General features: G+C 43.1%; 2 protein-coding genes across 3 annotated transcripts; both read left to right on the top strand.

Annotated features, from left to right (window-relative positions):
• Positions 1–1,655: 1,655 nt before the first annotated feature.
• On the top strand, positions 1,656–34,171 carry thap7 (THAP domain containing 7). Of its 2 annotated transcripts, XM_052472076.1 has the most exons (8): positions 1,656–2,008; positions 5,349–5,480; positions 9,118–9,123; positions 25,428–25,466; positions 26,475–26,575; positions 30,457–30,612; positions 31,401–31,529; positions 31,708–34,171. In XM_052472076.1, exons 1-8 carry the CDS (start codon positions 1,997–1,999, stop codon positions 33,305–33,307), a joined length of 2,175 nt encoding a protein of 724 aa, XP_052328036.1. In that variant the 5' UTR covers positions 1,656–1,996; the 3' UTR covers positions 33,308–34,171. The 2 variants fall into 2 exon arrangements, with proteins under 2 accessions (XP_052328036.1, XP_035651345.1); XM_035795452.2 differs by lacking the exons at positions 1,656–2,008; positions 5,349–5,480; positions 9,118–9,123; positions 25,428–25,466 and adding an exon at positions 25,557–25,715.
• Positions 34,172–48,176: 14,005 nt separating this feature from the next.
• LOC118399396 (ras-related and estrogen-regulated growth inhibitor-like protein) lies at positions 48,177–50,478 on the top strand. Its single transcript, XM_035795451.2, has 4 exons — positions 48,177–48,435; positions 48,645–48,698; positions 48,880–48,956; positions 49,128–50,478. The coding sequence occupies exons 1-4, from the start codon at positions 48,321–48,323 to the stop codon at positions 49,542–49,544; spliced, it is 663 nt and encodes a 220-aa protein (XP_035651344.1). The 5' UTR covers positions 48,177–48,320; the 3' UTR covers positions 49,545–50,478.
• Positions 50,479–59,163: the final 8,685 nt, after the last annotated feature.

Here is a 59,163-nt window from a genome sequence, read left to right as displayed (position 1 = left end):
AACCAAGGTTGCCAGGTGCACGGTGTTTCCTCCGACACATTGGTGCGGCTGGATTCCGGGTTGGATGCGCGCTGTGTTAAGAAGCAGCGGCTTGGTTGGGTTGTGTATCGGAGGCATGACTTTCAACCTTCGTCTCTCCCAAGCCCGTATGGGAGTTGTAGCGATGAGACAAGATAGTAGCTACTAAACAATTGGATACCACGAAATTGGGGAGAAAAAGGGGGTAATTTTTTTTTTTTACAAAAAAAAATAAACATGTTGGCTAGGTATTTCAACTCAGTATGGCAAGCATGAATGTTTGACTGAAAGTTTATGAAGCTGGTTTGAGCCACAGCTCGTAGCTACATGAAATCTAATCACATCATTGTTTTTGCGAGACAGTGTGATACCACCGTCTGTGCCACATCGGTTAGTGTGCACACCATTACATTGGCAACGCAAAAGAACATATAGGAAAGACGGACATTTAATGTGAGAGGCTCAGCGATCTTATGATTTTGAAAGTCGTGTAGTGTCCACCCGGCTCGCTGATCCTGTGGCTTCGAAAATGTGGGCGTGGAGTCAGTTTTTTCTGGAAGACTGCGAAGAGGAGTGGCGAGAGAGCAGGACTTCGGAAGCTCTGGACGCGAGGACACGCCCATCTACCCAGGGATATAAATCGCTACAGAACCCACTTGTGAAACCAAGCAGCTGCGCATTCTGAGGACACATGAACCGTTTTACCGGGGACGGTATTTGATTATGACATGAATTCGTTTTTACAATCATATGTTTTTCAAAATTCAAAAGGCACTTGCACATCTGACGAAGGCCATGAGGCCGATATGTAAAGCTTATTAAAGAGCAGTGATACTATCAAGAGCAGTGTGCGATTCTTCCACAATCATATGTTTAACAGGGGTGGGTGGTAGTGCGACGCAATGGGTTTGGACCAATGATAAACCCTGTTTTGCTGATGCTCTGTATTGGCCGAGAGTGGCCGAGAGGCTTTGAAGCCACCGGTTGGCCACATTGGCACCCCCCAGTTGGAACAATCCTGCATAGGAATGACATGTAATGTAGTGAAGTAAAAGTAGTCAAGAATATAAATAGTAAAGTAAAGTACAGATACCTAAAAAAAACTACTTCAAGTTGTACTTTAATGTATTTTTACTTACGTACTTTACACCACTGACATTGTGGTAGCATAATGAGGTTTTTATGTAAAATAGTTAGGCCTATGGCAATATCGAGTGTACCCACCTCTCTGTCAAAAGTCCTAAATCCGTCTTTCAAGAATGTGCTCGTGCCTGTTCATTGTGCGCGCATTGCTTTTTGGTTCGCATATCCTTATCAAACTCAGATGACTGTCAAAATGAATGTAGGCCTAATATAAATTGGAATGGACAATTACAAACGACTTTTATTATAAACGACCTCGAAAAAAACTTGCCCATGCATGGTTCATAAAATAAATATATTATTTTGGGTGGATATTCAAAGCTTTACAGAAACTGCAGAAAATATGTATCCCAATATGAGGGGTTAAATATTGCGACAATGAAGAAGAAAAACCCCAGCTTAAACTTGCAGACTGTTCCAACTTTTGCTAAATGTTTCCAGATGTTGATTGAAGCACTCGCGGGGTCCATTCTTGAATAGACTACATTTTAAATGCACAACTATGTAAACTACTCTGACGTAGAATACATTAAAACAATCATGGTTAATAGAAGGTCGGTAGGCCGATATATGACTGCGTGTAGATTCGCTGCCTCCTGAAGTTTACAGTTCCAATGCATCGGGTTAGACAGTGCACTTTAATTTCCCCCACAGCTTTCCCTGACTGACACGGAAGGTGGAATCCAGTTACATGTTTTTTCCTTGAGTGGGAGGATTTAGGAATCTTGCCAATATGTGACTGAAGCAATGGAACGCTGAGCAAGAAAAGTAACAATTACTGAACGTCGCAGTGAGAAAACTTTACTTTGAAAAAGGACAGCGCAACACGATCCAAATGGCAGAACAGGTAGGTCTACTATACCATTTTAATATCAACACTTGTCAAAACGTTGCACTTGAAGAGATGGTGTCTTTACTCATCTTAGAAGCAACTAATGGAGCATTCTTTTGGTGCATCGAATGGGGCATTATTTGGGGGATAACTTCCCCCACACTTTTAGGCGTCGTTCTGGTTATCTTTGGAAGTGGCACATATGTAGTTTAACCAAAATTCCATAGACATTATGCCATCCAATTTATATCATGACATATTCTATTAGATCATATTAAAATAGTCCAAGCCCTGTCTAAACCGGAGAGTTCTACTAAGCTATATAGCATTGTTTTAAGAAGGTCATACCCAAGGATCATTTTGTTATTTCATTTAGAATTTTTAGACCCCTTGAAGTATCAAAAAATTATATTAAAAAAATTGATGAAAAATTGTATTTGGCCTTACTGCTATTGGCCCATACAAACGCCTTGAATAACAGATTCACTGCATGGAACAACAGTCCCCAAAATATTATCAAAAGGAGTTTGTTCTTAAGTGTCTGTCGTACATCTTAGAGAGATATAAGAAAGATCAGGATTTTTTTTATACATGTATTTAACCCCTTATTTTTGGCACTAAATAGTCTCCTTAAATACTTCCATTCATTTTTTCAACTGGGGACCTTCAGACGAATCTTGTGAGGCCTGTGGGCATCCTAGAGCAAAACACAGAGGGGTCATATTAGTGTGTAGCCCAAACTGTTCGGATGCTACAGAGGATTTTGTGAGAAATCATGGGATGTCTCAGGGTCTGACAAACACCGCTCTAGCTCTGTCACCTTTTCACTGCAGATGTCTCGTGGTCTGACAAACACCGCTCTAGCTCTGTCACCTTTTCACTGCAGATGTCTCAGGGTCTGACAAACACTGCTCAAGCTCTGTCACCTTTTCACTGCAGATGCGGAAGTGCGTCAAAAGCGGCTGAAGTGGATTGAGACGTATCCAATGCAAAAAAAAACACACAAAAAATGGATATCTCTAGCACACGTAGAACAATGAGACAGATATTTCACCGGATGTATGAATGTGAAGCATCCACTTGGCTTTTCCACTCACTTCCAAATATGGTGGCGAGAGGAAGCCCAGTGGCCGGCAGTGGGAGAAGATTGAACGAGATGGATTTTGGCCGACATTCTGAAAACCTTCTCATCGATGAAACATTTGATCTCAATACAGTTTTCTGTTCCCTGTTTTCTGTTAGGAACATAGTGGACTATGTTTTGTAGACTTTACCCTTTGCAAAAGTAAAAAACAAGTTATTGCACACGCACACTTCCCAGAGTAAGCTTTCCCTAACTGAAATATGCAGATGTTTGCTAGAATGCGCCAATAGGATCTTGCTAGCTCGTGGTTGGCTCTGCCCACCTCTTTGCTTGTTCTGCCCACTATGACTAATTTGTTCCCATTGGAAATGATAGGCTTTGGTCTATCTTGGTTTAGTTATGAACTAAAATTGTCTCTAACTTAAACTGACAGATTTTGCTTTTGTATTTTTTATTCTGCTAATTCGATTTCCGTGGGGAGCGGACATCGAGTTAAATCCTATTGGCGCGTTTGCATATAGCCTACTTTACTTGCACTCTTGCCAGCTTAACGTGAGTTTATATAATTTCAATGCACTGATCAGTGTGCGTGCTTGGACAGCAGAGAATAATGGACAATGACAAATTAATCTAGGCCATATGTTGACTATGGAGCAAGAAGCTATTCTCAGTTGTGTCTGAGGCAGAGACTGTGTGGAAATGAAAAGCACTGGGAGTCAATCAGTCCCTTCTCATTCCATCCCCATGGCCTATGACACAGAGACCTTCTTTGGAGATAGACTACTGTGTGAGGGATGACAGCTCGACGAACAGAAAGACAGACAGACAGAATGAGATGCTCACTGTCGGCGAGCAAGCGCCTTACCATTGTTGCCTACTGTATCCATTTTGTGACATTTTTGGGCTGCAGTGAGCTATCTGTGGAAACATCATAAAATGGAGCACTGTAGTGGTAGCCTAGGCCTAGGGAGTAAGGCTTTTATTATTTTTTATATCCTACCCTGACAACTGAAACAACTACATTGTTTCTGGATGTTTCAATGAATTTGGTTTAGCGTTTAGGAGATAGGTAAATAGAGTTTGAAGTCACCACTGATTCCTCTCCCTGTTGCCCAAGGTTCTTGTGCATGCCCCAGGCACAGACTGGGACCAGAACTCGGCCATGGCATTTCTAACACACCGTCCCTTTGAGACCCCCACAACGGCTAATTTTTTCCCCTCAAGGCCCCCACACTGGTACACTTTTCCACTTGAGGCCTCCATTATTAGACAGATCATTTTGTGTGAAAAACTTAAGTTAGACAGGCCCAATGGGCAAAATATTGACCAGCCCATCTGGTATTTGCCCGAAATGCCAGATGGCCTGTCCCCCCCCAGCACACCCTGAAGATAAACAGTGACAGGGAGATCTGTCATAGCTACCCCAACCTGCAGGTATTTCATGTACATTCTCCATGTAGACAAGTTGTCTGAATTTTCCTTCCAATACCAGTAGGCCACTCAGTCTCTCATTACTTAAGCGTACTCCTCCCCACCCAAACCACACATCGCCCACATTTCAATAGCATGTTAAAATATCAATTTGTGACATAGCAAAATTCCTTTAGTTATTTAATGTGTGTGATTTAGGATAATAAAAATAAAAAAAGTAGTATGAAGAAAAACCTGTCAGCTACAATAGATTGTGTGTTTGGTTCTTGTTTTAGAGAGAGTATGGAATGATGTTCTTCACAATGACCAAACTAACCACTCTGTGTGACACAGATTCATATGCCACTGCAAAACATAACGTCTACTTTTGAACTTTTTTTTTTTAAGGTGACTTGCAACCTAGAAGTATAACGGTTCTTGTCGGAGTATAACTTTTCACTCAGCATATTATTTCTCACAATTTTTGGTTGACCACTCAGCCTTCCATGACAATGATACTGTGAATGGTGCGATACAAACACAAGTTAAACATCAGAGTGCCATCTTTGCGTAGACTTCGGACACGTGGAGGCATGCAAGATATGCACTTGAGGACGGATGTGAGTGTGTCTGAAAAAATGTTGGTATTTGGGACTAAATTGAGTGGAGGTCGGTACACTTTGGCAAAAACCTGGAGAGCCTGTCTCATGAATGTATTCATTTTCTTTCTTTCGTAATGATCTATTATAATAATAAACTTCACATAATAAACTTCAAAGGACTGTCAGAGGACGCTTTTTTTGTTGCTATATTATTTGATTCCCCCAATCTAACATGCTTTTTTCTCCACCTCTGGCGCAGCACTCAGACCTGGAAAATGCCATCAACACTTTGGTCACAGAGTTCCATGCCGCTGCGGCCAATAATGGTCCCACGCTCCAAGCCCAAGAGTTCAGAGGCCTCCTATCCTCCCAGCTGCCCAACTTAGTTACGGTACGTAAGCTGCAACGGCCGGCTAATTGGCTCCCGCCCTTCCCGGCCACACCCATTGAATCTACCAGTAAGGCGTGGCTCTGACTCTTACTACCCTCCCACTCAGCCCCAAACATACAGTACACTCGACCTCCTATGACTCCCAAACAAACACTCAGGAAAATCTTTGAGGCGTCAATGGCCAGGTTCGATGCAAATCCCAAATTTGCTGTAATATACTGTGTGCTCAGTCACCAATTGAGTTTTAAACATGCTTTACTTGAATCTGACACCTGCTTTATTTGAATCACTGAAAAGGATAAATGATCTTGCTTTGTCTTCATGTTGGAACTGGTTGCTTAGTTGTCTGAGGCCCAAGCCTGTGTTCCAGGACGAGTCTGAATTTACCAGAGGGTGACAAAGATAGCTATGCTTCTGAAAAAAACAGGAAAAGGCCTGTTCAAATACATGAGCAAGTGAGGAAGGTTCAAGGTTGTTTGCTCATCTAGATGGGGAAAAACAAACAGACAGATAAATAACAGTTTCCATTAGAAACAAAGTAGCAAGAAATATGTAATTGTAATATGACTCCTTGCACGAAGTCGACTTCATCCACCATAAACTCGACAACCAAGTAGAGTATTTCTGCAACACAATAGTTAGCCACAACAGCTAGGAAATATTTCTTCAACTGTTGAAGTAAATAATATGCTTAATTACCAAGTAAATATGTTTTTCATTACATCCAGTCTTACACTTATATAAAACCAGAATCTATTTAAAAGAAAAAGTAATGATCACATCATTCAAATGGGATTCCATTGCAAACAGCTCTTTATATTGTCTCAGCTGTAGAGCAGCATTCAGGCCAGGAAATATTTTCCCAAATGAATTTCCTATTGTTTCCAGCAGACAGAAAGATCCACAGTGTTTGCATCTGCCTGGCTGACAGCTTTATACAATTTCAGAATGAAATTACTGTAGATAAGATTGGCTACCCAGATACTAATGTTGATTACCTCATGAATACCAAACAAACGTTGCTACAGTTGTCAGAAGTTTACATACACTTTACATACACAGAAGTTTACATTCACGTTTTTCAACCACACCACAAATTTCTTGTTAACAAACTATAGTTTTGGCAAGTCGGTTAGGACATCTACTTTGTGCACGACAGTAATTTTTCCAACAATTGTTCACACACAGATTATTTCACTTATTTCACTGTATCACAATTCCAGTGTGTCAGAAATGTACATACACTAAGTTGACTGTGCCTTCAAACAGCTTGGAAAATTCCAGAAAATGATGTCATTATGGCTTTAGAAGCTTCTGATAGGCTAATTGACATCATTTGAGACACTTGGAGGTGTACCTGTGGATGTACCTGTGTACCTGTGGATGTATTTCAAGTCCTACCTTCAAACGCAGTGCCTTTTTGCTTGAAATCGTGGAAACATTTTAAAAAATCAGCCAAGACCTCAGAAAATAATTTGTAGACCTCCACACGTCTGGTTAAAAAAAAAAAGCTATTTAAAAACACCTGAGGGTACCACTTTCCTCTGATATATTGAAGCAACATCTCAAGACATCAGTCAGGTTGTTAAAGCTTGGTCGCAAATGGCTCTTCCAAATGGACAATGACCCCAAGCATACTTCCAAAGTTGTGGCAAAATGGCTTAAGGACAACAAAGTCAAGGTATTGGAGTGGCCATCACAAAGCCTTGACCTCAATCATATAGAACATTTGTGGGCAGAACTGAACAAGCATGTGTGAGCATGTGTGAGCAACGAGGCCTACAAACCTGACTCAGTTACACCAGCTCTGTCAGGAGGAATGGGCCAACTTATTGTGGGAAGCTTGTGGTAGGCTACCCAAAACGTTTGACCCAAGTTAAACAATTTAAAGGCAATGCTACCAAATACTAATTGAGTGTATGTAAACTTCTGACCCACTGGGAATGTGCTGAAAGAAATAAAAGCTTAAATAAATAAATCTCTCTAATATCATTCTGATATTTCACATTCTTAAAATAAAGTGGTGATCCTAGCTGACCTAAGACAGGGAATTTTTACTTGGATTAAATGTCAGGAATTGTGAAAAACTGAGTTTAAATTTGGCGAAGGTGTATGTAAACTTCCGACTTCAACTGTATATGCAAATACCGATACAAATGAACATGTTCCTTGAACAAGAGCCATGGATCTGTAACCACTAGAGGTTAGCAAAGCCTGAAACATATGTTAGTTCGTTGACAAAGTATACTCATGATGTTTATTCAGCTGCATACAGTACATTTGAAAAGAGGCCAATAGTGAATTATGAAGTCAAACATGTTGACTGGAGTTATTCAGCTGAATTATTGATACAAGAATTACCGCTGAAGATATTAGTTCTGTTAAGAATATCACCTACCAAGTAATGTAAGGCACCAATGTTATACGCTCAAAAGTATAATGGACTAATTGCTAACTTCCTGCTAATTCATGTCTATGCATGATTACCTAATTGCTTAATTAACTGGTTAGTAATTTAAATACCGTGTACATATAGTGAAGAGTTGTTTTTGTGCTCCCTCCCCCAGACTGGAGCGTCAGAGCAGGGCCTGGGCGAGGTGATGAGACAAATGGGTGTGATGGACGGCGAGGGAATCACCTTCAACCACTTCTGGAGGTTGATCCAGTCACTGGCCACCACACAGCATGGTCTACTCTGCAGCGAGGAGGTGTCCAAGTGCTCCTGTGTGCTTCTGTGAAGGCCATGCCTTCTGACGGTGGTGTGAGCTAGGGGGAACCAGACAGCCTTATAGTATGCTACCCAGTGTCAGTACCCCTTCTCACCACACTGCTCCCATCCAACCCTGGACACTCACATATTCCTCACCCCTTCCACTACAGGCCTCTTATGTACATTCTCCATGCTTGATAGTGCTCCATGTCAGCAGTGTTCATCTCTTTGTTCTATGCCACTTGGTTTACAGGATTTTTTTTGTACTGCCTTAGAGTTATCGGTGGTGTTGTTTCCATCCAAATATCCCTTCTATTGAAATATCCCCATTCTCAAACCTTGAAAGACTTTCCTACAGCCCTACTACCAGTCTAACCACTACAAATAATCCTTAGATGACATATGACCCAAAGTGAAATCAGAAAGCCATGTGCAAGGTTTAGGTGCCAGACAATGAAAACATGTATCTACACACGGCAGTACACGTTAGTGGAAAGCTCATTTGAGCCACCAGTTGTCCACATACAGTACTGGTGTTGCAGATTGCCCATAGCATGTTTCTTAAAACAATGTTTTCCACCACTGTGGTATTGCAGTTTTGTATTTATATTTTCTAATTCTCTTTATTCTGGCCCATGTGATAACATACTAAAACATGACAAGAAATGATATAATAAAGATCAAAAGAAATTGCAACAATGGTGAACTCCGTTATTTGCATTTATTTTTGTTGAATTATTACTGAAATCATTAATCAACATATTACCCACCGACAGATACGCATTTTCCGAAATACATTTAGTGATGAAACAAAAAAAAGAATCATAGACATATTTCAGTGTATTAACTAGAAGGTGAATGGTTGTCACCACTATACAGCTGTCACGCCCTGGCCATAGAGAGGCTTTTATTCCCTATTTTGGTTAGGCCAGGGTGTGACTAGTGTGGGCATTCTAGTGTCTTTATTTCTATGTTTTTCATTTCTTTGTTTTTGGCCGAGTGTGATTCCCAATCAGAGGCAGCTGTCTATCGTTGTCTCTGATTGGGAATCATACTTAGGTAGCCTTTTCCCCACCTGTGTTTTGTGGGTAGTTGTTTTCGGTTTAGTGTCTGCACCTGACAGAACTGTTTCGTTTGGTTCAACTTTGTTATTTTGTTGCGGTGTTCAGTTTTATTACAAATCATGAACGCCTACCACGCTGCACCTTGGTCTCCTTCTTCATCCGACAACAGCTGTAACAACAGCACACATATTGTATTCAGTGTGTAATTGTTACACTCTTACCACAGTGTTATAATTTAGGCTAACTAAGTATATTGGGAAAATGGCACCTATTACACATTTTCATTCAACCTATGAACATCACTCTGTCTAATTAATCTGTTTATTTTAAATTGTTCAATGGCAATGTCTTATCTAAACGTTCAGTTTGTAGATTTGCGTTCTTCCATGACAGCTATTAGAACGCATTATTTTTGCATGAGTGCTATCAATTCCAGTGAATCCCTGTACGGAGAATGCCATTCTAAAATTCTGAACTACCACTCTGAAACCCCAATGCTAAGATCAATGGTATCTTCCTAAATCAGCAATATAGTTTCACAGTCACACTATGCTTCACAATTATTCAAATAACCAAGCCAACCCAGCTACTTACTTACTTGATTAGGCCTTTGGATACCTTACGGAACATAGCCAACCCAGCAACTTCATCTTATTGTAGAACTGTACTCAATGGATAAACCCCCAGATGGATGAATATTTAAAAGATAGTACAGAAATCAACCTTTGAAATTATTGTACATTTTTGTGTGAATGATCGTGTACCAATATTAACTAGAACCACTGTAACAACGATTACAATTTTGTAATCTCCTTGAATAGGGTTTAGGTCATCTAGCAGCCATGTTCCATCCTCATGCTCTGCATCCTCTTGCATTCCCCGAAATAATTCAAAAGATGAAAACACGTATTTATTCATGACCTTACCACGTCCAGGCCAAGGGTCGTCTCCTACCATTGGGTGGTTGTAACAAATTCTCTTCTGGTGACTGCTATCAGCACCTCACAACCTTGAGCTGCACACTCCACTCCCCATCCCCCCAGGACCGGAGCCTGCAAGTCTAGACACTACCAAAAACCTGCCTCTCAAACTCTCTCTGACCTGAATGACCTGTGCCCTGATAGGTTCCTACAGAGGTTACTAAGGGGCTGGATATCTGTCTATCCTCTTGACTCTGCAGGTCACGCAATTACTTGCAGTCTCCCAATATTTGCAGTCTCCCTGCAAGTGGCAGAGAGCAACATCTGTCTATGCCTATCAACTACTGGACTCACTCATATCTCTGGATTTGTGGGATGGAGTGCGTGCCCAAAAACCATCCCCATGTACATTCCTATATTCATCTTCATCTGTGTGTGGTTAAAGTTCCTGTGTGTGTTAACTCTTGGGCTGCTCTTATTCCCCTCTAACCGGTCATCCCCAACAAAGGCTGTCAGAACCTTGCGACCGGACCACCTTGCATGCGATAACATTCCTGAGGAAGAGCGAGAAGGTGCGAAAGTTTCGGCCGGATGCAGAGAACATGGCAGCTGTGAAGTAGTGGCCCCAGCGCTCGCAGTCCCGGATACATTGATGCGGCTGGAACATCTGGTGGCAGAAGTTGTTAAATTCGGATGCCTTGAGGCCCTGTCTACGCTCTCAGAGGGAATAGTGCTCCTTCTGGTCCCGGAAAACATCAGTGAATTTCTCAATTTCTTCCAGATGGTTAGAATGAATGTACTAGAAGGTTGTCCCATGCACCTTGAATGCAGTCGTTCAGAACGTAATACAAGTCAAAAACTGTCATCCCTGGAGTTGTACCTGTTTTCCACCAGCAGATTGAGAATGGTGGTGAGATGCTTGATGGGAATGTCTCCCATGGGTTTGTGGTCAGTCAGCCACACGGGCGTGAGGTTCCCCTGGTTGTACACTGGGACGTAATCTGGAGCGTGCCTTATTTCATTCTCCTCAAAGAACAGGCTCCATGTCAGCCCCTCTAGACAGTCAATGGAGGTGTACTTATTACGCAAGTCTGCTGAGACAAACATTTGAGTGTAGGTCGGCCATTCTAAAGTCTGTATGTATAGGGCGTGCCCCTGGTAGTTGGGAATGACCTCTCCTCTTTACTTTATTGACTTTATTGTCCCCATGGGGAAATTTTGAGGCAGTGTCATGCATACATTTAAAGTGGGGTTTTAAATACAAAACAAATTGACAACTTTCATAACAGTTTCATACTAATAAAAAGAGACTAGCCTGCTGTCCTTACTGGGTCGATAGGAACATTAGCCAGAGCTGTTTAGGAGGGATATGACACAAATTATTGTCTAGTTCTGTTTTTCCTACCGAGCTGTGCCCTATACCTGCACGCAGAGGGGAGTAGTTCAAAGTCCGGGTACAGGGGGTGGCTTGGGTCTAAATTTATTTTGTGAGCCTGACCTTAAAGATCTCATCTAGAAATCAGAAACTTTCTGTCCAAAAATTATGCAGAAAAATTAATCCATGCTTTTGTTACTTCTAAGTTAGACTACTGCAATGCTCTACTTTCTGGCTACCCGGATAAAGCACTAAATAAACTTCAGTTAGTGCTAAATACGGCTGCTAGAATCCTGACTAGAACCAAAAAATGTGATCATATTACTCCAGTGCTAGCCTCCCTACACTGGCTTCCTGTTAAGGCAAGGGCTGATTTTAATGTTTTACTGCTAACCTACAAAGCATTACATGGGCTTGCTCCTACCTATCTTTCCGAATTGGTCCTGCCGTACATACCTACACGTACGCTACGTTCACAAGACGCAGGCCTCCTAATTGTCCCTAGAATTTCTAAGCAAACAGCTGGAGGCAGGGCTTTCTCCTACAGAGCTCCATTTTTATGGAGTGGTCTGCCTACCCATGTGAGAGACGCAGACTCGGTCTCAATCTTTAAGTCTCTACTGAAGACTCATCTCTTCAGTAGGTCATATGATTGAGTGTAGTCTGGCCCAAGAGTGTGAAGGTGAACGGAAAGGCTCTGGAGCAACGAACCGCCCTTGCTGTCTCTGCCTGGCCTGGTTCCCCTCTCTCCACTGGTATTCTCTGCCTCTAACCCTATTACAGGGGCTGAGTCACTGGCTTACTGGTGCTCTTCCTTGCCGTCCCACTTGAGTGGGTTGAGTCACTGACGTGATCTTCCTGTCTGGGTTGGCGCCCCCCCCTTGGGTTGTGCCGTGGAGGAGACCTTTGTGGGCTATACTCGGCCTTGTCTCAGGATGGTAAGTTGGTGGTTGAAGATATCCCTCTAGTGATGTGGGGGCTGTGCTTTGGAAAAGTGGGTAGGGTTATATCCTGCCTGTTTGGCCCTGTCCGGGGGTATCATCGGATGGGGCCACAGTGTCTCCTGACCCCTCCTGTCTCAGCCTCCAGTATTTATGCTGCAGTCGTTTATGTGTCGGGGGGCAAGGGTCAGTCTGTTATATCTGGAGTACTTCTCCTGGCTTATCCGGGGTCCTGTGTGAATTTAAGTATGCTCTCTCTAATTCTCTCTTTATTTCTTTCTCTCTCTCGGAGGACCTGAGCCATAGGACCATGCCTCAGGACTACCTGGCATGATGACTCCTTGCTGTCCCCAGTCCACCTGGCCGTGCTGCTGCTCCAGTTTCAACTTTTCTGCCTGCGGCTATGGAACCCTGACCTGTTCACCGGACGTGCTACCTGTCCCAGACCTGCTGTTTTCAGACAGCAGGAGCGGTAGAGATACTCTTAATGATCGGCTATAAAAAGCCAACTGACATTTACTCCTGAGGTGCTGACTTGTTGCACCCTCGACAACTACTGTGATTATTATTATTTGACCATGCTGGTCATTTATGAACATTTGAACATCTTGGCCATGTTCTGTTATAATCTCCACCCGGCACTGCCAGAAGAGGACTGGCCACCCCTCATAGCCTGGTTCCTCTCTAGGTTTCTTCCTAGGTTTTGGCCTTTCTAGGGAGTTTTTCCTAGCCACCGTGCTTCTACACCTGCATTGCTTGCTGTTTGGGGTTTTTGGCTGGGTGTCTGTACAGCACTTTGAGATATCAGCTGATATAAGAAGGGCTATATAAATAAATTTGATTTGATCTAGGCTTTTCTGTTTGACTCCAAGTACCTTGCTTGCTGTGGTGATAATCCTTCTCAGCATATTTTCCTGGTTGATAGTGGCATCGCCAAACCAAAAAACAATACAAAAAGTTGAAATACTCTCAATGAAACAGAGGCAGTATAATTAACATTAAAAGATCCCAGCTTTTTGGGAAAGTAGTCTCTGTTGACTCTTTTTGTAGGTCAGGTCTGTACATTTATGCAACTGAAACTTATTGTTCAAGAGGTCACCCAGATATTTGTATTCCTCTATAATCTCTATGTTCTGACCTCTGATAGATGTTGCAGAGGTAGGTGTTGTACACTTCCTGAAGTCTATGCACATCTCTTTGGTCTTGTTGATATTGAGGACCAAGTGTGATTTGTCACACTACTCTACAAAGTAATTTAGGACCGGGCCATGGTGTTCCTTGTCATCATGCAACAGGCTGATCAAGGCAGTGTCATCAGCAAACTTAACGAGGTGTCTGTCAGGATGTGAACTAGTACAACTATTAGTGTACAAGATGTACAGGAGTGGGGACAAAACACATCCTTGAGGGGAGCCTGTGTTGGTGGTGCGTATTTCCGACACGTGGGGACCTAGTTTGACCCGCTGTGTCAGGAAGTCCAACAGCCACAAAACCAGCCCCTAATCTAAGGATAAGTCCCTAATGAGTCTCTGTGCCAGAATGTAAGGTTGGATTGTGTTGAAGGCAAAAGAAAAGTCAACAAACAGAACCTTGACATTGGATTTGGCACCCTCTAGATGTCTATAGACCACGTTGAGGAAAGTAAGAATGGCATCATCAACTCCTCTGGTGGGCTGATAGGCAAACTGAAATGGGTCAAGGAGCTTCTGGGTGATGCTGAAAATGACTTTTCACAATTTTCTCAAAGCATTTTATTACTAAGGATTTCAAGGCGACAGGGCGGTAGTCATTCACCACAGAGGGATGAGATGCTTTAGGAATGGGTATAATTATTGAGTTTTTCCACAATACTGGCATGTGTTTCTGGTCAAGTGAGGATTGGAAAATGTCTGTAAAAACACCAGCCAGTTGTTCAGCACAGTGCTTTAACACATGTCCACTTATTTTGTCTGGGCCTGGGCTTTAGTGTCCGTTACACCCCCTGAGCAACTTCAAAACATCAGCCTGTTTAACATCAACCCTCTCAAACATTTGTAATGATGCTTCCATTTGTTTTACCTCTGACACAATGTCGTCAGATTCAAATCTTGAGAAGAAAACATTCAGTTCATTAGCCATGTTCTGGCCCTCATGTCTCTCAAGGTCAGCTTTGGATTTTCCTCTGCCTATGTGGGAGGCACTAGCCATGGATTTAATCCCTTGCCAGGCCACCCTTGAGTTTCCTGAGGAGAGGGTCCTCTCTACCCTTTGCTTGTATGCACCCCTGGAGACCAAATACCTCCCACATGGTACAGTCAAAACACACCCCTGGAGACCAAATACCTTCCACATAGTACAGTAAAATACCTCCCATATAGTACAGTCAAAACACCCCTGGAGACCAAATACCTCCCACATAGTACAGTCAAAACACCCCTGGAGACCAAATACCTCCCACATAGTACAGTAAAATACCTCCCACATAGTACAGTCAAAACACCCCTGGAGACCAAATACCTCCCACATAGTACAGTCAAAACACCCCTGGAGACCAAATACCTCCCACATAAAACAGTCAAAACACCCCTGGAGACCAAATACCTCCCACATAGTACAGTAAAATACCTCCCACATCCTACAGTCAAAACACCCCTGGAGACCAAATACCTCCCACATAGTAGTCAAAACCCCCCTGGAGACCAAATAGCTCCCACATAGTACAGTCAAAACACCCTTGGAGACAAGTGATACTGTTGTCGTTCCAGATCTGGACAGTTTTAAATGTAAGTTTCTCCCTCTCCAGGAGCAGACAGTAGGTTAGCCTGAGGTAGACAACATTGTGGTCTGATGTCCACAGGGTAGGTCTGGTGGTGGCAGAGTAAGCATTTGGTATGGTTCCATAGCACATATCAAGAGCCTTATTTTTCCTAGTGTGACATTTCACATACTGGTGGTACATGCGCAGGACCTTGTACAAAGTACAGTTGTTAAAATCCCCCAAAATACATTTGGGTGTGTCGGGGGAGATAGATTCCAGTTTCTGTGAGAGATTATAAATAATCTCTGATGCTTTTGCTATATTAGCTTTTGGTTGAACGTACACAACAGTAAAAAACTATTGGGTCAACTCACGGTGCAGATAGTAGGGTCGCAGTAACACAGACAGCAGTTCGATGTCGGGGGTACAGCTCCCGCCGTGATGTTCCCTGTGACGGTCAAATCAGGGTCCACTCTGACCAGTGTGAAGCCGACCGGCTCCACTTCCCTAACTGGGCCTCTAGCCAAGTCTCAGTAAACGCCAGCAAAGAGGCCTCCTGGTATTTGTGTTGGAAGCGCAGATTCGCTGACAGCTCATCCGCTTTCCACCTCAGTGACTTGGCATTGGTGGGTAAAGGTCTTTGTTTTATTTGTCTGATTCCCCTGTGTTTTCCATGTTTGCATTTGGGTTTTATAATCCACTCGCAGACAAGCAGGGATTAGATAGGCCATTGGGATATCCATTGGGTTTGTGTTTGAGTTGCATTTTAGTAGGAACTTTCTGCTGTATTGGATTCTGCTGCCAGCAGCATTTTCCTAATTTAGTCCGTTTGTAGAGTATGTACATGATCAACAAGATCAGTCCAACACCCCACCACTGTAAAACCATTGTTGACCGATGGTTTACAAAGTGTACAAATTAAAAACATTTAAAAACACAACCCCCCCACCACCACTCTGGTCAGCAGGTTACCTTTCTTGTCCAGCTGGGCGATGACTTTCTTGCTGCCGTCTTTGTGCCTCAAGACCCCCTCCTCTCTGGTCACCTTCTCTCCGTTGGGGCTGACGGATACTGCTGAGCTCTCCATGTTTTGGTCTCCATGTTGATATGAGCTCTTGTAGCAGCCACTCCGCAAACTGGAGGTCCTTTCGTAGCGCACAGCCCGCCAGGCTGAGAGTGTGCAGATGCCTATCATCTGTCTTCATGGCCTCCACGACTTTGGCAAGTTCCTCTGGCCCATAACTCCCTCGTCTGGCCACCCCAACACTGCCATGACCCACCAGTACCACACGTCTGTCTGGTTAACAGGTATGAGAGCCCCTGAGGAGTGTAAAGACAGAGACAAACCTCTAACAGCCATGTTTTTACTTTCACCACCCAAATGAGTCACTTAGCTTCTGGTCGAACAAAGGGACCAAATTATTTTCAAATCACCATCACAGTACTTTCTTACTATAATATGGCTACCACTGACATTTCCAAACAGTCACCACTGTTACTTAGACATGATAAGGGCTTTCATGGGTCACAACATGGCACTGCACAGACTTTCTCAGGCTCGACATGATCATGTAAATCAGCACTGGATCTAGCACCATTTGAGGATGTTAGGAGGAGGAGGAGACGAGGGCTGTGGTCCAAACACTTAAAAGACACACTCGTCCACTTACCCTTACCCTTGCCTTATGCCCTTGGGGGAATCCCTTTTGCCACCTTGGAGGGTGGTCCAAATGATTAGCCAAGCAAGGGAAGTTTGCAGTGTTGTTTTTAGTCGGCTTTGCGAGTGTACAATTATACTCACACCGGGGCCTGAAACTCCCCATAATAAAATTTGCCACGATTGTACATCCGCAAAGAAAGGTCAGCAAAAACTTTAAAAAAGCAACAACGGAGAAGTCAACATACAAGTGTAAGTAAAGATGAATGTAAATCTGTTAGAAATTGTGCTACTAATGCATGATGGCACAAACACGCCTCGTAAAAAGTACATTGGTTTTTGTTTGGTTATCTTTTGAAAATTGTAGAAATAAAATGATTTTCCTTCTTCAGAAGTTCCAACTAGGCAGGCTAACGTTAGTTAGCTAATTAATTTGCTAGCTATCATACAGTATGCATATATTAATCATTATAAATTTAATATAAGTAGACATGCACAAATAATTGACTGTAGAGCATATAAAAGCACCCACAAGCAACCGGTGGCTGAAAACACAATCATTGCGGGATGAATGGGTGACGAATTTCTGGCCAAGGGTGATCCATTTAAAAATCCTTCCTTCCTCCCTCGCCCCTTGCCCTGCAAGTGTATACTCATCAGATGTCATGATACGTAATAATAAGTGTCCACTTACTTTGACAATAAATCATGTTACACAATTTAAATAACTACCTTCAACACGAATGTTGAAATAATTCTGGCCAACAGAATATATATATATATATATATATATATATATATATATATACACACAGTGGGGAGAACAAGTATTTGATACACTGCCGATTTTGCAGGTTTTCCTACTTACAAAGCATGTGGAGGTCTGTAATTTTTTATCATAGGTACACTTCAACTGTGAGAGATGGAATCTAAAACAAAAATCCAGAAAATCACATTGTATGATTTTTAAGTAACTCGAGTCAGGTTTGTAGGCCTCGTTGCTCGCACATGCTTTTTCAGTTCTGCCTACAAATCTTCTATAGAATTGAGGTCAGGGCTTTGTGATGGCCACTCCAATACCTTGACTTTGTTGTCCTTAAGTCATTTTGCCACAACTTCGGAAGTGTGATTGGGGTCATTGTCCATTTGGAAGACCCATTTGCGACCAAGCTTTAACTTCCTGACTGATGTCTTGATGCTGCTTCAATATATCCACATAATGTTGTCCTCATGGTGCCATCTATTTTGTGAAGTGCACCAGTCCCTCCTTCAGAAAAGCACCCCCACAACATGATACTGCCACCCTCATGCTTCACGGTTGGGATGGTGTTCTTTGGCTTGCAAGCCTACCCCTTTTTCCTCCAAACATAACAATGGTCATTACAGCCAAACTGTTCTATTTTTGTTTCATCAGACCAGAGGACATTTCTCCAAAAAGTACGATCTTTGTCCCCGTGTGCAGTTGCAAAACGTAGTCTGGCTTTTTTATGGCGGTTTTGGAGTAGTGGCTTCTTCCTTGCTGAACGGCCTTTCAGGTTATGTTGATATAGGACTCGTTTTACTGTGGATATATCCAAGATGGCGTAGCAGTCAGACGTCTTTGTCCTGTCTTGTCCCATGTGTATATATCTTTTTCTTTGCATTCTTTTAAATATTTTTTTCCTAAACCTCAACTTCAAAATACTCTCCTGCAACCCGCCTCACCCAATGTGGTGTGGATTTGTATATAAGTATTTCTACTTACCTCCGAACTGGAATACCTCAACTGAAGCTAGCTAGCTAACTAGCTACCAGCTATCAGTCAGCTAACCACTGCTAGCTGTCATCAGCTAACCTTTAGCTCGGAAAGCTCTCACCAGTTCGTACAACGCGTTTCAAACCAGAGCATACCGGACCTATTTTTCTCTCCATATCCCCAAATTCCTACCACAAACTCTGGGCTCACTCCTGGGCTACAATATCCGGACCCCTTCTACTGCCGGTACGGGGAACGGAACCACGCCCATCCTCTACGACTGGAACACCGACATAATCTGCCCGAGGATTCCAACAGGCCCCTCTGGTGCGATGTCCGCTGAAGGCCCATTCTGCTAACCTGCTAGCTACCTAGAGCTACTTGAAACCCTACTAATTCCACGTCTGATCTATCGACGTCACCGCACGAAGAGGCAAAAACAGACTTACCCCCATCGTGACGTCCCCCATAGGCTAACTTGCTAGCCCCGGTCTGCTAACTGCTAGCTTGCCTGCCCCGGTCTGCTAACTGCTAGCTTGCCTGCACCGTTCTGCTAACTGCTAGCTTGCTAACCCGGTCTGCTAACTGCTAGCCCCTACTAACTGCTTGCTTGCTAACCCGGTCTGCTAACTGCTAGCTTGTTTACCCCCGGCCTACTAACTGTTAGCGTGTTAGCATTGGCCTGCTAACTGTTTGAATCGCCATGTCCCCAGTCAGCCCAACCACTCACTGGACCCATATGTTCACTTGGCTACGCATGCCTCTCTCTAATATCAATATGCCTTGTCCATTACTGTCCTGGTTAGTGATTACTGTCTTATTTCACTGTAGAGCCTCGAGCCCTGCTCAATATGCCTTAACCAACCATGTTGTTCCACCTCCTACATATGCGATGACATCACCTGGTTTAAACGCCTCTAGAGACTATATCTCTCTCATCATTCATTACTCAATGCCTAGGTTTACCTCCAGTGTACTCGCATCCTACCTTACCTTTGTCTGTACACTATGCCTTGAATCTATGCTATCGTGCCCAGAAACCAGCTCCTTTTACTCTCTGTTCTGAACGTGCTAGACGGCCAGTTCGTACCCTTAGCCGTACCTTTATCCAACTTCTCCTCTGGTGATGTAGAGGTTAATCCAGGTCCTGCAGTGCCTAGCTCCACTCCCACTCCCCAGGTGCTCTCATTTGTTGACTTCTGTAACCGTAAAAGCCTTGGTTTCATGCATGTTAACATAAAAAGCCTACTCCTTAAGTTTGTTTTACTCACTGCTTCAGCATACTCTGCCAAGCCGGATGTCTTAGCCGTGTCTGAATCCTGGTTTAGGAAAACCACCAAAAAGAGCTCGTGCAACTAGGTGACCTAAACTGGGACATGCTTAACACCCCGGCCATCCTACAATCCAAGCTTGATGCCATCAATCTCACACGAATGATCAATTAACCTACCAGGTACAACTCCAAATCCGTAAACACGTGCACCCTCATAGATGTCATCCTAACTAACTCGCCCTCCAAATACTCTGCTGTTTTCAATCAAGATCTCAGCGATCACTGCCTCATTGCCTGCGACCAAACGACCACCCCTCATCACTGTCAAACGCTCCCTAAAACACTTCTGCGAGCATGCCTTTCTAATTGACCTGGCCGGGGTATCCTGGAATGACATTGACCTCATCCCGTCAGTAGATGATGCCTGGCTATTCTTTAAAAGTGCCTTCCTCGCCATCTTAAATAAGCATGCTCCATTCAAAAAATGTAGAACGAGGAATAGATATAGTCCTTGGTTCACTCCAGACCTGTCTGCCCTTGACCAGCACAAAAACATCCTGTGGCGTTCTGCATTAGCATCGAATAGCCCCCGTGATATGCAACTTTTCAAGGAAGTTAGGAACACATATACTCAGGCAGTTAGGAAAGCATATACTCAGGCAGTTAGGAAAGCTAAGCCTAGCTTTAGGCTAGCTTTTTCAAACAGAAATGTGCATCCTGTTGTACTAACTCAAAAAAGTTCTGGGACACTATAAAGTCCATGGAGAATAAGAGCACCTCCTCCCAGCTGCCCACTGCTCTGAGGCTAGGAGGCTAACACTGTCACCACCGATAAATCCACTATAATTGAGAATTTCAATAAGCATTTCTCTACGGCTGGCCATGCTTTCCACCTGGCTACCCCTAACCCGGTCAACTGCCCGGCACCCTCCACAGCAATCCGCCAAAGCCCCCACCATTTCTCCTTCACCCAAATCCAGATAGCTGATGTTCTGAAGGAGCTGCAAAATCTGGACCCCTACAAATCAGCCAGGCTAGACAATCTGGACCCTCTCTTTCTAAAATTATCTGCTGAAATTGTTGCAACCCCTATTACTAGCCTGTTCAACCTCTCTTTTGTATCGTCTGAGATTCCCAGATTGGAAAGCTGCCGCGGTCATCCCCCTCTTCAAAGGGGGTGACACTCTAGACCCAAACTGCTACAGACCTATATCTATCCTACCCTGTCTTTCTAAGGTCTTTGAATGCCAAGTTAACAAACAGATTACCGACCATTTCGAATCCCACCGTACCTTCTCTGATCTGAAATCTGGTTTCAGAGCTGGTCATGGGTGCACCTCAGCTACGCTCAAGGTTCTAAACGACATCGTAACCACCATCGATAAGAGACATTACTGTGCAGCCGTATTCATCGACCTGGCCAAGGCTTTCGACTCTGTCAATCACCACATTCTTATTGGCAGACTCGACAGCCTTGGTTTCTCAAATGATTGCCTCGCCTGGTTTACCAACTACTTCTCAGACAGAGGTCATTGTGTCAAATCGGAGGGCCTGTTGTCCAGCCCTCTGGCAGTCTCTATGGAGGTGCCACAGGGTTCAATCCTCGGGCCGACTCTCTTCTCTGTATACAACAATGAGGTTGCTTTTGCTGCTGGTGATTCTCTGATACACCTCTATGCAAACGACACCATTTTGTATACTTCTGGCCCCTCTTTGGAAACTGTGTTAACTAACCTCCAGACGAGCTTCAATGTCATACAACTCTCCTTCCGTGGCCTCCAACTGCTCTTAAACGCAAGTAAAACTAATTGCATGCTATTCAACCGATCACTGCCCGCAACTACTGGCCCGTCCAGCATCACTGCTCTGGATGGTCCTGACTTAGAATATGTGGACAACTACAAATAACTAGGTGTCTGGTTAGACTGTAAAATTTCCTTCCAGACTCACATTAAGCATCTCCAATCCAAAATTAAATCTAGTCGGCTTCCTATATAACAACAAAGCATCCTTCACTCATGCTGCCAAACATACCCTCGTAAAACTGACCATCCTACCGATCCTCGACTTTGGTGATGTCATCTATAAAATAGCCTCCAACACTCTACTCAACCAACTGAATGCAGTCTGTCACAGTGCTGGAGCTGTGCTTTGGGTCATTGTCCTGTTGTAGGAGGAAATTGGCTCCAATTAAGTGCCGTCTTCAGGGTATGGCATGGCGTTGCAAAATGGAGTGATAGCCTTCCTTCTTCAAGATCCCTTTTACCCTGTACAAATCTCCCACTTTACCACCACTAAAGCACCCTCAGATCATCACATTGCCTCCACCATGCTTGACAGGCGGCGTCAAGCAATCCTCCAGCATATTTTCATTTTTTCTGCGTCTCACGAATGTTCTTCTTTGTGATCCAAACACCTCAAACTTATATTTGTCTGTCCCTAACACTTTTTTACAATCTTCCTCTGTCTGGTGTCTGTGTTATTTTGCCCATCTTAATATTTTATTTTTCTTGGCCAGTCTGAGTATTGTTTTTTCTTTTCTTTTCAACTCTGCCTAGAAGGTCAGCATCCCGGAGTCACCTCTTCACTGTTGAGGGTTGAGACTGGTGTTTTGCGAGTACTATTTAATTAAGCTGCCAATTGAGGACTTGTGAGGCGTCTGTTTCTCAAACTAGACACTAATGTAACTATTCTTTTGCTCAGTTGTGCACTGGGGCCTTCCACTCCTCTTTCTATTCTGGTTAGAGCCCGTTTGCGCTGTTCTGTGAAGGGTACACAGCATTGTACCAGATCTTCAGTTTATTGAATGGAATAGCCTCCATTTCTCAGAACAAGAATAGACTGACGAGTTTCAGGAGAAAGTTATTCGTTTCTGGACATTTTGAGCCTGTAATCAAACCCACAAATGCTGATGCTCCAGATACTCAGCTAGTCTAAAGGCCAGTTTTATTGCTTCTTTAATCAGAACAACAGTTTTCAGATGTGCTAACATAATTGCAAAATGGTTTTGTAATGATCAATTAGCCTTTGAAAATTATCAACTTGGATTAGCTAACACAACGTGCCATTGGAACACAGGAGTGATGGTTGCTGATAATGGGCCTCTGTACGCCTATGTAGATATTGCATTAAAAAATCTGCCGTTTCCAGCTACAATAGTCATTTACAACATTAACAATGTCTACACTGTATCTCTGATCAATTTGATGTTATTTAATGGCCCAACAATTTGCATTTCTTTCAAAAACAAGGACATTTCTAAGTGGCCCCAAACTTTTGAACGGTAGTGTACATACAGGTTCAATATTATGTGCATTTATAAATTATTAATAGCTGCAGGTAAATAGTGGCTCACTATTTAGCAAGCACTGACTGGCTAGCTCACTATTTTGACCAATGTTTTATAACCCATTTAATAATGGTTTATAATGCATCTACAAATGATTAAATAACCATTATTAACGTCATACAAACGGTTTAGAAACCATTTACAAATGAAACCATATTGTAAAGTGTTACTCATTTTACTCATAAATGTAATTTCTTATACATTCCAAGACACTCCCTAGAGTACCAAATATGATTTGTTTTTATTAAGGTTAGGTATATGCTTTTGTCTTATTTATATAAGAACATTCCAACCTGGTTTAGCATGATCTATTCCATTATGGCATGTTTCCACTATTTGTATTATTTGCATGACTTTCATTGAGAGACTTTTTTTTAAGGCAAACCGCTAATTCCACTTTGTGGCTAATCCTTATTGTAGCTAGCTTCACATGGGTGGGTCCGACCACCATTAATCAAGTAAGAACTGTCTTATAAATTAGGGTTATTTTAGATGATAACTAGCTAGATAGGTGGGTCCGACCTAGCTAGTTATCTAAAATAACCCTAATTTATAAGACAGTTCTTACTTGATTAATGGTGGTCGGACCCACCTATGTGAAGCTATCCACAATAAGGATTAGCCACAACAGTGGAATTTGCTGTTCGCCTTCAAAATACAAGTATCTCATTGAAAGTGATGGAAATTAATACAAATAGTGGAATCATGCCATAATGGAATAGATCATGCTAAACGAGGTTGGAATATTCCTGTATAAATTCAACAAAATACAATTTGTTTATTTGACAAGAATCTGTTTTCATTACACTTGATATATTATACTTTAGAATTGCATTTGTATTTTATTTAGCCAGGTAAACTAGTTGATAACAAGTTCTCATTTACAACTGCGACCTGGCCAAGATAGAGCAAAGCAGTGCGACACAAACAACTGCACAGAGTTACACAAGGAATAAAAAAGCTTACAGTCAATAACACAATAGAAAAAAATAGAAAGTCTATATACAGTGTGTGCAAATGGCGTGAGGAGGTAAAGGCAATAAATAGGCCATAGTAGCGTTGGGGGCATATTTAACTGTACAGCCTTACCTGTGGATTTTGGATCAATGACATGGGGTATCAGTCTACTCAGTGACAGCGAGAGAACAATAGCGTCGTAGCTCTTATTGCGGGACTCTGAAACCATTGTGAATTGAGACATTTATTGTACTATTCCAGAGAATAAAAATGACAGCGTGGATGTTTTGGAGCCTGATAACTATTGAGGACTTTGGGAAAGGCATTTGGGTGCTAAGTATTTAATTATTTATTTTATTTAACTCGGCAAGTCAGTTAAGAACAAATTCTTATTACAATGAAAGCCTACCGGGCAACAGTGGGTTAACTGCCTTGTTCAAGGACAGAACAGATGTTTACCTTGTTAGCTCGGGAATTCAAACCAGCAACCTTTAGGTTACTGGCCCAACACTCTAACCACTAGGCTAATTTACCTGCCACCCCGAGTAGACTGTTACCCAATCCTTAGTGCAATATGAACGTCAATACGCACAATAGGCTAACTGGGGAGGTGATTTCCCACAGTCAAAGTCCCGCAATATGAGCTACGAAAGGTCAAACGCAAATTCCACTTTGTGGCTAATCCTTATTGTGGCTAGCTTCACAACACATAACCCCGTCCGGTCAAGCATACCAGACAGATGAAGCTAGCTGGATGCTCATAACGTTAGCTTTGGGCAACAAACAGGGTAGCTGGCTAGCTGGTTGTTTCAATAGGATAACAACAAGTGGCTACCTAGCTAATACTTGCTCACATGGATTCCTAAATTATTGAAAATTACTGCAATTTCTACTGGTCATTGTTTTCAGGCTGGTTTCATTTGTGCTAGCTATGTACCAAGCTAAAGCTAGCTACTCCATAAGTTGCTAATAACGCCTGTATCAAATATATTTGTAAACATTGTTTATCTTGCTCGTTTGATTCTGATCTAATTTCAAATGCTCACACAGACGTTTTCCCTTTCAGTCGAACGAATAATACCTTATTACCAAAGCAGTATTGCACAGCAGTGATCATAATGATGGCGCTTGGCTTGTACATGCAAATTCAGCACACACAACATTCTATAATATAACTGTGTTATTTGACGTGTCAAATTAAATGTGTATTTATTTTTTGACACGCAAAGACCCAAACTGCGTTCCATAGAATTCTACTGTCTGAAAAGGTACATACGCTTCTGACCCGGCACCGTTTTCACTAAAAACTGTCAGGTTTGAACGTTGAACAAAACCAGCAACAGGTCTTTAAAAACAATTTGATTGGATATTAACAAACGCAAACTATCTCGCCTACCACCTACATACATTCATTGGCTACATAGAAAGGAGGCGGGATTTATGGTAGACTAGTCGTCTTCGCAGGGGAGGAAGAGCAAGACGGACATCTTGGTGAGGTCGAAAGATTGAGTGCTAAGGTAATTCTTTAAATAATTAACTTTTACAAATATAAACTGCATAACGGTATACTATATGTGTTAATAGTCAAACTGTTGTTGAAATATGGACAGCATTGACGGCGGTCAGCTTCAACCACAGTCGTTTCTGAGCTAGCCAGTCGTTAGCTAGCTTGCTGGCTTACAACTTCTGTACGTTAGCTAGCTAACAGTCTTGCTGCTTGAAATTAATGTGTTTTGGGGCGATGATATTGCCACTGTGAAAAAATAACATGCAATGTTTGCTTGCTAAGAGTAGTTCACCTAAAGAGCTCCTGGGTCATTAATTGTGTCATCTTTTTATGATGAAACAAGCGCTTTCCTTCCCTGGACAGGCAAGGCAAATTGTGCGAGTTTGACTGTGATAAGTTGTGCTCGATTTAGCTTTGAAGGCTAGCCGGGTGGGCGTGGTGTAAATGTTTGGGACCATTCAATCGGCTGGCACATCGGGCTGTGACTTAAATCGAGTGCACCTACGTTTATTTATTGCAGCAAGCACACATGTAAATGGGCATGGACCATAATAACGAATTAATGCACACTGTTTAGTATTTGGGAAATTGACTACAGCATAGGTACCTTCATTGTCAAATAATGAGTATGTTTCATGTTATTAATTTATTTAATTAACCCTTAAATAAATTATTTTATTCAAACGAATTAGGTACCCTACACATGAACTTATATGGTATGTCAGTTTATCTATAGATGGCTATAATTAACACCTGTTTTCCCCCTCAGCTTGCCAGCTATCCTGCTCAGATGCCTAGACACTGCTCTGCAGGTGGATGCAAATCCCGTGACACCAGGGAAAATCGTAAGGCTGGCATTACCTTTCACAGGTAAGTGGATCCAATATAATTTTACCTAAGCATTAAGACGATGGCCTCTATTTTCGTCTGGCGCTATGGAGGCGCAAGTGTCTAACGCACGTTAGTTTGCAATTTTGTCATGTAAAAATTGTCGCACTGGCATTTTCAAGCCCTAACACCAGGTTTGGCAATTTACCTGTACAGTGCCTTGCAAAAGTATTCATCCCCCTTGGGTTTTTTTTCCCTATTTTGTTGCATTACAACCTGTAATTTAAATGGATTTCTATTTGGATTTCATGTAATGGACATATACAAAATAGTCAAAATTGGTGAAGTGAAATGGAAAAACTTGGAAAAGTGGTGTGCATATGTATTCACCCCCTTTGGTTGCACCAGATCTTATTTAGGGGCTTCATAGCAATTACCTTCAGAAGTCATTTAGATGCACTATTGTAAAGTGGCTGTTCCACTGGATGTCATAAGGTGAATGCACCAATTTGTAAGTCGCTCTGGATAAGAGTCTGCTAAATGACTTAAATGTAAATGTAAAAGTCACAATTAGTTAACTAAGCGGCACCATGAAGACCAAGGAGCCCTCCAAACAGGTCATGGACAACGTTATGGAGATGTACAGATCAGGGTTGTTCAGAGAACAAGCCTGAAACCATGTCGAATGATTGTTGACATCTAGCGGAAGCCATAAGAACGGAAATCTGGGCCCTAACCAATTACATAGTCAATAGGCATTCAATGGAAAACCACTCACAGCAAAATAATTCCACTTCCTAGATGGATTTTCCTCTGGTTTTCGCCTGCCATATCAGTTCTATTATACTCGCAGACATTATTTTAACACTTTTAGAAACTTCAGAGTTTTCTCTATCCAATGCATATCCTAGCTTCTGGGTCTGAGTAACAGGCAGTTTACGTTGGACACCTCATTCATCCAAATTTCCAAATACTGCCCCCTATCACTAAAAAGTTAATCAGAGAGGCAACAAAGAGACCAAAGATTAACCTGAAGGAGCTGCAGAGCTTCACAGCGGAGATTTGAGTATCTGTCTATAGGACCACTTTAAGCTATAGACTCCACAGAGCTGGGCTTTACGTTAGAGTGGCCAGAAAAAAAGCCATTGCCTCAAGAAGAAAATTGCAAGCACGTTTGGTGTTTGCCAAAAGGCATATGGGAGACTCTCCAAACATATGGAAGAAGGTACTCTGGTCAGATGAGACTAAAATTGAGCTTTTTGGCCATCCAGGAAAACGCTATGTCTGGCGCAAACCCAACACCTCTCATCACCCTGAGATATTTTGCATCTTCAAAGTGGTAAACCACTGGCTCGAATTTGTGTAAAACAAATTATACAACCCCCCCATAATTTAAAAAAATGTTTTAATTCCAGGTTGTAAGGCAACAAAATAGGAAAAATGCCCAGGGGGGTGAATACTTTTGCAAGCCACTGTATAATGTCAGCTCGCTTGCGCTGATGTGGCAGATATGGCAATATTTGAGGTTGTGTCCTTAAAAACAAGCTCAAAAGTGAAAATTCCATGCAGCACTAATGGGAAGTTTTAAGACTCACAAAAAGGTAACGGTAACGCAGTTAATAATGGCATGTATTTTGCGAGTGGAAGCATAGCGTATCCTATCCATGATACACAGTGCCCATGGAGTGAGAAGTTTATTTTGTACTGGTGATTTTCATAGGCTTGTATTTAGAAACCAACTAATGGTCTTCCCCCATTTAGTTTAATTTGATTAAAAACCAAGCATAGCCTACCCTCCGCTTAATAAATGCTGGTTTAACAGCATCGCACAGGTGTCTTTTTATCCTGGCCATTAGCCAAGTAGCCTATGAATAAAGGGTTTTAAATGGTCTACCTTTAATATTTGAAATATTATGCAGGTTTTTGCCCTCGTGCTTTTTCATTGTTTACATTTCACACAATTCACATGCTTGTTCGCCCCCATTTTCAAAGAGTGCCCCTTGTCGGATTACCAAAGACGCGCTCCAGTCCAAACTATTCAGTCCTATAATGCCACTCTTTTTTTTTTTTTTTTTTACTAATCTGCCTCGCAACATAGGCAACGATACAATTGACAGGAGCCTATTATTTTGTATAGACGTGCGAATGTTCTGCGTAAAGATATTTAGGTCTGCGAGTGCATAGAGTGCCTTGGAACGAGAGAAGCAATGAATCATTTTTATGACCGATCCTATTTAGAAATAACAGGATTTTAGTCAAATTAAAAGAGTAACTTATTAGAAAGATTCACAGTTTATGGTGTGAATGTACATGGCTCGATTGTAATGCTATTTTTGTAGAAGTGATAATATGATCTGTAAGATGGTTCCATGATGTTTATAAAACATTATAAATTTTTTTTTTAAAGAAATTACTGTTATAATGCTTGCAAATGTCAGTGGCCATTCCCTCTGTCTTTATATTGGATCTTTATCCAGCCCCTTTGAAAAGTTTGGATGTGCATCAAACCCTCCATAGTCTACCATAGATACCTTGTCTGTATTATACGCCCACGGGGAACAATTATGATTTACCATTGTGTTAGATTTGTTCAAATAGAGCCCTGTGACTTGTACAGTGCGTTCGGAAAGTATTCAGACCCCTTCCCTTTTTGCAATTGTTATTGCATTACAGCCTTATTCTAAAATGTATTAAATTGGATACCCCATGACAAAGCAAAAACAGGTTTTTATAATTTCTTCAAAATGTATAAATAAATAAAAAACATAACATTTATAAGTATTCAGACCCTTTGCTATGAGCCTCGGAATAGAGCTCAGCTACATCCAGTTTCCATGAATCATCCTTGATGTTTCTACAACTTGATTGGAGTCCACTTGTGGTAAATTCAATTGATTGGCACAGATCTGGGGAAGGGTACCAAAAATGTCTGCAGCATTGAAGGTGCCCAAGAACACCGTTGCCTCCATTCTTAAATGGAAGACGTTTGGAACCACCAAGACTATTCTTAGAGCTGGCCGCCCGGCCAAACTGAGCACTCAGGGGAAAAGGGCCTTGGTCAGGGAGGTGACCAAGAACCCGATGGTCACTGACAGAGCTCTAGAGTTCCTCTCTGGAGATGGGAGAACCTTCCAGAATGACAACCATCTCTGCAGCACTCCACCAATCAGGCTTTTATGGTAAAGTGGCCAAACAGAAGCCACTCCTCAGTAAAAAGGCACATGACAGCCCGTCTGGAGTCATGGTCTGATGAAACCAAGATGGAACTCTTTGGCCTGAATGCCAAGCCTCATGTCTGGAGGAAACCTGGCACCATTCCTACGGTGAAACAAGGTGCTGGCAGCATCATGCTGTAGGGATGTTTTTCAGCGGCTGGGACTGGGAGCTAAGTCAGTATCGAGGCAAAGATGAACAGAGAAAAATACAGAAATCCTTGATGAAAACCTGCTCCAGAGCACTCAGGACCTCAGACTGTGGCGAAGGTTCACCTTCCAACAGGACAATGACCCTAAGCACACAGCCAAGACAACTCAGGATATTTCAGTTTATTTTATTTTTAATACATTTGCAAAAATGTCTAAACCTGTTTTTTCTTTGTCATTATGGGGTATTGTGTATAGATTGATACATTACTTAAACATGTTTTAATCAATTTTAGAAGGCTGTAATGTCCAAATGTAACAAAGTCAAGGAGTCTGAATACTTTATGAATGTGCTGTAAAGCAGTAGCCTACTATGGCAGAAAAGTTGTGTTCCGTTATGAACTGGCTATCATCACCAACTCACTGTTTAGAAACTCCAAACCCTGAACATTTGTCATATATACAGAGGATTTTTAAATTAACGCAGACCGTCTACTTAACCATGTGCATGGCAGACTAATACATTATTACAAGTCTTAATTAAGTTCCTGTGGTTGCCAGGTTGCCAAAGCGTGGAACACCACGCCGGGACCTATGGATCATCAACTCGCACCGCAAGGGCCCACAAGGCCAGGGGCCATGGGACCCCCAGAGCAACTTCATCTATTTCTGCTCCAAGCACTTCACCCCAGAGAGTTTTGAACTCTCAGGTGTCAGGTATGTAGTGTCTCTTCTAACTGATAGAGGGCAAGCCTAAGATCAACATGCACAATGTCAAGCATTGGCTGGAATGGTGTAAAGCTCACCGCCATTGGACTCTGGAGCAGTGGAAACGCATTCTCTGGAGTGCTGAATCACGCTTCACCATCTTGGCAGTCCGACAGATGAATCTGGGTTTGTTGGATGCCAGGAGAACGCTACCTTCCCCAATGCATAGTGCTATCTGTAAAGTTTGGTGGATGAGAAATAATGGTCTGGGGCTGTTTTACATGGTTTGTGCTAGGTCCCTTAGTTAAGGGAAATCTTAAGGCTACAGCATAGTGAGATTCTAGATGATTCTGTTTTTCCAACTTTGTGGCAACAGTTTGGGTTAGTCCCTTTCCAGTGTCAGCATGGCAATGCCCCCGTGTAGAAAGCAAGGTCCATACAGAAATTGTTTGTCGAGATCAGTGTGGGAAGAACTTGCCTGGCCTGCACAGAGCCTAATCGCCTAACATCAGTGCCCGACCTCACTAATGCTCTTGTGACTGAATAGAAGAAAGTCTCCGCAGCAATATTCCAACATCTAGTGGAAAGCCTTCCCAGAAGTGTGGAGCCTGTTAGAACAGCAAATGGGGGAACAACTCTATATTAATGGCCACTATTTTGGAATGAGATGTTCAACGAGCAAGTGTCTACATACTTCTGGTCATGTAGTGTATGAAAATATATGGTATGTAACAGTGCATCAAGGATAACTGCCAGCATTTTAAATGATCGCCATCTCACCTTCTTACTTTACACAGTGGGTACCGAAGGCTCAAGGACGATGCATTGCCCACAGTCTTCGAAATGGTCATGCAGCCAGGAGGAAGGGGAGGGGGGGAAACTCCTAGAGGAAAGGGCAAACAGAATGTCATAAGCCTACAGACCAGGTAAGAAAATGGAATCAATTAAATGTATTTGTTATATTGTCTATCATATATATGGATATGAGAAGTACATGTAGCACGGTGTACAATTTGACTTTATGTTTAGAAACGATGAGTCGTTATTGTACATGTAGATCAGAGCTGGGATGCATGTTAAATGTCATCTATTCTTTTTTTTAAGGAGGTCCCACTCTCTGAAAGTAGAACAAAACAGCCAGAATGGCGCACAACAAGAAATTGAAGCGAAAAATATAGTTAGTGGAGAACAAGTTCAGGGCTCTGAGACACTCAATGGGGAACCTAATAACCGGATAGAGCCCCTCCCTTCCCCCCTGGGAACGTCTGCGCTGACTGTTGAAACACCACAGGGTTCCCCTCAACAACCATCAGGCTCTTCACCCGGAGACCCACCTGGCTCTCCATGCTCTCCCCGTCCTCATTCCCCATCGCGATACATGCTGCGCCTACCCCCACCTCCTGGCTTCTACCTGCCCAAGGAACACAACTATGCTCAGCATTGCCCCCTGGTGTGGCGGAAGCGTTACGACAGGGCCATCGACAGCCTGGAGAAGTCCCTGCGTCTGCTTAGTGCGGCCAGGCGGAGGGAGAACCGGCTGCGGCATGCGCTCCTGCGCCTCAGAGAGAATCGTCTGAAACACACCCTGCTTCGCTCCCGGGATGGAGCTAAGGGCAGGGGAGGTCAAATTCAGGGGTTGGAGAGGAGAGGACATGGAGATAAGGCAGGAGGTGCCAGCCTGGCAGAGCCAGAAGAGACTGAGATGGATGGAGTGCCAGAGGACATGGGGCTATTTGAAGACGGACCTGGGGAACCGATTGACTGGGGTGGGCGGGTCCGTACTACAGAGACTAAAGCTGGGTTGGAAGAGGAGGGGGGTTACTGCTTCTACTGTGGTAGAGGGCGAGAGGATGATGGGGTTAAAGTGTCCAGGGGAAGCTCTCAGATAAGGAAAGGTGGACAGGGAACTATGGATGATGGCTCTTGGAGCTCTCAGGTTGATGAGGGGGACAGAGATTGTCGAAGAGGAAGACGAATTCTAAAGAAGGCTCGAGTTCGAAAGGTTGGAGAGGCCACAACATATGCAGGAGCGCCACAGGAAAGCTATGAAAGCTACTACTATCACTGTGGCGCATCTGAGAGTGGTGAAGATGTACAGGTAGTCATGGTGGAGCTGCCACCTGAGAAAGGGGTGAAAGCTGCCGTGGAACTTCACTGCAACCCTCAGCTGTCCATCCCCCTGTTGCAAACACAATCACCGGTGGGCCTTCAGCAGATGCAGCACTCAGGCAGAGCAGCACTGCAGGATACCCACAGCCGGGTTCAATTCCTGCAGCCTTGCCCAGCCTCCCAGCAAGGGTTACTCGTCACAGACCTGAACTCAATAGAAGCAGAGCCAGTGGACAGCCAGCAGCAGCTGGAGGAGCCGGTGTTCTGGATGCAGGAGGGCCAACTGCTCTTAGTGCCTGTGCCCTCTGAAGACTGGCTGAAGGGCACAGTTGGGATGGAGGGAGAGGCAGAAGAGGTGGGAGCACAAACCATATTAGTGTCAGAGTTGGGATTTCCTAGAGACTTGGTGGAGGAGAAAAAGGGGCTGTGCTTGGAGGGTGGGGGTACAGGGCTGAGGGTTATATTGCCCACTGATGGACAGGGAGGCCACCACTCAGACATCAGGACTACTGTGGTGACCGGTGACGTGAGGGAACGGTTGAAAGAACACTTGGAGGGGTTTCAGCTCCAGCTTAGCAGTGAGTTTATTGACTGAAGGCTGTGTCATATTTAAGGGCCAAAGCCTTCATGTAGAGAGTGCAAAGGTGTCCGCACACTGTTGTTTTATATACATCAGCGAAGATGGTGGAATGTTAACTTATAACTTAAATCAGGTTGGAAAGTCAAGAGAACCATTTAGCAGGACAAATCAGTCAGTCATATTCTTACCAGCTTGTTATCCCAAAATGCAGCCCAACATGCTTCATAAAAATACAAAAACATTCCATTTACTCACTTCACGCAGGCTTGTGTAGTAGAGCAGTGGTTCCCAAACTGGGGGGTGCGCCGAGTGGTCTGAAGGTGCAATTTCGAAATTGGGTTGTGCATCATCAGTTCCTCTTGTCATGTCAGTCATTGCATACCTTAGAGAGCTATTTATAACTTGTTAGAAATCAACTCGCCCATGTCAGCTAACTTTCTTTCTTTTTTTTTTAAGCTAGGTTTTTTTAGCCTATAGATTCTGTTGGAATGTTTGAGTCACTCAAATATCACATGAATAAACATTAGACATGGCAAACTGTAGAATTGCAAGAAAATTTGCTTTAAACCTGCAAAATGTTCTCTAAGCCAACAAGAGGGGTGTGAACAGTTTGCATCATGAACAGTGCTTGTGTCCATAAAAATAGACATGGTGCACGCATGCGCGGGGGTGCGCGTGATGTTCCCCAATGCAGGAAGGGGGGCCCCTTGTGAAAACGTTTGGGAACCCCTGTAGTAGAGCATACAAAGTGTAATTGAAAACATTTCAAAGCATACATCACATAATTAACAAAATGCATTGTAAATCACGCTGTTACACTTGTCATTGCCTGTACATACAATTATTACAGTATTAATAAAATAACGTATAATAATTTCACCATCTGTAACCTTAAGACTTTGTTCATGCTTACACATTTCATGTAACTGATTACATTTGGCATGCATGTCATTTATACTGTATTACAGGGGCTGCCAAAAAGTTGCTGGAATTGCTATTTAGTTATTTTAAGACATTTCTATTAGTTTATTCACAAAATAGTACAGAAGTGTGTGAGTCACTGCAATGACCCCAAAATGACTCAAAATCTAGGTACGCAAAGCCCATCCCAAATATTGTCTTGGGCAATAAGGTACAGCCAAAGTAAGTGAGAAAATCATGTTAGATTGTATTAAGTGGAACATCCCTTTTAATTAGGGTGCCCTGTCCTAAACAACGTGCAACAATCTGGGGGCAAATTTAAACAATCCAGACTTGGACATTTTTTCTTTCTCCAAAAAATGTGTTTTACCCCTTCAACTGATGCTTTGATTATTCTTCACACTCAAGAAACTAGTGGCATCCTGCTATATATTTAACATTTTATGCAGTTAAATTCATACATTGTGAGCAGTTTTTTTTAACTTTGAAAAGGCCTAGGGCCTTTTCTCATTTAGAAAGTCAGTTCTCCATCCTCTGGCCCAGAATCTAGTCGAAGAGATGTCAAATCAAATCAAATTTTATTTGTCACATACACATGGTTAGCAGATGTTAATGCGAGTGTAGCGAAATGCTTGTGCTTCTAGTTCCGACAATGCAGTAATAACCAACAAGTAATCTGGCTAACAATTCCAAAACTACTACCTTATAGACACAAGTGTAAGGGGATAAGAATATGTACATAAAGATATATGAGTGAGTGATGGTACAGAGCGGCATAGGCAAGATACAGTAGATGGTATTGAGTGCAGTATATACATATGAGATGAGTATGTAAACAAAGTGGCATAGTTAAAGTGGCTAGTGATACATGTATTACAGAAAGATGCAGTAGATGATATAGAGTACAGTATATACATATACATATGAGAGGAATAATGTAGGGTATGTAAACATTATATTAGGTAGCATTGTTTAAAGTGGCTAGTGATATATTTTACATCATTTCCCATCAATTCCCATTATTAAAGTGGCTGGAGTTGAGTGAGTGTGTTGGCAGCAGCCACTCAATGTTAGTGGTGGCTGTTTAACAGTCTGATGGCCTTGAGACAGAAGCTGTTTTTCAGTCTCTCGGTCTCAGCTTTGATGCACCTGTACTGACCTCGCCTTCTGGATGATAGCGGGGTGAACAGGCAGTGGCTCGGGTGGTTGTTGTCCTTTGATCTTTATGGCCTTCCTGTGACATCGGGTGGTGTAGGTGTCCTGGAGGGCAGGTAGTTTGCCCCCGGTGATGCGTTGTGCAGGCCTCACTACCCTCTGGAGAGCCTTACGGTTGTGGGCGGAGCAGTTGCCGTACCAGGCGGTGATACAGCCCGACAGGATGCTCTCGATTGTGCATCTGTAGAAGTTTGTGAGTGCTTTTGGTGACAAGCCGAATTTCTTCAGCCTCCTGAGGTTGAAGAGGCGCTGCTGCGCCTTCTTCACGATGCTGTCTGTGTGGGTGGACCAATTCAGTTTGTCTGTGATGTGTACGCCGAGGAACTTAAAAACTTACTACCCTATCCACTACTGTCCCTTCAATGTGGATAGGGGGGTGTTCCCTCTGCTGTTTCCTGAAGTCCACAATCATCTCCTTAGTTTTGTTGACGTTGAGTGTGAGGTTATTTTCCTGACACCACACTCCGAGGGCTCTCACCTCCTCCCTGTAGGCCGTCTCGTCGTTGTTGGTAATTAAGCCTAGCACTGTTGTGTCGTCCGCAAACTTGATGATTGAGTTGGAGGCGTGTGTGGCCACGCAGTCGTGGGTGAACAGGGAGTACAGGAGAGGGCTCAGAACGCACCCTTGTAGGGCCCCAGTGTTGATGATCAGCGGGGTGGAAATGTTGTTGCCTACCCTCACCACCTGGGGGCGGCCCGTCAGGAAGTCCAGTACCCAGTTGCACAGGGCGGGGTCGAGACCCAGGGTCTCGAGCTTGATGACGAGCTTGGAGGGTACTATGGTGTTAAATGCCGAGCTGTAGTCGATGAACAGCATTCTCACATAGGTATTCATCTTGTCCAGATGGGTTAGGGCAGTGTGCAGTGTGGTTGAGATTGCATCGTCTGTGGACCTATTTGGGCGGTAAGCAAATTGGAGTAGGTCTAGGGTGTCAGGTAGGGTGGAGGTAATATGGTCCTTGACTAGTCTCTCAAAGCACTTCATGATGATGGAAGTGAGTGCTACGGGGCGGTAGTCGTTTAGCTCAGTTACCTTAGCTTTCTTGGGAACAGGAACAATGGTGGCCCTCTTGAAGCATGTGGGAACAACAGACTGGGATAGGGATTGATTGAATATGTCCGTAAACACACTAGCCAGCTGGTCTGCGCATGCTCTGAGGACGAGGCTGGGGATGCCGTCTGGGCCTGCAGCCTTGCGAGGGTTGACACGTTTAAATGTTTTCCTCACGTCGGCTGCAGTGAAGGAGAGTCCTCATGTTTTAGTTGCGGGCCGTGTCAGTGGCACTGTATTGTCCTCAAAGCGGGCAAAAAAGTTATTTAGTCTGCCTGGGAGCAAGACATCCTGGTCCGTGACTGGGCTGGTTTTCTTTTTGTAATCCGTGATTGACTGTAGACCCTGCCACATACCTCTTGTGTCTGAGCCGTTGAATTGAGATTCTACTTTGTCTCTATACTGACGCTTAGCTTGTTTGATTGCCTTGCGGAGGGAATAGTTACACTGTTTGTATTCGGTCATGTTTCCGGTCACCTTGCCCTGATTTAAAAGCAGTGGTTCGGGCTTTCAGTTTCACGCGAATGCTGCCATCAATCCATGGTTTCTGGTTTGGGAATGTTTTAATTGTTGCTATGGGAACGACATCTTCAACGCACATTCTAATGAACTCGCTCACCGAATCAGCGTATTCGTCAATGCTGTTGTCTGACGCAATAAGAAACATATCCCAGTCCATGTGATGGAAGCAGTCTTGGAGTGTGGAATCAGATTGGTCGGACCAGCGTTGAACAGACCTCAGTGCGGGAGCTTCTTGTTTTAGTTTTAGTTTCTGTCTGTAGGCAGGGATCAACAAAATGGAGTCGTGGTCAGCTTTTCCGAAAGGAGGGTGGGGCAGGGCCTTATATGCGCCGCGGAAGATAGAATAGCAGTGATCCAAGGTTTTTCCAGCCCTGGTTGCGCAATCGATATGCTGATAACATTTAGGGAGTCTTGTTTTCAGATTAGCCTTGTTAAAATCCCCAGCTACAATGAATGCAGCCTCCGGATAAATGGATTCCAGTTTGCAAAGAGTCAAATAAAGTTTGTTCAGAGCCATCGATGTGTCTGCTTGGGGGGGAATATATACGGCTGTGATTATAATCGAAGAGAATTCCCTTGGAAGATAATGCGGTCGACATTTGATTGTGAGGAATTCTAAATCGGGTGAACAGAAGGACTTGAGTACCTGTATGTTGTTATGGTCACGTTAACCATGAAGCATACGCCCCCGCCCCTCTTCTTACCAGAAAGATGTTTGTTTCTGTCAGCGCGATGCGTGGAGAAACCCGCTGGCTGCACCGATTCCGATAGCGTCTCTCCAGTGAGCCATGTTTCCGTGAAGCAAAGAACGTTACAGTCTCTGATGTCCCTCTGGAATGTTACCCTTGCTCGGATTTCATCAACCTTGTTGTCAATAGACTGGACATTGGCGAGAAGAATGCTAGGGAGTGGTGCACGATGTGCCCGTCTCCGGAGTCTGACCAGAAGACCGCTCCGTTTCCCCCTTTTACGAAGTCGTTTTTTTGGGTCGCCGACTGGGATCCATTCCGTTGTCCTGGGTGAAAGGCAGTACACAGGATCTGCTTCACGAAAGTTATATTCTTGGTCGTACTGATGGTGAGTTGACGCTGCTCTTATGTTCAGTAGTTCTTCTCGACTGTATGTAATTAAACCTAAGATGACCTGGGGTACTAATGTAAAAAAACAAACTGCAATTTGTCTGTAAGTGAACGGAAGTGTCCCCTCCTCAATAGGCAAATCTCATCGAGGATAGTGTGTATCCTACCTACTTCTCAATTCCTCCGTCCTCTCTCGCCTCCTTTTGAAAAGGGTAATCGAGGGGAAAGTCAACAAAAATGTACTTGTATGAAATTCCTCTCCTCAACTCGCGCGTCATCGGGCAAATTCTGTTTATAGGTGTGATCCCAAAATAAATACGTAAAGTGATGCAAATAAATTTAAGTTAGCAAAATATAGGTAACACGATTAGCAGTGGTGGAAAAGGTTGTCAGATTGTCATACTTGAGTAAAAGTAAAGATACCTTGATAGAAAATGACTCGGGTGACAATCACCCAGTAAAATACTACTTAAGTAAAAGTCAAAGTATTTGGTTTTAAATATACGTAAGAATCAAAAGTAAATTTAATTGCTCAAATATACTTTTTCAAAAGTAAAAGTATAAATCACTTTAAAATTCCTTATTATTAAGCAAACCAGAGCACCATTTGCTTGTTTTTTATTTTAATTTACAGCTAACCAGATGCACACACCAATACCCAGTTGACTACATTAAAATGGTAGAAGCACTCAATGGTGCTGCCCATCCTTATACAGTGTTTTGGTCACTAGAGGCCTTCACCACATAGCCTGGTTCCTCTCTAGGTTTCTTCCTAGGTTTTGGCCTTTCTAGGGAGTTTTTCCTAGCCACCGTGCTTCTACACCTGCATTGCTTGCTGTTTGGGGTTTCTGGCTGGGTTTCTGTACAGCACTTTGAGATATCAGCTGATGTACGAAGGGCTATATAAATACATTTGATTTGATCATTATCTATGGGTAGGATACACTTGACTAGCCGCAAAGAAAGGGGGCTATTGAGGAAGCCTACTTGGTGGCTTTCCACACAACCCCTCATAATTGATCCTCTGTCTTTAAAGGGGCCATTTGATTGCTACATACATTTGACTTTTAATTTCATGACATATAGCCATTGATTCTTAAAGATTATAATTTAGAAATGCCTCATGATCTTAGCTCAACTGTCCAACCCCATCAACCCAAAGTGTATGCTTGTTTTACTCCTTTGTGTGTAAACAATGTGTAATTGTAAACCCTGTATAGCCTCAACATTTGTAAAAATATGAGGAAGCCTACTTGGTGGCTTTCACCACAACCCCCTCAATTGTTCCTCTGTCTTTAAAGGGGCCATTTGATCGCTACATACATTTGACTTTTAATTTCATGACATATGGCCATGGATGCATACATAGCTCTATGAATTCGAGTGGTTACATTTGTCTATTCCAATTCCTCAGCTGTTTACTGAAACAGTGGCGGCGAAGCCTGCTGTGTTATTGTTTGAACTGCAGATTGCCTCTGGAATCGAGATTCGGTAATAGACCGTCGCAAGAACACCACAGACGAGACAACTTTTCCGTCTGCTCTCGTGGAGTCAGAGGTAAGTAATCTCTGGCAAATTTTAATAACAATCGCTTTAATGTAGGTTAAAGCCGAATGGCTAGACTTTTAAGTGGCTCTGTCATTAGCTAACGGTCGCTTGGAAATTGATTTGAGGGCCTTGCTTCTAGCAAGTCTCACACAAAGGTAATAAGACACGGCCACATCATTTAGCTAGCAAACGTTCCATATGCTCAAATAAAACTTCCAATGTGACTCCAGGTTAATGTTTCGTGTCATTGTACGCATTTTACTCTTAATTACTGACTTTTCTTCTCACCTTTTTGTTTAATGGTGGTTACGAAGATGGACAGTTTTTTTTTTTTATCGTTTGGTGAAACGGTATCTCTGAGAACTGACAACTTCGCCTGTAACCGCGCTCCCTCTGTGGCCCCTTTGACAGTGGTTGTGGTTTGTGTTGTACGGAATTGAAGCCTGACATAAATCTACCATACCTACCTACACTCTGTGGGTTCCCTTGAGTGATTTCAAGACCGATAAGCCATATTGGATGACGGCACTGTAAAACTTTACATTTCAGTGATTAGGTTATATTTAGTACTGTTATAACTAGGCTGAAGAGTCTCTGATCAGTCTGATTCACATGGTCCAATAATTTAAGTATGTCACACATGGGCAAATAACACGTTTACCACAAGTACGATTTTAAGTCTGATCAAGACATGACCAAGTGATGGCAGACGAGCATTCCTGTCCCTCCTGTGAATTTAATGTAGCTTCAATTTTTCTTCTAGAAAACAAGTGGTACACTTCAGAAATCATTGACAATCCTTTCTTCTAGCTTCCCCAATGATTCAAAACCTCTGATAGGTAGTGGATGGATACTGCTGTGAATGACTGAATAAAATGGTGATATTAATCAATCAATGTATACATGCAGTAACATGTTGGCTTTGAATGGAAGGAAAGCTGTTGTGATGTCTCTCTCTCTCTCTCTCTCGCTGTGTGGGGGTTGTGATGAGACTGTGGCTGGTGTGGCAGCCCACAAGATGGTGAAGTTAACATCCAACCATCATACCCCAATTACCTCCAGGTACTACAACCTGCCATTGTCACACCAGACTGACCACAGACCTGTAGCACTGATCAATTTTTTAAAAAATGCATTCAAAGGAACACCTCATTCAAAGCATTGCCAACACCTGGTTTCTTGGCCCTCCCACCCATACAGTAGGACAATCAAAGCTATTTTCTGTCCTCGCACCCCAATGGTGGAACCAGCTTCCCCCTGAAGCTAGGATAAGAGTCCCTGCCTATCTTCTGAAAACATCAAAAATATACCTCTTCAAAGAGTATTTTAAATAATCCCACAGAACCCCCCCCCAGCGTGACTTAAATGTGATGTAAATCAGAATGCCGATAATCCTATGTGATGGCCAATTTGCTTTGCTCTTGGGGGTCTCACCCTGTTAGACTATGCGTCAGACATCTATTCCTCATGTGTCTTTTCAGTAGGCAGGTTTCCATTGAGGCAGTTTTATTCAACAAAAGCAATATTTCCCCCCCAAAAAACATTGCAGCGTGTTAATGGAAACGGCAGCTATATGAGAATTGTTCTGTCGACAATTCAGAAGTAGTAATAATTAATAATAATTATACACTTCAGAGCCAATGAGCTTAAGTTTGTAGCTAACAGCCCCACCCACATCCTCTACCAGTAATGCAAGGTTGTACCAATTTGTGTTTTGTTCACACTGCTGAACCAAGAACCAAACAAGTATTACACAATTAGTCTGATGGACTGAAGATAATGTTTAACCTGCTGATCTAAAGCCTAGGTATCTTCAGGTCTCATGAGTTTACTCCTCATGCAACTTACGAGTCAACTTAATTCCCTGAGTCAACCCAGTCCTGCCAATGAACAATCGCTGAATGATTGGCCATCGACACGTTGTTTGCCTAGGCTCACTGTTGGAAGGAGAGTGAGTGTGTCACAAAGAGACATGCCCATCTTAGGAAACTGGGAGAGCGGCAGGAGTATGTCCTGGCCTTCACAGAGAATTCTCTGAATAGTGAAGGCCACACCTTCCTGCTCTCTTGCAAAAGACTGGTACATAATAAGTGTACTCTAAGATCAGCGGTAACGTAAAGGAAACACTCAGGTAACATTCGAGATAATACATATTACTGCCCTGATCTATTAATGTAAAACTTAGATGAATAGCCCTCGCTTTCCCTTCCCTATCCCTATGAACCAGAGAAACCGTCATTGTACCACTTTTCCCCTGACCCTTGCACTCTTTACAGGCACCCTCCTCTTCCTGCTCTCACAGCCCTCTGTTCTTGTACTCTTCGTCTGCTGTGAATGCAACAGGTCCCCAGCGATCTTATCAAAGTGCTGTGAACATGGGAAACAATGACTGCTCGTCATTATCGGGGGTTGCCCAGGACACCCCTGTCCCCTATCAGGGTGGCTCCTCAGTCTGACCTGATGGTGGAACTTGTTTCCTGGCCCTTTCATGTCAAAAGGAAAGCGGAGGATGAATATGTTGGTCTGAAGTTGTTTGCAGACCTTGAAGGTTACCAGCGTACTCCACCTGTGAGAGGGTTCCCCCTGTAGGTGCTGAAAAGCAGGCTGTGGACGTGGCTGCTACAGTTGTCATGGAAAGAGAAGCTGTGCCCACCATCACAGATCAGAATGCAATGGCTCCAATGTACAGACAAAAATCTACTAAGGCTTCAGGCAGCCAATCAGTCAAATCAGGTTGTTGGCTGGAGTGCTAAAATGGCCAATCGGGTGGTTTTAGCTCCCTTCACACTCCCTGTTATGGGAAACTCCCATCACTTGGGGCATGTCACCAGCAAATGGCACTTTTTATTATATTTTCCTGGTACTGTGAACACTCCCTCCGTACTTGATTTTGTCCAACATATCGCCCCAGTTTCTGGTTCCACTGGCACTGTGGGCAGCCTTGACAATGGTCTTCAGCCATAATGACATGCCCTTTTTCAACATCTTGACCCCTGTTGGACGAGGTTAAAACCAAGTGCTCGCTGGTTCTGTCCCAGGAGGACCCTGCCCACCAGGTCTGCCAGACCTCACCTCTCCAAAGAACCCAATGTTTAGTATTGTGTAGTTGAAAAAATAATGGAAAGTTGAACGTTTTGCTAAATCACCATTTGGGAATCTTCGGAAGGACTACTTACTGTAGTGTTGCATTATCTGAAGTATAACAATTGTAGATCAACTGTGAATTAATCACAACTACATTTTGATATGTAATTGGAAACTTTTTGAAAGCATTTATTTATGAATTGTTAAGCATGAACACGCCTACATTCGCATTAATAAGGCACTATCGCACCCTCTCAACAGGAAGCTCCTCAGTCCACTGGTCCAATCAAAATCAGAATTATTCAACAGGTAAAGAAGAATATTTCAACAGTTCAGGACACAAAGCAGCCCACCTACGATGGCACTGCTCAGTCAGGATTGTTCAAAAAGGATGAATCCGCCTCCGTTCTTCTGTCCAGGCAGACTGTGCAAATGGAAATTGCCCAGACAGACATTGACCTCATCCTGGCCAACCCTTGTCTGACAGTCTTTGCTGTTGAAGAAACCACAGAGACAGACTGTGTCCAGAATAAGACTGCCCAGCCAGACTTTGTCCAGAATGAGACCAACCAGGCCGAACAGCCCAGATGTAAATTGTTTCTGCTCAAGTAATAGGAATCAAGGAGGAACAAACGTTATGGACAGTTTCAGGACCAATGGAGTCTGTGAGGGCAGACATGCTTGACCCTGCCCAAACTGTTCCTGTTCAGATTAACTTTGTGCAAACTAACACTGTCCAAAGCAACATTGTGCAGACTGAAACTGACTTTGTCAACGTAAGCACACAAGTATCTGGGGTCACAATCCAGGAAGAACTGCCAACCATAGACAGCTTATCAGTTACAGGGCTAATGGAGTCCATCAGAGTGATCATGCCTGACACTACCTACTGAAACTGTCCAGACTGACCTTGTCCACACAGAAATGGTTCATGCAACAAACTGTACAAAGGGATTTTGTGTAGACCAACTTTCTTGAGACTGAAACCGTGCAGACCGAGACACTGCTGAGACTGAAATTGTGCAGACTGCAACCTTCATTGAAACTGTGCAGAACAAAATTGACCTGTCGAACTTTAACCAGACTGAAACTGTGCAGACAGACCCTGTCCTGACTGAAACTGGGGAACCAGTGCACAGTGGAACTGTCCTTACTGACATTATGCAGACTGCGACTGTGCAGAGGGACCCAGCCCCAACTGACTTCAGATATTGTTCAGACCGACAATCACCAATGAAACCACCAATGAAACCGATGTGGTACCCACCAATGACACTGTCAATTTGGTCGGTGTAGGGCTGTTGCCGTGACCATATTACCGCCACACCGGCGGTCACGAGTCATGAAGGCAATGAAAATCCACGTGACCGTTTAGTCAAGATAATTAGGCTTCTCCAAGCTCTGCGTCCAAACTTGCTAACTGTCTGGTACTCAGCAGTATTGTCCCTTTAATCACTCTAACATCAATGCAAATGTGTTCGGAAGTCTATTCAAACACTTCATGATAGCTCATGTTGTGCGAGAAAACAACAGTGATGGCCGCTAATAAAAAGAGGATCCTATCCGCTTTCTATAGGCTAGGCCTAGTATATTTATTTCTCAACGTTCCTAATATTAAGCACATAGTTTCTTTACAACCGGTGCATAGTCTACCTGGCTGGCATGAAAATCAACCACAGGAAAAGCTTCCTCCATCCACTATTTAAATGTATAGATGACACGTTTTTTTTTCTCTTTTCACTGCCCCTGTTTCGATACAGGTGCATGATAATGGTCCATTCTAAATCAAAATTCCACACATTATTTAGTAAATGTAAAGAATAGTCTGATGGGTGACGATATTATCCTATCGCTTGTGAATTATATATCACTTGTGAATGATGCCCTGCATAAGAAATACTTTTTAGAATCATAGTTGCACACCTCATGTAGCCTAGCCCATAGGCCTATGTTTTTTGATAAGGTTTGTATCACAACTAAAGTGGCCAAATGACTTCTTACAATTAAGCACATTAATCTGATTTTAAAGGGGTTTAGAACCTAACTGGTATACATAAGCAATGTGTGGGTTTCAAGTTTGTTGCTGAAGATAATTTTTACCATTAAAAATGCATATTTTATAATAAAAGCATTATATGCATAATTGCATTTGCAATGATTTTTGGTTATGGTGTTTTCCTGCTAATGGAACATTCGTGCTTATAGCCTACTGCCATGTGCGCATTGCTGCGTTTTATAATATGAAGAAATAGCCTAATAGTTTATCAACATTTTAAGCTAAATGTTCTGATCTGTTGCGTCAGCCACATTGCGTAAAAAAGGTTTTGATGCTAGTGGCTGTATTCATTTGGGCTCTATTTCATCCCACAGCTGTCCCAGGCTATGTTTGGAATATTTATTTCTTGAATAGAATAGGTCGACTTTTGTACTATGGGGGATAGTAAGTAGATTGACATAGGCTAGTGCTTTTGCTGTTCTTTATGCCTACTCATCTTGTTGGCTGACCAAATTAAATATGGACAGTTCTTCCAATATCTTCAATATGCACATATTTGCATCCCCAGTGTGTCCTGTTCTGTTGAAGAGCGTGAAGGTGAGGAGACTCACAATGGATGTGTCCATGACTCTGCACCCGGATTTGCCTATAGAGAAATATAATGGCTACAGTTGCATATGTAGGCCCTCATTTCCAAATGAGGGCTCTTTTGCTTTCCCAAAATCCCCTAAATCCTACATTCCTGGTAAATTGTGAAACAATTTGTCAGAGCTTTGAAAGTTGGAAAGCAGTATTCTATTGCTCTCTTTAGTCATCAGTGTAGTGATCTGGATCTCTGTTGCTCTTGACCTTTCATCGCCCTTTTCTCAGTATTCCAAGTCAGTGGACCGACTTGAGGCATGTTTTGGGAGGGAGCTGGTCAAAACGCTTGTGGGGATCCTGCACCCTTCGCTGCTTGTCAACCCCCACCAAGGGGAAGCGGAGAGGAGTGCAGAACAAGAGGGGGACAAGGAGAAAGTGTCCATGAGGAGAATCCAAGGCCTCTAGAGGAGGAGCACGCAGGCAGAGTTCTTTCACACAGGACTCGATGAAAGATGGAGAATGGCAGGAGAAGGCTGTATTTGTGTATTTAATTTGGTCTTTGAATTCCTTGGTGAACATATTTGTACATGGTTGCAGCCAAATATTGGCACCCTTGCACTTTTTTTTTCTTCTTAAAAAAAAAAGTTTATTCTAAAATACCTTGAAATTTGGAAAAACCTTTGGTCTACACCTTATTGTATTTTCAATATTACAGACCCAATTTACCCAATTGGTAAATTTAAGTTTACAATTTGGCATGTACAAAATGATTGGCAAATACTTGGTTGCATAGCCTTTGGCCAAGAGCTGCAGACAAATGCTTCTTGTAGGCATCAGTAAGCTGGCTGCATCTTATTACTGGTGATTTTACTCAGCCTTCAGAAACAAACTGCTCTAATTCTTTAATGTTTGAGGGGTGCCCTCCACCAACTGCTGTTGTCAGCTCTCGCCATAGGTTATGGATGTGGCAACTGCTCGGCCTCGTTCCTGCCATCCAGGACCTCCTATACCAGGCGGTGTCAGAGGAGGCCCTAAAAATTGTCAGACTCCAGCCACCCTAGTCATAGACTGTTCTCTCTGCTACCGCACGGCCAGCTGTGCCAAGTCTAGGTCCAAAGGTCTTAACAGCTTCTACCCCCAAGCCATAACTCCTGAACAGCTAATCAAATGGCTACCCAGACTATTTTCATTGCCCCCTCACCCGCACCTCTTTTTACGCTGCTGCTACTCTCTGTGTATTATCTATACATAGTCACTTTAACTCTACCTACATGTACATATTACTTCTACTAACCGGTACCTACTCACATTGACTCTGTACCGGTACCCCCTGTATATAGCCTCACTATTTGTTATTTTACTGCTGCTCTTTAATCATTTGTTACTTTTTATATAATTTGGTTGTGTGTGTGTGTATATATAAAAAATTATATATATATATATATATATATATATATATATAAAAAATGATATATATATATATATATATATATATTATTTTTTTACTTAACACTTATTTTTCTTACGAGCTCTTAACCAACAATGCAGTTAAGTATTTCACTGTAAGGTCAACACCTGTTGTATTCGGCGCATGTGACATACAATTTGATTTGATTCAGTTCTGGCCACTCCAGAACAGTCCAGCGTTTCTTCTTGAACCATTCCAGGGTGCCTTTGATATTCGTTTGGGGTTGTTGTCCTGCTGAAATTACCATCAACCTTCCAACCGAGACCAAGTGTTTGGACACTGGGTTGAACATTGCACTCCAAAACACCTTCATAATCTGCTGTTTTGCTTATGTACAAGGCCCCAAGCACCAGAGACAGCAAAGCAACCCCACAGCATTATCAAACCTTCCCTATGTGTGTAGTTATTTTCTTAATTTGGTTGTTGGTTAACATAGGAAGCCCCCACTGCCGAAGAAGGCTCAAGAAAGCCTGATTGAATGCTGGACTGTAGTGGAGTGGCCAGCCAATATTCCAGATCTAAATCCCATCCAAAACCTATGGTAAGAGCTGAAAATAGCAGTTGGAAGAATAAGAGCAGTTTGCTGTGAAGTGGGACAAATTGCCAGTAGGAAGGTGCAGCAAGCTCATTGATGGGATAAGAAGTGTTTGTCTGCAGTTGGCCAAAGGCTGTATTGTCTGCCAATTGTTTTTCTTTTCTAAATTAGTAGTTTGCAAAAATACAATGGGTTCTAGAATGTTGCAAATCCAAGGTCTGGAGAGAGAGTTTTTTTCAATTTCAAACTATTTTAGAAGAAATGGGGAATTAATTGAGAAGTGCAAGGGTGCCAACTAGTTTGTTACAAAGTTTATCCCTTGTGTAAAAATCAACAATGTTGCACATGGTTTGACTTTTGGGATTGAATTCACCTTTTGTCTATTTACAATAAATACTTATGTGCATCTTATCTCTATGATTTTGTCTTGATCAAGTTTGGTAAATGGCATAACTCTGTGAAAATCTTACTGGGCACTTTTCAAACAGGACCATAGTAAAGTAGAAATGTCCATAATATTACCACCAGCAGGTGGCATTGGTCATCAGTGTATTGACAATGCAAAATGTTGGTTTTCCCATCATATAGGTTCAAAAAGCTCTATACATCCTTGTCTTTGCTCTTATGTCTACGGGGTGGGATAACTATTAATCGCAGGTTATTTTAGCATCTACACGCAGTTTTTGCCTTTTTGGTATAGATTGTTCTGTTAATCCCAAAATGGTGCTTAATTAATTTGTGTCCATTTAATAACTAAACTCCAAAAACAATGGTGAAGATAAAATCGATACATTTGAAGGTTAGTAATGTATGCTCTTGTGTTTTTATTCCCTGGGCACGGCGTTCGAGACGAAACGCGTTGGCCGCAGACATGCGCACAGTCCTCATTGGCCCATACTTTTTGTCCATCAGCGAACAAGGCCCGCCTATCCTTTATAAATTGCTAGACAGCACAATCCGAGGGAGTTCACTTTGTGTATCCTACACGTTGAGCAGAGCCACGGAAACCGCTGCGCCCTTTTGACAAATGGTTGTCCAAGTAAACCAGCCAACTCGCCACTACAACAAAACGATGGAAGGAAGTCAGCAAAAGGTGGAGGCTAATGTCTTACTACTTGGAGCTGAAAGCGTCGGTAAATCTGGTGAGCATAGTTGAATGAATCCTTAAAATTGAATTGCACTTTTATTTATGACGTTGACAGTCTGCACCTTGAAGAGGGACTTTTTTTGTTGTGATCGTTGAAAGTAGACTGGAGTTATGACGGCCAAATGCAATGTGAAATGGATTTCCTGGTGTAATACATTTGACTGATCAACATGTCTCATTAATTACGCAATGTTGTGTCCTCAGCTCTCACGGTGCGGTTTCTCACTAGAAGGTTTATCGGCGAATACGGCGATATTGGTATGTGTTGGTCTTTTGACTTGATCCATTGATAATTATACTATTACCATCAAATCAATAGGTTATAATAATAATAATAATACAGTAGATCAAACCATATATATATGGGAAATGCAGTCAATCACCCTGACGCACTGCTGCGTTTATATATAAATGGTTCGGATTTGTTTTGCATTTACAGAATCCATCTACAGTCACACTGACCGAATAGAAGGACGGGAGATCAGCTTTAATATCTGGGATTCGCTTTGCCCCCAGGTGAGAGAACATTCTAAATAATTTAGGCTACGTGATAATAACTTTATAATTGTAATGACAGACTTTGATTAGTGGTTACTCAAACAGGCAGAGCATACTGGCGTTTTTCTATTCAACAAGGAGGTTAAAAGGGTTGACTAAATACATGTATTTTGTCTTCATGTGTTTTAGAATGGTGAGGTCGAGGGACACATCAGCGACAGACAACTCCAGTGGGCGGACGGTTTCATTCTTGTTTATAGCATATGTGACCGTGCCAGCTTCAATGTGGTGCGGCAACAGGTGCAGCGCATCCAGCAAGCCAAAAGCAAGTTCCCCGGAGCCCATCCCATTATTATCGTGGGCAATAAACGTGACCTCCAGCATCGCCGCACTGTCTCCAGCGAGGAAGGACGCCTCCTCGCTCTTTCCACGGACTGTGGCTTCTTTGAGATCTCTGTAGCGGAGACATACCACGAGGTACAACTGGTATTTCACGAACTGCTCGACCTTATCCGAGAGGCGAGGGCGCTCAAGAAGGGGGCAGCTGGGATCAAGGGTATTGTGAGAAGCATGTCCGCAGTTTTCGGAAGGAAGAGGACTGAGTAGTTCCAATATAGCTGAATACGAGAGACGTTGAGGTGTTACTGTAGTTCTGCATCTAAACAGCCCAGGACTTGTCCGTGCATAAAAAGGATGGTTATGTTTCCATATTGGAATAGGTCCATGCACAGCTCTATGATTTAGGCCTAACTGAACTCAAGCCGGTTGGATTGTTACTCGAATGAGATGATTGACAATCAAATCCTATCAAATTGACAGGATTAAGTACTCTTATTTGTGTCGGAGGTCAGGTGGCCTAAAGTAGCAGAAAAATGCCCTTAAATTGCCAACTTGTTAGATTGCCTTGCAACATGCCATACAATTGCCAACTGTAAAGCAGAAGGGCTCTTGTTTAAATTCCTGGAAGAAGTATTGTGGAGACTCTATGTGCAATAGACAACTTATTTCTCTTCACAAATCTGTATCAGCATGCAGAATGTTCTACGGGTCAGGTCTGCTTGGTCTTATTGGCACAATCCCTTGGACTATTGACAGTCTATGCAAGACAGATAAGTGAATGTGTAGCATTATAATGGTGTGATCATTACATTTGCTCCCTTAGACTCCAGTAGTTTTGCTGCGTTTCCATCCACGGCACCTACATCAATCACACCTTTAAGGTGTTTTGAAAGGTCAGCCAGTGGGGGACCATTCTCTGTTCATTAATGTCAATACCATCTATTTGTCTGAGAGTGCTGTACATTTCACGTCTTTGAAGAATGCCGAGGCCTACTTGACTTTTTCATAGGGGTGTTAATGCAGTGGACAAACATGTCTATTTCAATAGCCTACTGATCCTATCATGTTTTTTTTTTTGGTAACTTTTCATGAATTATGACAACTGAAGTCATGTTTGTTATACAAGTCATTACTTTAACTGTACAAAGTTTACATACTACAGAACTTGGTTGTACAATTTCATAATAAAATGTGAAATGAATGCTTAAGTGAAGTCTAATTTTTTTTCCCCAAACACAATGTCAAGCCATGCTGGTGATCTTTAATGTGCTGTAAGAGGGGAACATCTTCTCACAATCCAACTAGAGGTAAAGATTAACCAAGTCACATTTCACTCCTCTCCCTGGATACTTAACAAATTACTGACAAATCTCAACCAACGTTTCCAAGGTTATTCTGAGCGAGAAATCCTTTAGTGCTCTCTTAAAACATCTCATTCTGTCAATGCAGCGCTGAGATCACGGGACTGAGCTTATCAAACTTAATCCTATAGACTCATCAGCAGGTATATCTCTCTAGTCACCCCCAAAACCAATTCTTTCTTTGGCCGCCTCTCCTTCCAGTTCTCTGCTGCCAATGACTGGAACGAACTACAAAAATCCTCTGAAACTGGAAACACTTATCTCCCTCACTAGCTTTAAGCACCAACTGTCAGAGCAGCCCACAGATTACTGCACCTGTACATATAGCCCACGTATAATTTAGCCCAAACAACTACCTCTTTCCCAACTGTATTTAATTTATTTATTTAGCTCCTTTGCACCCCATTATTTTTATTTCTACTTTGCACATTCTTCCATTCCAGTGTTTTACTTGCTATATTGTATTTACTGTGCCACCATGGCCTTTTTTGCCTTTACCTCCCTCCTCACCTCATTTGCTCACATTGTATATGGACTTGTTTATACTGTATTATTGACTGTATGTTTGTTTTACTCCATGTGTAACTCTGTCGTTGTATCTGTCGAACTGCTTTGCTTTATCTTGGCCAGGTCGCAATTGTAAATGAGAACTTGTTCTCAATTTGCCTACCTGGTTAAATAAAGGTGAAATAAAAAATTATGGGAACGGCAGTCAGCCCCCATCAACGTTGACCTCCTAACCAAGGTCAACTACAAGGGAAATGCAGTCAATCACCCTGACGCACTGGCACATCAGCTCTGCCTTCAAAGCCATTTCATCCACTGCATTCGACTTCTCTGACCAAATGAAACAGGAACAAACAAACATCCTCGTTCACATCAAAAGAGGGGATCTCATGCCACTTCATTGCCCCCTTATTTACTCACAGGTTCACTCATACACTTAACCTTGTGGGACCAGACATGATCTAAATGTGGGATGCTGACTGACTTGTGGCCAAACATGGGAGTTCTCTAGTCACAACACCAGGGCATCGCAGATCTAGCCCCAGCAGAAACCACGTCTCAAGGGACAGTTTGATTTAAGGGGTAGGAAGGCTATGTGGGGTGCTTTGATTATGCTGTGCGTAGAAATATGCACATCCAGCAGGAAGGCTATGTAAACAAGGTCCCAATGAGCAGTTGATAGTAGAATCAGGTGTTAGTGTTCAGCAGGGCTGCAGAAGAATCCTGCATACCCAGTAGTTCTCCAGGAGGAGGGTGAGCCTCTCCTGCAATAACAAGCAATGGGGGGATTCCACAATGACAGACACTGCGCTTGAGGCAGTCCCCAGAGATACTTGAGTCCACGTCTCCACACAGTTTTAAAACGTGTATTGTATATGTCCTCATTGTGAGCATATTCCCTGGCCCCTCCCTCTATGCAAATTATTTGACAGAGTCTTTTGAAAATAATATTTATTTACTTTAAGACATATTGTTGCCATAAGTCAATGGTTCCAGCTGTCAATGGATTTTAGAGGGTGGCATAATGATTATTTAAATGGTTTTACTTTCCAGATCTGTCTACACTAAGATATCGAGTCACAGTGCGTGCCTGACTACCTCTTGAGGTGGGCGGGAAGATCAGATCACATTCAGATCACAATTAGTCTATTAATCATCTACACCTGCCTCAAAATCTGGACTCAATAAGAATGTGGATCAGGATAAAGGATGCAAGTTACAGCCAGGTCTAAACAGGGCTAAAGAAGCAAAAAGTCCATGGCCCACCTTCTGTAATACAGAGCCTCTCATTATTCGCCACGTGTTCCTGTCCTTACCACCACTGGTTGCCACAAGTTCACAACCTATTCTTCACTGACACTCCTCGTTTAGGTCCCGTTCCTCAGACGTAACCACATTGGGATCACCAGGTCTCCTCCAGGATCTCCTTAACCATTACAAGAAAATACTTTGAGGGAGAAGGAAGGGGGAGTCTCAACTGTCTAAATGAGCTTCCTTTTCTCATTGTGGACGTACAATGATGATGATATCTCATACACATAATACTGTAATACATTACCAACACATGCCCATAGAGTTAAGGATTAACTAAAGGGATAGTTCACCCAAATGTAATTTTTTTAAAAAAGAAGCATACTTGGTTTCCTTACCCTGTAAGCAGTCTATGGACAAGGTATGAGAGCAATCTATGCTTTTGGTTTAGTTTCCTTGGCACTGTTTCCAAATGCTTATGTTTTAGCGTTTGTAGCCCAAATCTCATTCAGGTCATGTTACCATTATTCACTCATGTCCAAATAATTCAAAAGTATCTCAAGTGTATTGTGAAGCTCAATAAAGTTATTTATAGATGATTTGAACACGATGGACAAAAATGCTAATATCAGACCCGTGACTTGAATGGGACTAAAAATGTTAGCATTTGGAAACAGTGCCAGCCACTGCCAGGGTAACTAAACCAAAGCATGGATTGCTGTCATAACTTGTCCACAGACTGCTTAGAGGGTAAAGCAACTCATTTGTAATTTTGGTGAATGATCTCAGGAAGGAGGACCACACTTGTATAATGCACATCATATATACTGAGTACACCAAACATTAGGAACACATTCATATTGAGTTGCACCCCCCTTTTGCCCTCAGAACAGCCTTAATTCGTCAGGGTATGGACTCTACTCGGTGTTGAAAGCATTCCACAGGGATGCTGGCCCACGTTGACTCCAATGCTTCCTACAGTTGTGTCAAGTTGGCTGGATGTCCTTTGGTTGGTGGACCATTCTTGATACACACGGGAAACTTTGAGTGTGAAAAACCCAGCGGTGTTGCAGTTCTTGACACAAACCAGTGTGCCCTGCAACTACTACCATACCCTGTTCAGAGGCACTTAAAACGTTTGTCTTGCCCATTCACCCTCTGAATGGCACACAAGCACAATGTCTCAATTGTCTCAAGGCTTCAAAAATCCTTCTTTAACCTATCTCCTCCACTTCATCTATACTGATTGAAGTGGATATAACAAGTGACATCAATAAGGGATCGTAGCTTTCACCTGGATTCACTTGGTCAATCTATGTCATGGAAAGATTTGGTGTTCTTAATGTTTTGTGTGCTCAGTGTACTGTTCAATTACTTGTATTTGGTATTTAGAATGAAATACTATCAGTATGCCATACTGCATACTGTTATTAACGGTGTCCATGGAGACCCACAGCGATACGAGGAATGTACAGCTCTGGCAGGGGTGCGAGTGGAAGATTTCCCTTTTTTCACCATGGCAACTCTTATTTTTCCAAGGTCTGTTGCACACATACGTAATAATACTTCATGTACAGTACAGCCATACAGTGTGTGATGTAACATATCTAGGAGAAGGGGTGGGGTAAATGTGTCTATTTGGTTAGAGGTTCTGAGCCGATACGCAAATGAAATGTTATGAGGACCATTCGTTTAGAGCATTGTCTCCTGTTCTAAAATCCACACCCTCCCACTAACTTCCATCCTCCCGAAAAATGTGACGCAAGCAACAACAAACGCTGGGTTCTTCAGTGCTTCAGCCAGTACTCATGAAAATGGATGTGAAGGTGCATGGCAACAACACCACCATTGTTGACACTTGTCTGTCAGGAGTGGGAGGGATCGTGCCAGTTGGAGAACAGGTTGCTGTGCCACACAGACTAAGAGCTGCCATGATGTCATCATGGTGGGACGGAACGGAGAAGGGAAACACGGTGTCCATGGCAACCAGTGATGTCACTGTTGCCCACGCTCTCTTCCCTCACGCCATCAAGAAATCAAGCACGCACCACCGGGAAGATCCCACAGAATGAACTCTACTTCCGATCAGCTGTGTTGGGGTTGGGAGGTTAGGGACATGTTGGCAAAAGATAGTGGGTGTTTTTTTTAATCGGAATCACAGCGAGGATTCTCTGGAAGCACCCGGGGGTTTCACCTTTGCCAGTGAACGAGGAGCATAGAAACACACCTCACAGCTCCTTGCAGGCACGTTGTTAACACATGTCGTTAAAACACACACACAGACAGACAGACAGACAGACAGACAGACAGACAGACAGACAGACAGACAGACAGACAGACAGACAGACAGACAGACAGACAGACAGACAGACAGACAGACAGACAGACAGACAGACAGACAGACAGACAGACAGACAGACAGACAGACAGACAGACAGACAGACAGACAGACAGACAGACAGACAGACAGACAGACAGACAGACAGACAGACAGACAGACAGACAGACAGACAGACAGACAGACAGACAGACAGACAGACAGACACACACACGCACACGCACACGCACACACGCACACACACACACACATATCAATAATGACCAGAAGTTTTTTGTATTTTTTTACACCCTTTTCCTCCCCAATTTCATGATATCCAATTGCGATCCAATTACGAACTTGTCTCATCACTGCAACTCCCCAACGGGCTCGGGAGAGGTGAAGGTCGAAAACATGTCCTCCGAAACATGACCTGCCAAACCACGTTCTTAATACTGGCCCACTTAATCCGGAAGCCAGCTGCACCAGTGTGACGGAGGAAACACCATTCAACTGACGACCTAAGTCAGCCTGCAGCGTCGTCACTCACTTGCTTCATCCCATTACTTAACTTTTATTTTTGGTTGAGTTGGAAAAGTCAATCCTGAATCTTGCAATCACACAAAATAAACCGCTCTAGGGATGCTTAAGAATGTTGATCTTCACCTTGTACTTCTACCAAGCCAGCTGAGGAGGATGGCTTCCTTCCAAAGGAGATTTTCCTTCCCACTAGTCACAGACATCAATTCAACATCAATTCCACGTTGGTTTAACATAATTTTATTGAAATGTCGTGGAAACAACATTAAATAAACCAGTGTTCCCAGTTGTGCTTTAAGTCTGGGTTGTTGTTCTAAGCATGTAACAAATGCATTTGCAAACTGCTATAGAGACGGGTGGGGTGTTTACCAACAAAACCGATGTGTGCACTATTACGAGGCCAAAAAAACAGGGTTGGCTTACAATCTAAGGATTATTGACAACAAGTAAACTATATTTCGTCTGAAAATGTACATTTGCCCAATAAGCACTTGCTGTCTCTCAAATACACTCAGCAAAAAAGAAACGTCCCTTTTTCAGGACCTGGTCTTTCAAAGATAATTAGTAAAAATCCAAATAACTTCACAGATCTCATTTGTAAAGGGTTTAAACACTGTTTCCCATGCTTGTTCAATGAACCATTGAAAATTAATGAACATGCACCAGTGGAACGGTCGTTAAGACACTAACAGCTTACAGACGGTAGGCAATTCAGTGATGTCAGTTATGAACACTTAGGACACTTAGGACACTAAAGAGGCTTTTCTACAGACTCTGAAAAACACCAAAAGAAAGATGCCCAGGGTCCCTGCTCATCTGCGTGTACGTGCCTTAGGCATGCTGCAAGGAGGCATGAGGACTGCAGATGTGGCCAGGGCAATAAATTGCAATGTCCATACTGTGAGACGCCCAAGACAGCGCTACAGGGAGACAGGATGGACAGCTGATCATCCTTGCCGTGGCAGACCACGTGTAACAACACCTGTACAGGATCGGTACATCTGAACATCACACCTGCGGGACACGTACAGGATGGTAACAACAACTGCCCGAGTTACACCAGAACACACAATCCCTCCATCAGTGCTCAGACTGTCCGCAATAGGCTGAGAGAGAGTGGACTGAGGGCTTGTAGGCCAGTTGTAAGGTAGGTCCTCACCAGACATCACCGGCAACAACGTCACCTATGGGCACAAACCCACCTTCACCGGACCAGACAGGACTGGCAAAAAGTGCTCTTCACTGACGAGTCGCGGTTTTGTCTCACCAGGGGTGAAGGTCGGATTTGCGCCTATCATCGAAGGAATTAACGTTACACCGAGGCCTGTACTCTGGAACGGGATCGATTTGGAGGTGGAGGGTCCTTGTTCTGGGGCGGTGTGTCACAGCATCATCGGACTGAGCTTGTTGTCATTGCAGGCAATCTCAACGCTGTGCGTTACAGGGAAGACATCCTCCTCCCTCATGTGGTACCCTTCCTGTAGGCTCATCCTGATATGACCCTCCAGCATGACAATGCCACCAGCCATGCTGCTCGTTCTGTGCGTGATTTCCTGCAAGACAGGAATGTCAGTGTTCTGCCATGGCCAGCGAAGAGCCCAGATGTCAATTCCATTGAGCACGTCTGGGACCTGTTGGATCGGAGGGTGAGGGCTACGGCCATTCCCCCCAGAAATGTCCAGGAACTTGCAGGTGCCTTGGTGGAAGAGTGGGGTAACATCTCACAGCAAGAACTGGCAAATCTGGTGCAGTCCATGAGGAGGAGATGCACTGCAGTACTTAATGCAGCTGGTGGCCACACCAGATACTGACTGTTACTTTTGACTTTGACCCCCCCTTTGTTCACGAACACATTATTCCATTTCTGTTAGTTACATGTCTGTGGAACTTGTTCAGTTTATGTCTCAGTTGTTGAATCTTGTTATGTTCATACAAATATTGACACATGTTAAGTTTGCTGAAAATAAACGCAGTTGACAGTGAGAGGATGTTTATTTGTTTGTTGAGTTTACATAACCATATTAGCAGAGACGTGGCAACAGTCAAAACACTTCAAAACAAGAGATGGTATCAAGAACGAGATTAAACTAGCTGAAATGAGCCATCTACCATACAGCCTTTAACCTCTGAGCTGTGCATGCAGTATTGTTGTGACGTCATCAACCCGTCTGTCTATATTAATAGAGAATAAAGATTGATTGATATAGACAGAGCTTTTTGGTAACGTGTGTCCTTAAACCTATGTCAATTATTAGCCCTTTCATACCTAAAATATTTTACCATTCCTGCTTTTTTACACCATCTTTTTGGTAAATCTAGAAGAGGTGGGGGATAAAAAAAAACAAGGGAAAATAAAAGCCATGATTCCTTTATTTTCACAGAACCTGTAACCAAAATACAGGAATCGGGTCTGTGTGAATGGTCCTCTGCTTTTTTGCAGGTAAATCCATTAACACTTCCATTGTTTAACACCTTCCTAAATTGAAATGCACCCCCTCCAACCCCAACATGTACCCCTCCTCGTCCTAATTTGCCAGTTATCCACTGACATGTATAAAAGCAGTATACCTGCAAGAAAGTGGTAAACAAGGGGCTATTTGAAAAGGGGTCATAAAAACTGAAATGGAATGAAAACGGGATGCTAGCTGACTAAGCCTATTTACAGTGCAAGAGGAAGGTACACAGGCGCTCACACACATTCACATGCACACACACAGTGTGGAGTAAACGGATCACTCCAACACTCACTGTCGGTGTGCCTGAGGGCCATCTGTGTCTTTCTCCAGACACGTGCACAGATTGTAGTGCCCCTCCAAATCAGATTGGTCTATAGAGACCCTGCCTTTCTGTGTGCAATGTATTATTTTCTCTCTTCAGCTGCTCCCCCACCTCTCTCCCTTTCTCTGCTTCTCTCTCTCTCTCTCTCTCTCTCTCTCTCTCTCTCTCTCTCTCTCTCTCTCTCTCTCTCTCTCTCTCTCTCTCTCTCTCTCTCTCTCTCTCTCTCTCTCTCTCTCTCTCTCTCTCTCTCTCTCTCTCTCTCTCTCTCTCTCTCTCTCTCTCTCTCTCTCTCTCTCTCTCTCTCTCTCTCTCTCTCTCTCTCTCTCTCTCTCTCTCTCTCTCTCTCTCTCTCTCAAACATAAACACCCACACTGGAGCACTCCTAAGGTGAGTGGACGGTGGGGTATGAAAGGTTCTTAACGGTCTGTTGACGCACAAAGAAGATTAACTACGTGTGTCATTGTGTCCTTGTTGCCTTGTACTCTGTGTCTTACCGTGTGTGTGTGTGTGTGTGTGTGTGTGTGTGTGTGTGTGTGTGTGTGTGTGTGTGTGTGTGTGTGTGTGTGTGTGTGTGTGTGTGTGTGTGTGTGTGTGTACACTGCTTCCATCCCTCTCCTCACCCCACACTGGGCTTGAAACACTAACCCTCGAAGCATCGTTGCCTATCACTCCACAAAAGTCGCAGCCCTTGCGGAGGGAAACGACTACTTTAAGGTCTCAGAGCGAGTGTCATCACTGGTTCAAATGCTACTAGCGCACACTGCTAACTAGCTAGCCATTTCACACCGGTTACACGTGTGTGAGAGAACGGTCCATTGACAGTGAGTGAGAGTGTGCATGTGAGCATTTGAACGTGTCTGTTACTATTAGTCTTTTATTTGACTTCCTCCTGTTAGGTACCTCCCTGATCAAACACATCTTATCTCCACACCCATGGTTTTTACAGGACTTGAACTCTCACCTTTAGGGATTGGCTCCTTGAAAAGGCTTTGTTGGGTGAGTGTCTGACTCCTGAGATGCAATCAGGACACCTCTATGACTCTGTCTATTGAGCTGCCTGATCTGCATCTGGGTTGACCCTTGACCTCTGACCTACACGGGCACTTTGATACATGTAGCCTGAGTTACCTAG

The sequence above is a fragment of the Oncorhynchus keta genome, chromosome 20, assembly GCF_023373465.1.
Source record: "Oncorhynchus keta strain PuntledgeMale-10-30-2019 chromosome 20, Oket_V2, whole genome shotgun sequence".
NCBI lineage: Eukaryota > Metazoa > Chordata > Actinopteri > Salmoniformes > Salmonidae > Oncorhynchus > Oncorhynchus keta.
Note: the sequence above shows the minus strand (reverse complement) of the source record. Positions and strands in the feature narration are given on the sequence as shown.

Bases quoted from the DNA above. Each gene is read 5' to 3' on its own strand.
- thap7 (XM_052472076.1), top strand. The intron at 25,467-26,474 runs GTACATACGCTT...TTTCCCCCTCAG, and splicing joins GAATTCTACTGTCTGAAAAG to CTTGCCAGCTATCCTGCTCA. The intron at 31,530-31,707 runs GTAAGAAAATGG...CTTTTTTTTAAG, and splicing joins GTCATAAGCCTACAGACCAG to GAGGTCCCACTCTCTGAAAG.
- LOC118399396 (XM_035795451.2), top strand. From the start codon at position 48,321: ATGGTTGTCCAAGTAAACCAGCCAACTCGCCACTACAACAAAACGATG. The intron at 48,699-48,879 runs GTATGTGTTGGT...TTGCATTTACAG, and splicing joins CGGCGAATACGGCGATATTG to AATCCATCTACAGTCACACT. The intron at 48,957-49,127 runs GTGAGAGAACAT...CATGTGTTTTAG, and splicing joins GGGATTCGCTTTGCCCCCAG to AATGGTGAGGTCGAGGGACA.